We start from the raw sequence: 71,278 nt of genomic DNA, 5'->3' as shown, positions 1-71,278 counted from the left end.
GTTCATCTGTCTGTTTAAAGGAAAGCAGTGTAAAGGTTAATGGTATCATCATAAAATGAGCAATTTATGGTCAGTTTAATACCCTACAAGATTTAGTCTCTGAACAAATAAAATTGAAGATAAGAAAGTAATTTATTTTGATTAGGCAAGCCTAAAGGGTTATGAAACAGGAAAAGTGGTCAAAGGTTAGTAAGTAAAAGTTCATACACATAATCTCAACATCATGTCATTTTTTAATTAAAAGAATATTTATTATAAAAGAAATTTATTAAGATCCCTGTCCTAATCTGGGCAAGATGGTACATGTCTTTATTACCAGCACTTGGGAGGCAGAGACAGTCAGATCCCTGTGAATTTGAGGCCAGCCTGGTCTACAGAGTGAATTCCAGGACAGTCAAAACTACATAGTGAGACCCTATCTTAAAAAAACAAAAATAAATAAAAGATTCCTCTGCTGGCAACCACCCATCCATTTCCATTCTAGAGAGTGCACAATTCAGCACGCAGGGGCTCATACGAACCTGAGTCCTTATGCTATGTTTACAGTGATTCTGTTTCAAGAGTGCAAATCCTATGGATCGCAGATACAAACACACTACTTTCTAGTGGTGCAGGGACAAACTGAGGCATAAAGAGCAGCAAACGGGTCCATAAATAGTAAACAGATGGGGCTTTTAAACCAAAACCGAAGAATATTTTTATGTTAGACTGAGGCCCTCAACATTCACCCCTGCAAATTAAACAAGAGCAATCTCTACAGAGTAAATGGAGTCAGCTTATACACTGACTATGACTGACCCTAAAGAGTGGCTTAGAAATGTTACTCATTCAGAAATATTGGATGCTCACTACATCAATTTTTCAAAAGAGAAACACTTACAAAAATAAAGTAAAATAAAATAAAACAAAATTCAAGTAATTCAATGTTCATTCAAAGGGAAGCAGTAAATAGGTAACACAAAAAAATATCAGATGCGATTATTACAACCACACCTTTAACAAATACATGGGAAAACTGCAAAAACATTGTGTATAACCTTACACTTGTGAATAACAGAAGACAAGCTAGGATAAAATACACTAAAATGTCTTGATTTTGATATGTGAGAGGAGAAATTTTAAATTTTATATTTTATATATTTTCTCCAAATTTCTATGTTCACATAGAACTTTTAGTAATTAAAATGTGATTAACGAACCTTAGCATTTGCTAGGTACAAGAGCAAGAAACTCATTAGTGAACAAACAGGGAACTCTATCATGATGCTTAATCTAAAGTATCTTAGATTCTAAGCTTAGGAGGTTGCTTTTTTAAAATTTTTAATTTTTTTTAGGGGGTTGCTTTTAAAGCACAAAATCCCAGCAGCTCATTAATGATCACTGCCTTGGTTGAGTGTTATTTCTCCAGGGTCTAGCACAAAGCTTGCTGGAGAAAAGTCAGTACGAATAGTTAATTAGTTGGCAGTTTCATTCCAAAATAAAGAATGCTAAAATTCCAGCTTGATAGTAATCAAACACCATGGGGCCAGCCTGTACCCATCACTAAGAGAGAAAGATAAAGTTGCATTATCTAGCCCAATCTTTTTTTTTCTTTTTTCCCTCATTTTTAATAGATTTTTGAGAATCTCATGTAATATGCTTGGGTCATATTCACCACCCCCAGCTAAAAATGAGAGACATAAAGTCTAAGCCGGCCATTGGTGGCGCACACCTTTAATCCCAGCACTCAGGAGGCAGAGGCAGGCAGATCTCTTTGAGTTTGAGGCCAGCCTGGTCTACAGAGCAAGTTCCAGGACAACCTCCAAAGCAATACAGAGAAACCCTGTCTCGAAAAACCAAAAAAAAAAAAAAAAAAAAAAAAAAAAAGTCTAAGTAGCCCAACTTCCACAAAAGAAACTAAGACAGTGGCAGCAGGATAAAGTCAACCAAAAGATGAGGTCCTTACAGTTCTGCGGAATAACCCCACAAAAGCCTTATAAAACAGGTCATTTCTGTACTATTTATTTCCCCACGGCATTTAGACAGAGCAGCAGTTTTAAATTTTTAACATGTGGCAGTCCAAGGACAACTTGCAGGCATTCGTTCTCACCTTCCACCATGTGGGTCTTGGGGATGAAACTTGGGTCATCAGGCTTGGTGGCAAGCCATCTCACCAGCTAGGAAAACATTTTTAATTATCTTTATGAAGTTAGAATAACTAACAAAATCTAACAAAGAAACAAACAAAAATAAAATGGATCAATCTTGTCAATAAATGTCATTGCAAAAAAATACTAAATATTATAAAAGGGACTCAGCAGTTCCATAAAAGAATATCATAACTGGAATAGTTTAACATTAAGAAAACAGTGATTGTCAAGAATCACAGTAGTTTTAAGGAGAGAAGTGATGGAACCATTTCTATGAATACTAAAATGGTATGTGACAGATATTCAAACCTCTTGCTGGAAACAAAATAAATTGCATAGGTATTTTCTGAACACATCATTTTTTAAAATTACACAAATATATATTAAGATGTGTATGTGAATGCATATGTATCTCAGTATCAAATCAGCATGTTACTTAGTAGAAAAACATTGAAAGTATTATCACTTCTGTTACAATTAATAACAATTAATTGTACTATTATGGCATTAGTCAAAGGACAAGAGGATCTCAGTGGTGACAATAAAATCTGTAAGGTTATTGAGAAATGGTGGGTAAAGGGATTTGCTGATAAGCCAGACAACCTGAGTTTGATCCCTTGGACCCACATGGCAGGGGGAGGGAACTGACTCTACATAAGTGCCATGATGCTTGTGCACACACATGTACATGCATAAAAGCAGAGACAGTAGGTAAACATAGGAAAAAATCTGTTAGAATATGAAATTAAGATTATCCATAGATAAAATGACTGTATATCTGGAAAACAATATCAATTAAAAATTACAGATAAGAATTCAGAATTGCAGCAAATGACAAATTTATATGGAGTAATTAATGGCCTTCATGTATGTCTTAGTAACTTTTCAATTGCTGTGAAGAGATAACCTGAACAAGACAATGTATAGAAGAGTTTATTGAGGCTTAAAGTTTTGTTAGTCCATGACCAGACAGACAGGCAGGCATGGTGCTAGAACATTAGCTGAGAGCTTACACTGATCTATAAGCAGGAAGTGGAAAGAGAGTTAATCAGGAATGTCACTGGTTTTTGAAACATCAAAGCCTACCCTAAAGGGATAAACCTGGTACAAGACCACATCTAATCCTTCCCAAACATTTCCAACTGGGGACCAAGCCTTCAAATATATGATCCTATGAGGGCCATTCTCATTCAAACCACCATAATGAGAAATGAAAGACTTTAGGGGCTGAGGGTAGAGGTCACTGGTAGAGCACTTGCCCAACATGAGTGCTCCCCTGGGTTCTAATCCCAGCACTGCCCCAAGCACTCACAAAAAGGGTCTCCATAAGCTCCACTCAACAATGTGAGCAGTGAGCTTGTATAGCAGAACACAAAGCACAGTCAAGAAGGCATTGATTGGCCTCAGTCAGGTTTATCTTATTTGAGCATGATGCTACTCAAGTGTTTATTTGGAAAAGATCCTACTGTGAGCCTATGATTGGCTGAATCTTAGCTGTTTGTGATTGGCCAAATTTTGGCTCATTGTCACAAAAATGTAAATTATTTCTTCATTAATAGTCTTTGTTATTTGTGAAGCTAACATCACAGTTGGTGAAAAACTCAAAGCACAGTGGGCCTTGGAGTAAGTTGACTCTTGCTGGTTTGGGAACAGATTACAAATGGAAGGGGAGGGGCTTCACCTACACACAAAAGCTTTATAAGGCAATGACTAAAATATGCCTGTCCAAAAGTTGGCATTTCACCAGCTATGAGAAAAACATTGAGAAGCACCCATTCCCTAAGAAGCTGGCATGTTGGGACTGGCCAAGATATTAACAAATGAGTTTACCTTCTCCTATTTATTTCAATGATTTTTACTTATTTTTTTGCCTAATTTCTCTTTACTTCTAACTTCTAGTACTATACTGAATCCAAATAATCTTGATTCCTGCTCTAAGAAAAATCCTTCTATCTTTCACCATTTTGTGATTTTTTTTCTTGAATTAAAAAATTAAACTTATTTAGCCAGGCGATTGGTGGTACACGCCTTTAATCCCAGCACTTGGGAGGCAGAGGCAGGCATGTCTCTGTGAGTTCGAGGCCAGCCTGGTCTCCAGAGCTAGTGCCAGGATAGGCTCCAAAGCTACACAGAGAAACCCTGTCTCAAAAAAAAAAAAAATAGACTTAATTTTTATGTGTGTGCATGTTTTGTTTGCATGTGTGTGTGTGCACCATATGTGTGCCTGGTGCCCACAGAAGTCAGAAAATGGCATTGGACTCCCTGGCCCTGTAGTTACAGGTGGTTGTGAGCTACCATGTGGGTTCTGGAAACTGAACCCAGGTCCTCTGGAACCATTGAGCCATCTTTCCAGCCCCAGTTTCTCATAAGTGGTCCTTCACTGAAGAATAAGGGTTGGAGCATGCGCCAAAGATGAACTATGATCCGGGATGGTGAAGTCTCTTTATTCAAGAAAACACCAGGGCAAGATGCAGACCAGAGCGAGGTTACAGGAACCCAGCAAACTGGGCCAGAAAAGGGGCTAGGGTCTTCCGGTGCAGCCCTTAATAAGCTCCCTTACGTCACACCGGCTTTCCTTCACCACGCCCTTATGGGTGAGTCCCGGGTCCACCTGTCACCTGTCACATGACTATTGGGTGGGGCTAGGGTGTCTCCCTACACTTCACCATATTGATGAATCTTCTTCTAAGTTTTTCTTTTCCATTTCATTTTTTATTGATATTCTTGGCTCTGTGTGGCTTCTCAACCCTATAATCTACAGCACTCAGAGGTAGGAGGGTTGACAGCTCATGGCCAGCCTGAGCTATATATATATAGATAAGCCCTGTCTCAAAAACCAAAACCCAAAGCAAAATAAAACAAATAGGCCATAAAATACTGTTGTATTCATCATAAATGTAAACTTCAGTGGTACTTGGGGGCATTCCCGTCAAGCTGCTATCTGCTCCCACTACTGTCCAACTCCTGAACTTTTTCATTACTGAGAGTGCAACTCTGGAAATATTAAAGACCTCATCCTACAAATGTCCACCGGAGACCACCTCTACTTTCTGCCTCTGTGCCATCATGTAAGTGGAGTGATAGGACACTTATCTGGTTTTCATCTTCAACTAGTTTGTTAAATGTCCTCTTTTCATGCCTCCGGCTCTCTTTATCTCTCTTTGTTTCTTCTCTGATTTCATCTCTCTTAAGCTACTCTTCCACTTCTCTACTTACTTTTAAGCCTCTGCCCTTTCCTTATTGTCTTTTCTATTCTTCAATCTTATCATCTTCCTTTGGGGTTTCCTTGTTTCCAAAGATTATGTTTCACTCCCTAGAGATTGTGAAAATGATGCCATCTGCCATCTGACTTTTTTTTTTTTTTTTTGGTGAAGGCTTGTATATTTTTCTTTCTTTAGTTACCCAAGTGTGTTATTTTCTGACTATTATTGGTATGTGAACACAAACAGCTATATATCAAAGCTAGTATTTGCTAAAGGATATGCTGAGTGCTAGGAGAGGCATCTAAGGTGTCTATGACTCCAATCCCAATCTGACATCTTCAACACCATTCATAAAATCTGTTGGGTTTTGTTGTTGTTTTTGGTTTTTGCTTTTTTTTTTTTTTTTTTTTTGAGACAGGGTTTCTCTGTGTAGCCTGGCTGTCCTGGAACTCTCTCTGTTCTGTAGTCCAGGCAAACTCACAGATCTGCCTGCCTCTGCTGCCCAGCTATAAAATGTGTTCTAAATACTCATAGAAATACCTGCAAACTGAAAAGGCAATCACTCTCATTATTCCTTAGCGAAGTGCAAATAGAAAGTTACAGTGTGGTATCACTACACACCAACCAGGATAATAATTTTAAGACACTGACATCACCGAGTGCTGGAGAGGCTGCTGATAGTGACTGATGGGGACTATAAATTGGTATAAACACATTGAAGATGTATTTGGCTATAAAAATTAAACATGTATTTGTTATCACCTGGGAATTTTGTAGAAACAACTGAGCAGAGGAATAAAGATAGATATATACGGAGGTTAACTTGGTAAAAATTTGTAGATATTTAATAACTAATAAAATGCAATCTTTGGTACAAAAATAATATACTTCCATTTCCTCAGTTTCTGGCAGAGAAAAAATTTAAGGGCAGGGAAATTGAGCTTCATTGTCTTAACTTTTGAGGGCTGAGTGTGTATTGCAGTGTCCAGGGCTGTCTGTCTTCCTTCTTTGTGGCTCTGCTTCCATGTCCTAGGAAGTTAGCTGTGGTTTCTCAGGGCCCATCTCTCTGTGAGAATATATTTGCTGCTCAGAAATGGTCAACAAGTTTCAATTGATAAATGGCCTTAATTTCTACCACACAGAAAAATATTATAACAACTTTTAAGATGTTTGAATTCTTCCTACCCTATACTGGTGCTAATCAGAGGGCCTGAAATTTGGAGTTCTCTCTACAAATTGAGTTTATTTTTATAACAAGTGACAATTCAAACTTTAGGTGCCTATGATTTGGAAGTTTATCATCAGCTCATGGAAATAAGAGAGCAGAAAAACGTACTTTAAGCTTCAAGCTTGTTGTTCCGTCCAATCTTATTAAGACACTGCCTCCAAGCTCTGCTTTCTTCAGTACCAACTTTATTATTGGGACTCATTTCCTTTGGTTAGTGAAAATTAGCCATAGTGTGTTCTAGGATCAAATGATCTCACTTCGTACCTCTTTCATGAGAATCCTAACAAAAGTTCAAGGGAGAGCTTCTGGGTCAGGCGTGGGCCACCGGTACACGGCTGACATAATTTGTGTGCTGAGGATGGGTTTCTGCCCTGAACAGGCTCTGAGGTTGTTGTGGGGAGGGTCAGGGAATAGCTCACCCTCAATAAAGAAAGTATGTTTTAACTGAAAAGGGAGGGTCTTCTTAAATTACCAGGTTGCTGTCTTTCCTGGAAGTAGTTTGTGGGGAGCTACCCCATACCCCTAATCTTGAAGTGATGATTTTATTGGTCCCTGGTCACTTAAGTCAATGAATAGGCCATATTCAAAATCGAGAAGGGAAAGTATTTCAGTTGGGAATACATACAATTCTAGTCCTTTTTTGGTTCCATAACAATATCGTTTTGCTGAAGCATTTGGATGTGCTTTTTAAATACATCTAACAAAATGCTCTCAATTGCTATTCGGGCTATTTTATGTCAACTTGACACCAAGCAGAGTCATTTGGGAAGAATGAACTTCAATTGAGAAAATGTCCCCACCAGGTTAGCCTGTGGGCAAGCCTATGGTACATTTTCTTGCCTGATGATTAATGTTGGTGACCCAGCTCACTGTGGGAAGTGCCACTGCTCCTAGGTGCTATAAAAAGATAGATTGTACAAGCCTTGAGGAACAAGCCAGTCAACAGCACTCCTCCACCGCCTCTGCCATCAGTTTCTGCCTCTGGGTTCCTGCCTTGTTTTGAGTTCCGGCCTTGACTTCCCTCACTGATGGACTGTGATTCGGAACTATAAGCTGAAATAAATCCTTTCTTTCCCAAGTTGCATTTGACCACGGTGTTATATCACAGTACTAGAAACCCTGAGACAATTGGTTTCTCCAATATAGAAAATATTTAGGAGACATAAAGTCAAACTTTCAGTGATTGTGCACAATGGAATCATGATATATTTGTTTGTTTTCTGAGACAAGGTCTAACCATATAACCTTGGGCTGCCTTGGAACTGTCTATGAGGACCAGGCTGGCCTTGAACTCATAGAGATCTACCAGCCTCCCCTGTGGTGAAATTAAAGGTGTGTGCCAACACACCAGTATATTCTTTTTAAAAATATTTTATTTAATTTTATTTTATTGGTGTGAGGGTGTCCGATCCCCTGGAATTGGAGTTACAGACCGTTGTGAGCTGCTATATGGGTTCTGGGAATTGAACTCGGGTCCTCTGGAAGGGCAGCCAGTGCTCTTAACCACTGAGCCATCTCTCCAGCCCCCACATCAGTATATTCTTTTTAAAAACAACCCTCACATCTTATTCTCAGGAGGAAAAGCAGCTTGCTGCCACTCAGATCAACTTTATGAGACATGGATTTCTGTCCTAGTTCACACTAAGTAGAATTCTATTACTTATAATTCTTAGCTCACAGCACAACACATACCTCCATTTATCTTATATAATTCATGCTCACACAATGCTTATTAACTCAAGAGTTTAAAATTGGTCACTCTCTGATCAGATAAAAACAACAACAACAAAAAAAAGATAACCAAGCATCCTCCCCTGGTGAACTTCGAGCTAATTTCAACATTGCAACACAGTACTAGATACTGACCTTCGGCTGCCTGCTTGCTATGCACAGGTGATCCTGGGTTGTGTGGGGGAGGCTACCGATTTGTTTTGTAACATCAGAAGCCTGCTCCTCTGATATTTTCTCAGGTGTAGTCCACCAGTTTCAACCATGAAACCTCTAAACAGAATGTTGTGGTGTTTGTTTTGACTTGTTTTTACCAAGCTAGGGTGAAGCAGAGGAAGAAGGGTGGAGTGGCTTTGCCAAATGTCTTGCTTCACCAAGAAGCACCTCAGATAAGCCTCAACTCACAGGCTATTGTGAAAGTTACAAAATTGGGAAAGTTATCTGGGCACTCCAGACAAAGAACACAGAGTGCCAAAAAGCCCTGGGATGGGAATGTGCTAAAGTGTTCAGTGAACAGCAAGGAGGCCACTCTGGCTAACACTCATTAAGTGGGTGAGTCCTACAAGCAGAGGCATACCCAGAGGGCAGGACACATAGGGCTTACAGAGGATGGCGTGGGCTTTGAATTTGTTCTCAGTGTGACAGGAACCTGCTGGAGAGTTTTGAGCAAGCGACTAATAAAGGTCAGCATATGTTCTGAAAATATCAATGACAGCTAGGTGAAGAACAGGAAATAGCAAAACTTTGTAGTCAAGAGAGAGAAACCAACCCAGTTATTTCACGAAGGAGAGAGTTCAGGAATAAACACCATCAGAAGGAAGAATGGGGTGATATGAAGATCAGAAACTGCCTAAAAGGTTCTCAGCTGGAATTCATCATTCCTATACCATTTGGAGATGCTGTGACTGTTATCCTGTCTACCAGAGGAGCCACCATGTCCAAGGAATTCCTAGAGGCAGGAATACTTTGTCAGCATGTCCCACACAGAGGAAACAAACTTTGATTCTGATTTTCCTGGTAGTCCTTCCTTCTGGTTAAAATACCTGGGAGGCCGAGGAGGGAGGAGAACCTCCTATGGGCCCCTGAAGTACAAAAGTATAAAAGGACAAGTGTAGAATTAAGAAGTTTCGGATTCATAACCTCCAAGCAATCAAGCAGGGAGCCCATTGGGATGCTATTGCTACATATAGTAGATACATATTATGGTTTGAAGCATCAACTATTGGATTCAACATATATTCTGAAGTTAAGATCAAAGAGATAGGGAACACTGAAGGAAGCATGTTTGGTGAAGAATAAATCAAAATTCTAATGAAATTAACGCTAAGGCGCCCATTATAAGTCTAAATAGAGAACAACTTTTAGTCATTCCAGAAAATGAGGACAACCCTGAATGACCACCACTGCTGAGCAGTCCCAGACGGTCCGGATGCCCACTATTGCTAATTAGTCTGGAGAGGAAATTTGGGGAAACCTAGGTGGTGCAAGTTCCCTCTCTGTAGCAATTCTGCCAGACAGGGGAACAGAAAAATTGGATTAAAAACCAGAGTGGGCGATGACATGCTGGCGGGTGTACACTGGATCCACCTCCGTCGCGTGAGCCACTCTGATCTAGTCCCTAGGATTGCCCCACGCCGGCACCCAGCCCACAACTTTGCATCGATGTCTGAGGAGCCGAGGGGGGAGGGGAGGCGAAGAGGGGCCGCTTCCGGCCTGGCGAGCACCCTTCTGGGCCTCAGTTCCTCCTCCTCGAGGACGCTCCGCCCTCTTCAGAAGCCAGAGCAACCCTTCCGCATGTCCGCAGGCCACCAGCCGCCCGCGGTCAGGGATCTTGAGGCTCTGTGAGTTGTCGGGGGCGGGGCTTCGCAGTCACGTGCGTCGCCCCGGCCAATGGGCGCGCGTCGCGTCGTTGGCTGCAGAGCCGTCGGGTTTGGCTTACTTTGGAGGCCTGGTCTGGGCCGGTAGGCGGGTGGAAAGCGTGAGCTGAAGGTGGCACTCAGCAGCTGCGTCTGCCCGAGCATCGCTTCCCCAGGACTGTGCCGCCACACCTGCCTCGCTCCGCGTTCTCCACAGGCCCGATCATGGAGCGTCAGGTCCAGCGGCTTCGCCAGGCGTTCCGGTCCGGCCGATCGCGGCCGCTGCGCTTCCGAATGCAGCAGCTCGAGGCCCTGAAGAGGATGGTGCAGGAGCGCGAGAAGGACATCTTGTCAGCCATCGCGGCGGACCTGAGCAAGGTGAGCGACCGCGGGTGGGAGGGACCCGGCGCGTCCCCTTATTCCTGCGCTGTAACTGGTTGTTTTGTTTGTCCAGCAGTGTAGAGGAAGCAGTTGCTCCGGACTCTCCAGCCCTGCTTAGAGCCCAGACTGTTTATTTGCACTTTCGTTGAAGTGTGTGCTTTGCCTGGTGCTCGCAGTTTCTCTTCTGCGAATGCTTTTTATAGGCTTGCCCATCTCTACTGTATTTGTGGTTTCTTTCCTTACAGTGTGCCCTTAATTCTCTGGATATTCTGGGTGTCAGTAGTTTGTCCGCTCCGTAGATTCAGATATTTCACTCCCTGTCTTATTTCTCAACTTTTTAAAATGGGTTCTTCTTGTAGACAGTTTTTTTTTTAAATATTTTTCAACACTCATATTTTCCTTTGACTTTGTGATCGTGTACCATTAGATATGTGTTGCTTAAACTCTAGTACACTGACAATCACTCCGGGGACCTGTCTGAGATTTCTAATGAGGTCCCAGGTGATAGAAGCAAGAGGCCTCTTTAGAAGCAAGCTTTGAATGCCAAGGTTTTAAGTAGTGTTTGAGGTATAACTATATTCTCCTGTATTCTCCAGTAATTTTCTTTCTTTTTACCTCCTATCTGTATTCCAGGCATAGTAGGACCTTTATTTTTAGATTTGCAACCCTCCCTTCCCCAATCAAAGACTATTTCAAAAGGCGGTAACAGTAGGCGGAGTACTTCTGCCGTCAGGGTACTTTTGGTGATAGTAAACAAAGATAGGACAATGAATATTAAAACCATATGAGTCATCCTTTCTACCAGCATCAGATATTTTGTGTAGGTTTGTCCATACATAGGGTTACTGAAGAAATATAAGTCCAGAATTTTAAACCATTCTGCAAAATGGAGCATATATAAAGTGTGACTATGGTTATAAACCGTGTGCTGGGGATGAAGTATTAAGATACAGCTCAAAAGCAAAATTACCACAGTACCTAAATTGTGACTGAGGCAGGTTGTTATTAATCAGGGAGTTGTTGCTGAAAAATCATTTTTAACCCTAATTTTAAAAAGCTTGAATCAGTAGAGAAGAATTCAGAGGCATTGAAAATCTTAGAGAAAAAGAGCCAGCAAGAATATCCAGGGTGAGTCTTATTGAGAACTTGGAGGTTTGAAAAAAATGTGATAGCAAACTTGGAGGAGGGGTGCCTAATAATGCCAGTTGTCGCTGCAGATATACTTGGTGAGCCTGTCACATCCTGAGCCAGCAGCTCTCAACCCTTTTGCTGTATAATAATCAGCTGCTGGAACAGGAAACTTCCACCTACATCCTTTAATACAGTTCCTCATGTTGTGGTGACCCCAAGCTGCTGCTGCTGCTTTTCTTCTTCTTCTTCTTCTTCTTCTTCTTCTTCTTCTTCTTCTTCTTCTTCTTCTTCTTCTTCTTCTTCTTCTCCTTCTTCTGATTTATTAATTTATTATGTATACAGTGTTCTGCCTGCATGTATGCTCACACACCAGAAGAAGGCATCAGGTCCCATTACAGATGGTTGTGAGCCGCCATATGGTTGCTGGGAATTGAACCTGGGTCCTCTGGAAAAGCAGCCAGTACCCTTAACCTCTGAGTCATTTCTCCAGCCCTCATTGCTACTTCTTAACATTGTTACTGTTCCAAATCATAATGTGAATCTCTGATATGCAGATTATCTCATGTGTGGCAGCTGTTGAGAACCATTGTCCTAAGCCAAGTATACTGTACTCACTATGTAAGATTAACTGATTTTCTTTTCCAGAGTGAACTCAATGCATACAGTCATGAAGTCATTACTATCCTTGGGGAAATTGATTTTATGCTGGCAAATCTTCCTGAATTGGCTTCTGCTAAACCAGCTAAGAAGAACTTGCTTACCATGTTGGATGAGGCCTATGTTCAGCCAGAGCCCCTGGGAGTTGTACTGATTATTGGAGCTTGGAACTACCCTTTCGTTCTCATCATGCAGCCACTGGTGGGAGCCATCGCTGCAGGTCTGGTGCCAGCTGATGTCTTTGTTCCTGTGTAGAGGGTCATACTGTGTCATAGTGGTTGTAAGCTAATGATAGTATCTAGTTAAATACATTTACTTTGGTGGTTTGCCTATGTTGACATCAGCAATTTATTGAAAATTCATATCTGTACTTCTGTTTATGAATGCTGAAGTACCTAGGGGATGAATCTGTTTAGAGTCAAAGGCATCTGAGTCAGTAGTCCAGGATCTTAGAGTCAGGCATCCATATTCTAATGTACTTTTAGTTGCTGACTCTGCCTTTAGAAAACAAGCCATTTGGTTTCATTTGACCAGTTTCTTTCTTCAAATAAAGGTATTAGGTGTGATATTAATTAGAGTGTACAGCAAATCTCAACAGATTGATTTCTAAGTTTGTCAACAGCTTATGTTGACCTGGCCTGTTTGCTCAGTGATTCTAGGGCAGAGAGAGAAAACCATGGTAGAACTGCAAAGAAATAGACATCTGGGCAGTGTGAGAGGCTGGGAGAACCTGTTGTCAGTGACTTGAAGATACTGAGAGCTAATGGGTTAGCACTTGGGAAGGAAAACATGAAAAGAAAGAGGACATGTGATACGAGGTAGGACAGATTTAAGAGCGGCAGAAATAAGTGAAATTTAGTATGTACCCTACACAAGTATCATTTTGGAAGCTGTTAAAATTATTCAAGTATTGGATGATGATGTTCTGCTATTCACTTTATTCAGGAAATGCTGCGATTGTTAAGCCTTCAGAACTAAGTGAAAACACAGCCAAGATCTTGGCTAAGCTTCTCCCTCAATATTTAGACCAGGTAAGAATATCTTGGTCCATCTTCAACACATCTGTTTATGGTGGAAAACACAGATTTGACTCTTCTGCTACAGATGTCATTGCTGGTTATGATCTGTGTGGTTTCCTTAAGTCTCCAACAGTCAGTTTAATAAAGGAAGCCAGGTTCCAAAATACACTAACCCAGCAACTGTGGTAACATAGTGTATTTAGGCCTGTGGCTTTATATGTGTCTCTTATCTTTTTCTACCATTTGACACTTTTAGGATACAATTTTAGACATCATTCATTTAGTGAAATAGTTAATGAGAGGCTAGCATGTTTTTGTCACTATCTTTTTTTCCCAGCAGAACATCATGTGTGTTGTTATTACATGAGTACTCTGCTTTTTCAAGGCATGTCTGCGGCCTAGAAAAAAGTGCCTTCCTGAACTAGCACTCCGAGTTAATGTGTAGGCACTGAGAGCATCAAAGGCTGACTAGGGAGAGTGATACCCCAGCTTTTGGGTAGGGGATCAGATTCAGAAGTTCTCATGACCTCTGGAGAGGAAGCTGATTGCTTTATGACTGCTGGGTTCCACATGCAGTTTTGCAGGGGAGATTTAGCTTTCATCAAAAGGCAATCTTAAAATACCTGATTTATATTCTCTTAATTTGTAATGTCTCTGAGACCAATTCTAGTTCTTAGAATAATTTTGTTGTCCATATTGTCTTAACACTGTCATCATAGCTCACAGAATAATTTGGTCCTAATAGCTTGGTTATCCAATCTAGCAGGACTAAAGGAAGACAGTGAGTGCTATGGATTGAGTAGGACTTGGAACCAGAAGATAGAGGATTAAGGTCTTGATTTGCCCCTCACCAAGTTGACTGTCCAAATGGGGAGGATGATAATGTACCTGCCTCACTTAACTGGTGGGCTAATTTACCTGTGGATTAAAGAAATATTAAAACTTAAAGTGCATTAGTCAATTGAACTACAAAGTGACTAAGAACTAATTAGCCTTCTAATGAATGAGAGACCAAAGGAGGACCAAATGAGGTTGACAAGCCAGCTTATACATCATACAGCTTAGACACTTGCAAACATCTCCTGTTTTCCTTGTCATTTGTTATCAATCATTACTTTTTGCCCTTGCTGTTATTATTCAAAGTATTTTCTCTCAAAATAGCTACTTAATGGTAGTATTGTGAGAGTGATGGGTATTGTACAGATGTTATGTGACTTTCCCAGTAACAAGTTCAGAGATTGCCTAAGGTTCAGTAGCTTGCCTAAAATCACAGATGCTAGTGAGTAGCAGAGCCTAGATTCAATCCAGATCTACTTCAAAAGCAAGTGCCCTCAGCTACAGTGCTGTCTCCTGTTCATTGACTTTGGACTTAGACCTGCTGTACTTTGTATTGTGTAGAGAGAGAAAACTTTGGGATTAAGATGTGTGTGTCTGCAGGGCTGGAGATGCAGCTCAGGAGGTAGAGCGATGGCCTAATGTTTGTACGAAGCTCTGGGTTAGATCCCCAGCACTGTGCAAAACACAACAAAACAGCAACGAAAGTCCCTCATAATACCCTCCCCTCGTCTTACACATTTCCCCTGTTGGATCCAACTTTCATTTGTGCTTTCATTGCCAAGCTCATGTAGAAAATATTGGACTCTGTCTCTGAGTCAGTCTGAGGTTGATGGTTCCTGGTCACCAGCAGATCCTATGTCCTCCATCTGTCTTGGGTCACCTCCCTGATCTGTCCCTCACAGGAGATGATCTTGGTCTTTTGGTTTTACTGAGTGCTACTTATTTGTGTTGAAGAATTGCTGATGTGAGGAGGTTAGATTAATTTGACAATGCAAGAATCTGTTTCTCTTTCTTGAGGACCTGTATTCGGTTGTTAATGGTGGTGTCTCGGAGACCACAGAGCTCCTGAAGCAGCGGTTTGATCACATTCTCTACACAGGAAACACTGCAGTGGGAAAAATTGTTATGGAAGCTGCTGCCAAGCACCTGACCCCTGTGACCCTGGAACTCGGGGGGAAAAGCCCGTGTTACATTGACAGAGACTGTGATCTGGACATCGCTTGCAGGTGAGACTGGCTTTGCTTTCCTGAGGTTTCTCCCAGCAGGTGGAAGTTTTTGCTAATGGCTTGTTTTCCTTTACACTTGAACCTCATGACTTCTGGCTTCAAGGTTCATCAGACTTTAGTGGTTGGTGTGCCCAAGAGTAACTGGAACTTCTCAAACTGTCTTCTGATGCCACTGCTGGAATAGGGAGCCACACATAGGTCCTGCTAGCATGTACTTTTCCTCAGAAAGTTTGGAAATATTCTTATGGATAAACCTGGCAAGAAATTTTGCCCAAAGTTGCTTTTTTTTTTTTTTTTTTTTTTTTCCCCAGTGTTGGGATCAAATTATGGTAAGCCTGTGCTCCACAGTAAACTACACCCTGAGCCTGTGGCAGGAAAGTCTAATGCCTTGCTGGTTGATGAGATAGATAATCCAAAGGGTTCTGTGTATTAATAACAATTCTCAGTTGAAAGGGTATTGTGTTCACTTCTTAGCTGAGTTCCTTTGTTGACAAAACAGAATGACAGATATTTTTAATAGCATATTGCAGCTGGGAACCAGAAAATAAGAATTCAGTTTTTCTTTACTAAGTTAGGTTTGACAGATAGGAAATGAATGTGTCTGTGCTCTGGGTGATGTGGTATCTCCCCCTTCAGAGCTGTGGTGCTGAGGGGATAGGGAGTTGGGTCAGAGTTGCTGTTTGGCCTCTTTAAATAGAGCATAACTTCCAGAAAATGAGACCAGCATTGAATGCTGAGGTTTTGGACTTTGTCTATATGTAGGAAGAGGAAGGGTCCACATGGAGGAGCATGGTAGAGGACACTGGCTGTACCCTCTTTATACCTGCACAGTCTGTCAGCAGTACTACACCCTCGGAGAGCAGAATCTGAGCTGTGTGCTCATCCAGAATGACCTTTGGCTGGATAAGAAAGGAAGTAGTGTTGGGAGGCTGTTTCCTTTCTCTGCAGGCTGTGTCTTCATAGCTTGTTAGGTGCTATTTACCAGACTGACTCTGGGAATTTTCTTGCTACTTAGAATATTTTACCTCAATTGAAAGTACATTCTGAGGGCTGGAAAGATGGCTCAGAGGTTAAGAGCACTGACTGCTCTTCCAGAGGACCCAGGTTCAATTCCCATCATCCACATGGCAGTACACAGTTGTCTGTAACTCTGGTTCCAGGGGATCTGGCACCCTCACACAGGCATACATGTAGGCAAAACACTAATGCACATAAAATAAAATAAGTAAATTATTTTTAAAACTATGCTTTCTAAAGGCTAGAGAGCTGGTTCAGTGGTAAAAGTATTTGATGCACAGATCTGACATCTGAGTTTGATACCTGGGACTCATGCTTTTAAAAAGTGAGATTCTAGCTGGGAGATGGTACAAGCACACGCTTAATCCCAGTACTCAGGAGGCAGAGGCAGGCAGATTGCTGTGAGTTCAAAACCAGCCTGGAACAGAGGGAGTTCCAGAACAGCCAGGGTTATATGGAGAAACCCTGTTTCCAAAAACAAAACAAAGCAAAAAATTCAGATTCTGAGTAGATGGGAGGCCTCAGTATGCAAGACCTCACAGCAGAAGAAAGAGGCACCCCGCCTCAGCAGGGTAGGAGAGAAACAACTCCCAAAATGTCTTCTAGCCTCCACGCATGCACAGTGGTGTGTGTGCATGCTTGTATGTGCTCACAGGCACACCAAATAAAAAAGAAATCTAAAAATGCATTTTAAGTTGTAACAAGGTGATCTATAGCTCAGAGTTTTTATTTATTTTGTTTTTAACAATCACTAACTAAATATACAAAGCCCTATCAGTTGGCTTGATGGTTAATCTTTGTCATCAACTTGATGGCATTTAGAATCACTATGGAAACAACTCTAGACAAGTTTGTGAGGAATTATCTAGATTAGGATAAGTGAGGTGGGAAGACTCACCCTAGACCTGGAGTTCTAGGTGAAAAAAAAAAAAAAAAAAAAAAAAAAACTGAGCATAAGTCCTGGTTGCTCTCTCCTCTGGCTGTGGCTGCCATGTGACCAGTCGTGTCCGTTCCCCTGCTGTGATGCAGAGCACATCAACTGTGAGCCACAGTTAGCTTTTCCTTTCTGAAGTTGCTTTTGCCAGATGTTTCGTCACAGCAATATGCAAGTACCTAATACATTGGGAAACAAACAAAATAACAATGAATTGTATAGGTATTCTGCTTTTGTTTTTGTTTTGTTCTCCCAGACGAATAACTTGGGGAAAGTACATGAATTGTGGTCAAACCTGTATTGCTCCAGACTATGTCCTCTGTGAAGCCTCCCTCCAGGATCGGATAGTGCAGAAGATTAAGGAAACGGTGAAGGTCTGTATTCCGCTGTTCTGTTCTGATCCCACTGATGAGCGCCAAAGTGCTTTCAGACAGCATCTCTGTCACGTTTACCCCAACCCAGACAATTCCAGTCACATAGCGACTGAGTTAACTTACTATGCATCTGTGGGAACAAGGCCAACTTGATGCAAGTCCACTTAAATTGTGAAGTTGATTTGTTGATAATTAGTTGAGGCATATACTTAAAAGTCAAAAATGTTTTCTGTGCTTTTGCGAGAATGTTTCCAAATCATTTGAAGAGAGCCCTTCTTGCTGAAGACGGTTATCAGTTGTCATGTGTGTGGAGGGCTAGACGGCCAGTCGTCTGAAGGAGTGAAGTAAATACCTACTTAAAATGCACCCTGTAAAGCAGTGCTTCTTGGCCTTCCTATTGCTGTGACCCTTTAATACAATTCCTCATGCTGTGATGACCCCCAACCATGAAATTATTTTCATTGCTACTTCATAACTGTGATTTTGCTACTGTTATGAATCATAATATAAATCTCTGATATGCAGGCTATCTGATATTTGGACCCTTGTGAAGGGGTTGTGACCCACAGATTGAGAAGAGGGTTATCCTTCTTTTAGGGTACATAAAGGAACTAATGAAGACTGTGTTCTGGTAATAAGCAAAGGCCTGAAGGAGATGTAGGATCTTCATTGTTAGAGAATGTTTGATCAGGGGTGCTGAGTTCAGGTACAAAGACTAACTAGTAAGCCACCATGTGGAGATAACTTTTTGTTAATTGAGCACCTGAAAGGATGGAGAGTACCAAAGAGTAATGTATGCAGAAAGAATGAAAACTGCCAGGAAGTGGAGAGAGAGAGAGAGGGTAGGTGAGAGCAGAATTGGCGATGAAGCCTGAGGATCCAGGAAAGGAGAACATGAAAGTTGTCTAGATCTGAGAAATGGGAGTGGGAGGGAGGGTCACAGTTGCTGGAGACTGAACTCAGTTGGGAATGGATCAGTGCTTTATTGAATACAATGATAAATCCCAGAGGATCAGCGGCCCCTCTACCGTACCTTTAAGGAGTTTGTGCTATGACATGAGGTCTCAGCCAGATAGCATGCTGGAATAACTAGGGAGCCATTTAAAAATAAGTCTCTAGCCCTTATCATCAAAGATTATGATTGATATGGTATGGTCCCCACCCCAGCTTGATAGTCTGTGATTCAGTCAGCCAGAAAACCTGGCTGTGTTGGTGGCCTTGGACTTGGATAGAACATGTATTTCAACAGGCGTCCCAGTGATTCCTGCTGCCCAGACCTTTGAGTTCATCTGGGTAGGTCAGTGGATAAGACCTCTGTGATTCAACATCAGATTCTGAGCTCTCACAGGGCTGTCAGCTTCCCAGCAAATCCATATTACCTGTTTGTTTTACATGGTAAATACTGACTATCCTTATTGAGGGTGTTTTCCTTTGGTAATTTAACAAGGCTATATCTTTATACATTGAGTAGTTTTGCTGTTATCAGTGACTGGTAAAAATACCAGTCCAGAGAAGACAAAACCAACAAAGTAGAGCAAAGGTTAGCAAACTTCTTTGGTAAAGGCTAGATGAGAGTAAATATTTAGCATTCAAAGACCAAAGAATCTCTGTAGCAGCTGCCCAACTTACTTCTGGGAGAGGCCAGCTGACAATGCAAACCAGTGACCTCTTCCCTGACATCTTCCAAAAAGGGTTATGAGGGGACTTTGAGATCTGTAGGCACCTGGAGAAAAGTACAGGCACAGGTGTGTGAGTGTGTGAGTGTGAGAGAGAATGTGTGTGAGGGGATGTATGTGTCTGAGTGTCTACTTATTTGTTAATTCTTGACTTGTCTAAAAGCTCAAATTTACTTCTACTGTACTATTACTAAATTATTTGAAGAGTGGGTGTTAGACTCTATGGAGATATAAACCAGGTCAACTTTTAGACACCAGTAGATTTTGAACTTATTAAAGAAACTGAAATATGGATTTTGTGACAAATTAAATAACTAACTCCTGTTGTTTTTAATAGGACTTTTATGGGGAAAATATAAAAGAGTCTCCTGATTATGAAAGGATCATCAATCTTCGTCACTTTAAGAGGTTACAGAGTTTGCTTGAAGGACAGAAAATAGCTTTTGGCGGGGAGACTGATGAGGTCACACGCTACATAGGTAATTCACCCTTTCCTGTGGGCAGATAGTAATTGGCTTTTTTACCAACATTTACATAAACTGTAAATATTGCTTTTCTGTGTACTGTTTTTTTTTAATATTTATGCATGCACCTTTAATACTATCTTGTATTTTCATGTATATTATTTGATTCATGAGAGGCAGAGTGGGATTTTACATAATCCCCATTCACGGATAAGGAAGCAACTCGTGATCCCACAAGTAAATTATGCCAAATCTTTCCGGAAGTAGTGCTTTGACCTTCTGAGCTTGGCCTTGTTGCTTGTTGCATTCCATTCTTTGTGTACTTTGCTTCTTGCCATGAATCTGTCTTGTGTCAAGTTTCATTTTATGGGGAATCTAAGGCCCCATGCATGCAAGGCAGTACTCTACCACTGAGCTGTATTCCTGGCCCATGTTACATTGAATTTAATTTGTTTATCTTAATTTTTCATTCTATTTGGGGTGTGTGTGTGTGTGTACACATATGCATAGAGGTACCATAGTATCTTAATTTTCTCTTATGTCATAAAGCACCATGACTAAAAGCTACTCAAGAAGAAAAGGGTTGATTTCATCTTACAACTCTCAGCTCACACTCCATCACTGAGGGAAGTCAGGGCAGGAACTCAAGGCAGGAACTGAAACAGAGGCCATGGATGCATGGATGGGTGCTGCTTATTGGCTTGCTCCCATGGCTTGCTCAGCCTGCTTTCTTAGACAGTGCAGGACCATCTGCCTGGGGTTGGCACCACCTAGAGTGGTCCGAGCCTTTCCAGACCAATCATTAATCAAGAAAATGCTCCCCGGGCTTGCCTGTAGGTCAGTCTGGTAGGGGCATTTTCTCAGTTGGCAGTTCCCTTTCCCAAGTGACTCTAGCTTATGTTAAGTGGCATAAAACTAAGTAACACTATTGACCACTTCTCAGACACACACACACACACACACACACACACACACACACACACACACACACACAATTTATTAAGCCATAATGTTTCCCTCCTGGTTCATTTCCAAGATCTCATATTAATATCAAAGTCTCATGGTCTTTAAAAATTCAAACATTTTAAGTTTAGTCTCATTAGCTATCCAGGGTTTCTCTAAAACTCAAGTCTTTCTAAAATGGCAAAGTTTCTCCAACAATCCAGGGTCTCTCAGCTGTGGGTTTCTGTAAAATAAAAAGAAATCACATACTTTCTACTCCAGGAGGGAAGAACCAGGACACAGTTATAATCAAGTTCCAACAATATAAAGCTCAGCGTCTGGGACCCACGCACAATCCACTGCTCCAAAGGCCTTAGACAGCCCAGCTCTCCAGCTCTGCCATACACAGCACAGCACAGCCCATCTCAGGATCAGTCTGGCTCCACTGTACCGCTGTCAGCATTTACTTCCAAGTTCATTCAATAACTAATTAAGCTTTGAGCAATCAATGACTCAGACTCATACTCTCTCCACAGTCCTCCAAAAACAGACCAAATCTGTCACTGCAATATCCATGATCTAGTACCAGTTTCTATCCTAGTTCCTTTCCTATTTTTGAGCTAAAACATCATCACCAAAAACAACTTGAAGAGGAAAGGGTTTATTTTATCTTACTACTCTTAAGTCCCTGTCACCAAGGGAAGGCAAGGCAGGAACCTGGAGGCAAAAACTTAAGCAGAGGCCGTGGAGGACCACTGCTCATTACTCCTCATGGCTTGCTCAGCATGCTTTCTTACACATCCTAGGACCACCTGCCCAAAGTAGCACAATCTCCTTGTGTGCTAGGTCCATCCATATCAATCATTAATCAAGAGAGCTACCTACAGGCAATCTGATGGAGGAGTTTTTCTCAATTGAGGTTCCTCTGTGGAAGTCAGGGGACAACTTGGGGGAGGCATTTCCTTCTCTGCGGGCTCCAGGAATTGAAATCAGGTTATTAGACTTAGTGGTGAGTACCTTTACTTGCTATACCATGTCAGGGCTCTTACTTTGATTTTTAAATGAAATTTTCACATTTGGTGGGCCAAGAAGCTGCCCCCAAATTAATTTACTTATCTTTTCTTATCAGCTACTAAAAAAAAAAAAGAAAGAAAAACTTGAAAGAATACAAATAATTAGAAATTCATGGCCGGGCATTGGTGATGCACACCTTTAATCCCAGCACTCAGGAGGCAGAGATAGGCGGATCTCTGTGAGTTCGAGGCCAGCCTGGTCTCCAGAGCAAGTGCCAGGATAGGCTCCAAAGCTACACAGAGAAACCCTGTCTCAAAAAACCAAAAAAAAAAAAAAAAGAAAGAAAGAAATTCATAGAGATTCTCCTGGTTTGCGTGGTTCTTTGGTTGTTAATACCACCAAAAACAGAAAACAAAAACCAATCTTTCATCTTGCTGCTCTTCCCATCTCCTAAGTAGCAGTGTGACCCATTTCTAGGCCAATCAAAGACAAAATGAAGGAAGAACAGTTGAGATTATCTTGGTCTAGTTAGGCCTCTCCCTGAGTTCAACAGTGGATTTGGAAGCAGATTTTGTGGGCAGGGGAGGTTACTGTGAACCAAAGCTGGGTCTGGCACACTGTGAGAGGACAAACTAATAGATATGCCTAGTTGACTCAGCGAAGTGAAGAGAAAATAGAGGGTTGTTTTTTTTTTTTTTTTTTTTTTTTTTTTGGTCTTCAACCTAACCATAAATGTTATTTTATTTTATTTTTTAGCTCCAACCATACTTACTGATGTTGATCCTAATTCCAAGGTGATGCAAGAAGAAATTTTTGGACCAATTCTTCCAATAGTGTCTGTGAAAAATGTAGATGAAGCCATTAATTTCATAAATGATCGTGAGAAGCCCCTGGCGCTCTACATATTTTCTCATAACAATAAGGTGAGCTTTATAGAGAATAATCCCCTCTCAAGAGCCAGATTTCTTTATTGCTATAGAACGTAGATGGTTTATTTACATATCAAAGTTGACTGACTGTATTCATAGCTTGCTGTTTTGGTAATGGAGCCTTGGGCTATCACTGTACCCTTCCCTTACTCCCTGGAGTTAGAACTGAATCCACAGGGATGAATGGCACAAGGCTTCTGAGTAACAAACACCTCATAAATAATTAGAAAACTTACTTGTACTAGTGTGTAGTGCTTTTGTGACGTGGACCCATAGAGCCTGCCCACTTAGACGGGGCTGGGGAACTCAAAGACCTCTGGCAAATCATATAAATGGTTGTGAGAACTTGGGTTTCTGCTTCACAAAAGTTGGCAGCTCTGTATCACTGGACAAATAGCTCTGCCTCTTCCTGTGTGCTCTGTCATTGGTGTCATAGGTGACTTGCTGCTCTTAGCAGATGGAAGCTTCCATGTGGATATGTAGGTTCAGGATCCTTCTGGAAAAATAAAAATGAGAAGGGAAGAAGGGACCAGTCTGTGTGAGGAATTCATTGACCAGGTGCCACGTACAGTTTCTGATGGAAGGTGCTGTAGTTACATAGTGACTTTAGGAGCTTGCTGTGCTAGTGAAGTTCTCATGGCTACAGGTACTTGAGATACAAGGGCATGATTCAGGAACATGCAGCTGGTGGAGAGCACTTCCCTGTGGTCACTGCAGTCCCATTTGACATCTACTGTGAATTCTCAAGGCTTATATTGAAGGTTTTTTGGATCTTAGGAAAACTAGCTATTTTTTCAAAAGTAGGATAAGTCTAACATCTTTTGCATTTCATATCTGTTAATCATATGGTATAATTTAGATGAGGAATTGAGAAATAATTTTTTGTTTGTTTTGTTTTTTAAGACAGGGTTTCTCTGTGTAGCCCTGGCTGCCCTGGAACTTGCTCTGTAGACCAGGCTGGCCTCAAATTCACAGAGATCCACCTGCCTTTGCTTCCCAAGTGCTGAGATTAAAAGCGTGTACCACCACCACCCAGCTGAGAAATAATAATTTTAATATACTATTTTATTTACTCTGAGAATTTCATGCATGTGTACAATATGTTTTGATCACATTCACTCCCCAGTCTTGCCACTAACTCTTAATTTGCCTGTTTACTCATGGTGTGGGGTCATCCACTAGGACATGGTTGGATATTAGGGTCCATACCTATAAAGAAAATTGTCAATATCTCTTCAGCTATGGGGTAGGAGCTCATGAGTCCCTCTCCCTTCCAAGCTGGTGCATTGACTGGCTTGATCTTCCGTGGTCGCCTACAGCAGTTGTGAGTTCAGGAGTGCAGTGGTCTTTTCTGAAAGACTGTTTTGCTGCTCCCCATCCTCTGACTCTTACCATCTTTTCTCCCCTTCCTTGATGATCCTCAACCCCTGAAGGGCAGTGTGTGATATGAATGTCCCATTTGAGGCTGCTCATTCCATAGACAATTATTCTCTTCACTTTGACCAATTGAGGGTTTCCGTGTCCACCGCTATCCACTGCACAAAGAACCCTCGCGAGACCTTGGAAATCTATGGGGCCTCCTGTAGTAGATCAGTACTTATCCTTAGCATTGGTGTGGACTTTGGGAGCCCATTCCACATAGAGGGATACTCCCTGAACCTAGACACACGGGGGTGGGCCTAGGCCCTATCCCAAAGGATATGACAGACTCTGAAGACCCCCCTATGGAAGGCCCCCTGGAGAGCATAAAGAGTATGTGGTAGGTAGGGTGTTAGTTGGGAGGGGTAGGGGAGGAAGGGAGGGAGGGAGAAGGAACTGGGATTGACATGTAAAACAATCTTGTTTCTAATTCAAATAAAAAAAATGGAGAAAGAAAAAAAAAAGAAACCTCTCTAATGAGGTCTGAGAAGTATGTTGATCTATGGCTATAGAAATACAAATTTAGAGGGTAGCTTGACACTAAGTCAGTCCACTTAGAAACATCCTAGTAGTAGGTTCATCATTAGAGCCCCTGAGCTCCCCAGCCATGAATTTTTGGTCAGATTTATAATGCCAGGCATGTTGGCTCCTATGGAAATGGAAATTAAATCCAAGCAGAAGGTGGTTAGTTACCCCCATAGCATGATTGTTATTGCACCCACAGGCATATCTTGTGGTCATTATTGTAGTTCACAGGATTCACAACTGGGTAGACTCCCTCCACCCTTGCCCTCAGTAGCCTGTGTAGCACTTCCTGGTACTGTAAGAAGCTATTCAGCAGGGCAGAAGTCTTCTGGTCAGTGCCACCTTGAGAGAAGTAATAATTTCTAAACCGTCTGTTGTTGGTACTGTTGTGGAGTATAGATCTTGATGGTGATCAAGGCAACAGGCTCAAAGGTTCAGGGCCACCCTCTTTATCTGCAGACTGACATACAGAGGAGTAGAAGTGTTTAATATTTTAGAATTTTCTAAAGGTGGTATCTCACTGTGTACCCCAGGCCGGCCTTAAACTCATGTTCCTCCTGCTCCAGCCTCTCAAGTACAGAGATTCAAATATGTGCCACTTACTACCCGACTTGACTGCAGAAGTTTTTTAGATTTTGGAATATTTGCCTATAAATGAGCTACCTTGGAGATGGGACCCAAGTTTAAGCATCTTCTGTGTTTCATGAAGCAATATACACATAGCCTGAAGATAATTTTATACATTATTTTTCATAATTTTTGGCATGAATTTTGTGTCTCCCCAAACTTAAAAAACTTGCTACAGCACACAAAAAGCCAGGACGCATGTCCTTAGGGCCCACAGTGAGTGCATTCCAAGACACGGGGTAACAGGACATTAGCTCTGACCTGGTGCCTTTGGTCTGTTCCTCAGCTCATCAAACGGGTGATTGACGAAACATCCAGCGGTGGAGTCACAGGCAATGATGTCATCATGCACTTCACTGTCAATTCTTTGCCCTTTGGAGGTGTGGGTAAGTATGACTGTCTTAGTTACTGTTCTGTTGCTGTGATGAGACATCATGACCAAGACAACTTAAAAGAGAAAACATTTCTCTTGCTTACAGTTTCAGAGAGTTAGTCCATCATCATTGCATCAGGGAGCATGGAGGCAAGTAAGCAGGCATTGAGCTGGAGCCGTAGCTGAGAGTGTTTATCTGATCTTCGAGTTGCAGGCAAAGGGACTCAGACTCAACCTAGAGTGAGCTTTTAAAACCTCAAAGCCTACCCCAGCAGTACACCTCCAAAAAGACTAGGCACATTCCCACAAGACCATGCTCCTTACTTAATCCTACTCAAATAGTTCCACTAACTGGGGACCAAACATTCAAAATTAGAGCCTATGTGGACCCCAAATCACCGCAGTGGCCTCCTGAATAGAAATATTCCAGACGAGTGATTCCTGGATTTCTTGTAAGTTGGGTGCTGTTTATTCTGCAGGTCCCTGTGAATTTGTCCTCCCTCCTCTGAGAACCCTTCCAGCCATCCAGCTAGTGTTAGTTTCCTGACTCCCTACCCAGTGCCATCTCTGGTGAATCACTCTCTGTCCTCATTAACACTGACCATAGCTATAGTCACTGTCTTTACTTAGTTACTTTCCTTACTTTTGCTACCAGATTCAGGAGGCTTAAGGACCAAGCATCATGTTTCAAATTAATTAGTAAGAGCTCTCTTTTCAAATGAGGCATGGGAAACAAAGGTTTTGAATGCCAGAAACAGAGTATTTCCTGATATCCCTTTGGGCTCTGCCCAAGGTGATGTTGAGGGGTAGTCAGTGCTGCCTATACAAGCTCCTCAAGTCCCTCTGGGGAGGGGCAGCCTTTCCTTGCATGTTGCTTGATTTGAGGAAGAATGAGAATCCCCTATTCTCTAGAGGATGGGCAGAAGTCATTTTGTTCTTGGGGAAGCATTACGGACTGTCTGGTCCTTTCTCCTGGGTCCTTCTTACCATGGTCATGGCTTTAGCTGGCCACTCCTCTCTCCTCCCTCACTGTTCTCCAGTTTTCTCTCTGGTTTCATTAATTTTCCAATGAATCAGTCTTGCTTTCTGAAATGACACCCTCTATCAAAACAGTTAAGTCACCTGTGACCTGGCCCTTAACCAACTGTCTCCTGGCTTCCAATCACTCTGCCTTCTGTCATTGCCCCATGCATGCCCTTGCCACTGTTCAGGACATTTCGCACCTGCCAGTCTGTTGTATGCATTGTGAATTATGCAAGTGTAGCTCCCAGGAAGGCAGAGATTTTTCCTTGCTTATTTTTACCTAGCTGTATAACTTTGTTACTGTGTTCTTGGTTGTTCTTCAAGGACTTAGAGGAAGCAGGTGAGAGGAGCCATGGATAAATAAGGCCATGTGGATTCATAGAAAAAACACACACCTAGCATTTAGCATCATACTGATCTGGGTTCACATTTCAGGTTCCTCCTTTAACAGCCATGTTTAGACAGATCAACTAGTTCTATAAATTCCTTTTCCTGTCTGGAAACTGGGTTGGAGGTATAAATTACTACAGGGCTGGCATAGGAGTCCCCCAGATAACTCACTGAAACCCTTAGCACACTTCTGTCATAAAGGACAGCACAAGCCTAGAAGAGCTTCAGATTCTGGCCCTGCTCATGGAAAGCTCATCCTGGCTGAGAGGGCGGTGACTGTGCTGGGGGCAAGCTGGGTAGGATTTCTGAGAAAAGCAAATAAGTTGGGTGTCTACACCCCAAGCAGAACACACTCAGGCTTTCTTGGTCAAGTTTTGAAATGGGAAGCACCTACAATGAAATTTTCTTCATCTGTTCCATTTATTTCAGGTGCCAGTGGAATGGGGGCTTATCATGGAAAGTACAGTTTTGATACTTTTTCTCATCAACGCCCCTGTTTATTAAAAGGGCTAAAGGGAGAAAGTGTTAACAAGCTCAGATACCCCCCCAACAGTCAGTCCAAGATCGGTTGGGCGAAGTTCTTCCTGCTGAAACAGTTCAGCAGAGGAGGGCTGGTGATGCTGATGGTTGCATGCTTGGCTGTGGCTGCAGCTATGATTGTCAAGGTGAGACCCTGTCCCTCCTGAAGCACCAATCCTCCTGGCCCTTCTTCCTGTCTGGGGGCTGCTGTAGCTTCGTGAGTCCCTCTGTTGAGACACTCCATCCAAGTCACAGTCTGATGGCCAGCTACCTATTTTTTATTAACACAGTTGTTTACTTCCTGTCTTAACTACTTTTCTGCTGCAGTGTCAGAGTTCAGTAGTTCTGACCAGGGCTGAATGGCCTACAAAGTCAGATTCCTTATAGGAGTTTGCCAACTTTTTTTTAAGACTCTAAAATACTGTAGAGTTTGCTAGAAGGCTCTGCTCTTCTGGATACATTGGTCTTCACTATTCAGTTTCCGTTTGTTCTTGAATGTGCATGAGGTTATCATGATATGAAGGAATGGTGGTGGTGGAAAGAAATAGGCAATGGGTATAATTTTATTGGGCATGTTTTTCCTCCAAAGTGGATCACCAGACCAAATTTGTCTTGGGCCCAGGTCATCCTAGAGGTGGGATTGCAAAAAGGCCCTTGTGATAGCCTCCTTCTCTGGGTGGTGTATACAGCTCTGGGATGGAGGAGGAAATCTATGGGAATGAATGTCAAGATGGAATGGGGAAGGGTTTCCTCAGACAGCTAACCAAGGAGTTGCATGATAATGTCTGTGAAGAATGGGTGTGGATGAGAGGCAAGAAGCAAGCATTTGGTGGAAATGCCATGTTTATATATCATGTATCTTGGTTAAATGTAAAAAGTTGTTCATCTCACTAGCACCACACTGGTAGACTGGTGATAATAGCTGCATTTGAAATCATTTGGGTTTTCTCAGAAATACCAAGCTCTGCCGAGGGGGAATGCCCTGTTGGCTTCTCTGGCAGTTCACAGACTGCGCTGGTCCAGTAAACACTCATGATCAAATCTCAGCTGTCTGTTGAGAGTGAGGTAGGAGCTTCCTGTTTTCTTTCTGTGTGTGAGGTGGGTCAGGTTGGGTTCTGTTTGGTTTGAGATATTTCTACAGCTGCAGGTTTAGAGTTACTGATGAAGGATGTTTTACTTACATATATTGGACCTTGGCCCAGAGATAATCATGTTAAAATTCAATTTGGGCATCATTTAAGAGGGATAGGGAGGGTAATCTGAGAGAAGTGTATAGGAGGGACATCTAGGCTGGCTCTGTGAAATCTGTATCCTTTCTAAAAGTGAGTGGCCATGTGAGGAGCTGCACTGTTCATCTGTCGCTTCAGGAGGGTGTGCCAGGCAGTTACAGCCCACAGTCACCGTTTAGATGTAGAACTTTTTGTTTCATAATTTGAGAATATTTTTAAAAGTCTCAGAATTGCTTTATTTTAATAAAAAATAAAACCCTACAGCTTAGGAATTGGCAGTGGCAGGGTTTTTTTCCTCTTTTACATCTTTCTGAGGCTGGCGATTTGGTTGGAGATAGGCTTGGGTCTCTGGTCAATAGCCTTTTTCATTTGACATTGGTCTTTTAGCCTCATGTGCATATTTTTGGTTGGGTAGACTTTCTTAGTCTCTGGGGTGGCATGGAGGACCAGGCTTGCCTTGCCCCCGAGAAGGCCCACCTAGCCGGCACCACATGTACCACACAAGCGTTTGGCAGACAGGTCTTTCTTAGCCAGGTCTTTGGTGGGAATGAGAGCATGTGGGCCCCCTGAGCTTTTACTTGGATGTCCCTACCGAGTGTGGAGGAATTTGCCATTTCCCTGGCCATTTCGACTTCCCCCACCACATTGCTTTTGGCCAGTACATTCATTTCTTTTTTAACCAGGGTCAGGTGAAGATCTGGTTTTGGCCCTTTGTTGCCTCTGTTCTCTTCTCTGACCTTTTATCCTCTTTATATCAAATCACATTTTATTATAAACAGTGACTCAGAATGTAGATTGTGTTGCTCATTTGGGTCTTTACAAATATTCTGAAAATATTTTTAAGGCTTTTTTTCTTTTAGATGTTTTCATACATGTGCAGTAAGCTTGGCACCTGAACTGTATCCCCAAGCACAGTGAGCTTAATTTGAACGACACATAGTGATTGTGACATACCATGGGTTGAGCACCTCAGGACCAGCAGTACCTGTCACTTGCTTTCTTGGTACTTTGTGTCAGGTCTTTTGAAATAGACTGTTATTTGCATCCACCCACACATTGAGGAGTCCATTATAATTGCAGACATTTGTCTAAAGTGGCTTTTTGTTCTCCATGGCTCACTTACATTGTCGGGTGTTTTCCTTTCATTTTATTATTTACTGGAATTAGAGTGGATTTAGAATAAAGGCCACAAAAGAAAGTTCCAGCAAAGCTTGTAAGCTACAGAAAGTATTATGGCCAGTCTGGGCTTTTTAGATTTATGTATTTTTGTTTTATATGTGTGAGCACTTTGCCTGCATGTGTACTGTATGTGTTCCTAGTATCCACAGAGACCAGAAGAGGGAGTCAGATCCCTTGGAACTGGAGTTAAATGTAGTTGTGGGTGCTGCGAACCGAACCCTAGTCTTCAGTAAAAGCAGCAAGTACTCTTAACCATCTCTCTGTCCCCTGGTCAGGGTTTTGAAAGGTAGAGAAATATCAAAGTTGATTGAAATTAAGAGATGCCATGGGCCTTTTCACAGTTGAATGTAACGATTTCATCTGTAGCACTACTAGCTTAGACTGGATCGGCTGTGTTACTGCTCTTGAACTTTAGAAATAAACTCGCCAGTCTTTAGATTTAATGCCAACTCTTGAGCCTCCTACTACAGTGCCAGGATAATACATGTCGCTGTTCTTATCTCTTGGTTTTGGACAGTGTACAGTCTGCTCTCACCTGTCTTACTGTTATAAATGAGAAAAGCTGTAATTTGAGTTGAAACTGCACTATGACTTCTTAGGGGCACATAGCTCTTTTTTCTTTAATGAATTTTTGAGTCTCTTAAGAAAGAAAGAATTTGTGAGAGTCTCAGTCCCACACTTACGTTCTAAGGCTGCTGTGGGTGGTTTTCTCACAGCAGAGTTAACATGAATCTCTTTCTCCTCTCTCCAGGAATACCTGTAATGACTTCCTCGTAGCCTCTACTGAATTATTCCTCTACTAAATGGTTGCCAAACCAATACTTTAAAAATCGTACCCGAGCCAGGTAATTTACAGATGTACTGCAATCAAACCTAAGTTGTTGCCACTTACCATTAACGAAACTCACTGTTTGAGCCAAATTCCAGCATTTGTCAGCAGTGACGGTACTAGGAGGATGTAGACTGTGCTGGGGTGAGAACATGTCTCACCAAATCCCAGCTTCACGGGGATGTGCCAGGGAGAACAGTAGCTGTTCCATGGCTTCTTTGCTCCAGTTCATAACACTTCCCACTACTGCATCTTCTGCTGCTGGGCATCAGTAAAGCTCTCAAGTGTCAACACAGCCCAGGCTTAACACCTGTCCTCTACTGTCTGGAGAAGTGAGGTTAGGTCTTCCCAGCTCCTGTTAGGGGTTGAGGTACTAAAACTGGGCAAGTGGATACATCCGCCTCATCCACCGTGACGAGACTCTGGCCTTCAGGAGTGGGCTCTCCATCTAAACAGCCTTTGTTGTTTGTTGCACATCACCCAAAGTATGTGTGTCTGTGACAGTCTGTTGTGAGTGTCCACAGTGCCTTTATGATGACTTAAACTACACTGAGCCTCTTGCCAAGAAGCAGTGCTTTCTTTGTGAATACCACTGAGAGCTTCTTGTGGTCACAACTGTCCCAGAGGCTGAGGCTAGAAAACCCCTGATCCCCAGGCTATGCTACATAGTGAGGGCACACACCCCCATTCTCCATAGACCCCTCAAGATCCTAAAGTCACACAGATCTTCAAGGATAAGGCTTTTCTTGTTTTCATAGCACAATGCAAGGAAGTTGTGCTTTTTAAATTTTAGAGATCCCTTTCTGAATAAATCTAGCCTACAGATCTTAAAGTGTGGACCAGCAGATGAACAGGGAGATGTTAGGATCTGAGGCTCCAGAATGCACAGGACAGAGACTGTTGGACAATGCTGTGAGCTGGTGAAACACACTGAAAGGGATGGATGGTAGGAAGAGCTTACGAGCACTAGGGCCATTATCACTCAGATCCTAATGTGTCCAAGCGGGGGAGTAGCAAAGGAGATCTGTGTGAAACTCAACTCCCTGCTGCCAGGGCCTGGCCGCGCACAGAGCTCCAAACTGCAGAGCCCCCACTGCCTTCCTGGGATTTAGATCAAGACTTGACCTACTCGATGAGAATGTAACTTGCTTTATTGAATGTATAGCCATCTTTGCTGAATAACCTGTCATTGAGGCTGTCTGAAGGGTGTTGTCTCTACTAAAGTATGAGGTATCAAAACCAAATCATTGGCCTGTGTAGCAAGTAGTTGCTTAAGTGGCAATTGTCATTGACTAATCATAAAATATTTTGCACAAAATTTCAATGTAGAACTTATACTTATTATTATATTAAATTATAAATCATAGCTTTTAGTTAAGCTAGAATACTTACACATTATACTGATCTTCAAAATAAATATATTTCATAAGTTGTTGTGAGTGTTAATTTCAACCTCAGATATAAATCCCTTGATTACAAAGTTTCTCTGTAAATCCATTTTTCATTTTATGCCTCAAAGACGGTATTGCCGATTCTGGTTGTCACACTTCATTTTAAATTCTTATCCAAGAAAACATCTCAGACTTCACGTTGTGTTCTGTGAGTGCGTCTGAAGGCTGCGGTGCCATGTTTCTCCATTGAGCCTGGAGCTGTTCACCAATCACAGGCCTGAAGCAACCAAGAATTTGAAGCACTGCCGTGTGCCATCCTGTGGCTGTGTGAACAGACAAGCTGGGCTTTGCTGCTCTGGTTCACACCGTTTCACTGCTGAGAAGCAGTGTACTGCAGTGCAATGCTTCTCAGTCTGAGACAGGTGAAAAGGGGGAAGAAGGGCCCCCTGGCCGCCTGGCCGGGCCTTCCCACCTGTGGCCAGCAGAGCACCCAGTGCTGCCTAGCTAGGGCTTGCTGGCCCTCCTCACAGCTCCACAAAGACCTGCAGGCTGTGCCAGGAAAAACACAAATGTTACCGGTGCTTTTGAAATTTCGTCTTATTTTAAATCTTTTATATTCTTGAATAAGACTAGCCATCCCTGGATTCTCTCTCTTTTGATAGGCAATCTGGATTAGAGAAGGGAAAGCCAATTTGATCACAGCATAATTGTCACTCTGCAATTCAGATCTCTGAGAGTGTCACCTGCAGGTGCCACATAAAGTATGCAGGGTCCACCTGCACTTGATCTCCTGTAAGTGGAAAGCAGGTGTCTGTTGGGGATGGACACCGGCTTTCTTTGTTTCCCAGGTCCTCTCGTGTCTAGGGGACTCGGATGACAGTCATGCAACTTGGCTGATGCTACCCCTAGGGCACCCCCCAAGCATTCCCATATATCTGCTGGCAGGATATGAAAGAAAATGGGGTGCCTCTGGAGCTCGTGACACTTGGCCTTGACTTCATCATGAAGTTAATTCTGGGAGAGCTGTCTTAGGCACTGCAGAAGCAAACAGTAAACTCCATAGTGCAGGAAGCAGGGGAAAGCTTCAGACCTGACAGCAGGGGCCTAGGTATAGTGAGCTGCACTGTCTGGTCTCTGTCCACAGGACTGGGGTTGGGGTATGGGGGAAACACACGACATACCTGACAGAACAGCATGTTCAACAACAGGGCTGGTGCACATATAGCCGACCTCACAGAGCTGACAGCATGCCCACAACCCGCACAGCTCCAAAGCAGACACAGTCCCAGCACTTCAGAGAGGTGGACACAAAGTTCCACTCCTGACTAGGAAGCTATTTGCAATTAATATCTGCTTGGGAAAGACCCTGCCACCCTGGGGAAGCCCCCTTCCTCCTGCCCTTCTGCAGAGCGGGGTGTTACTGCCCCAGCCCAGCCTCCCCTGTGGCTCAAGAGCTGTGCAAAACCAATACATGTGGGCATGGGGGCAGGCACATTGAGTGTTGCTGCCCTGGGAGGCTGAGCAGACAGACATCTTGATGCTGCCTCTCTATGGGAGGTAGAAACCCAATTTCAGGTGGCTTCCTTGTTCCTTGGTGGGGAGGGGGGTCTTTCTCTCCATCTACCGTGTCACACTTGTAGAGCCAAATGCAAGGAAGGATACAGCAGAAGCCCTTGAAGGAACCTGGCCCAGTGAGCTCCTTCTTGCTTTCCTTTACTCTCCTGGCTTGGAATCAGCTTCCCCAGGGCTGCAGGCCCCTTCGACAAACCTTTCCTCCACCCCAGCAGTCATTACTCCAGTGTCCTCTGCCAGCTCCTGTGCCCAGCTCTCTGCCTCTCATGGTGACCCAGGCCACATGGGCAGTGACGTACCTCCCACCAAATAAACCCCAAACTATGGTGCCATAGGCTCTTAGGACTTGAAGGACCAGCAGACCACCCCAACTCCCCATGACAACTCACTTCTGGTGGCCTGGGCAAGGACATAGATTGTTATTGTCAGGGCTGTTGGCTTGCTGGGCAGGGCAACACAGACCTTGTCCATCTTAGAGACTGCCCGTCCTCCAGAGACCAGGTTTTGGAGAGAGTGACCTCATACAGAGGATGTGGCTGGAACTGAGCCATGTTGGCTACAAAAGTCCTCTGCCGAGCTTGTTCTAGAGCAGTGGTTCTCAACCTCCCTAATACTGTGACCCTTTAATACAGTTCCTCATGTTGCGGTGACCCCCCAGTCATAAAATTATTTCATTGCTACTTCATAACTGTAATCTTGCTACTGTTATGAGTCATAGTGTAAATATCTGATATGCAGGATATCTAATGTGTGACCCCTGTGAAAGGGTTGTTTATCCCCCCCCAGGGGTTATGACGCATATATTGAGAACCACTGTTCTAGCCCATTGTGGAGGTGGGAGGCATATTTGTTCAGCCATAGACCAATGCAGGCATTCATGGATGTGACTGGCAAGGCTGAACTGGGATGGTCAGCAGGTTAGGTGTAGTCAAATATGTTGGTAGCACACATGATATTTTCTCTGATTTTGAATATCTTAAAATTTTTATTGTTATTGAACCATTTCATGCATATATATGCATATATATATATATATATATATATATATATTATATATATGGTCATTTCACCCCCCTTACCTTCTCTCACCCTCCCACTCCTACTGAGTCCCCCTTCTCCCAAAAAGCCCACCCCCCCTAGTTTTCTACCTTCTCTTTGGTTGGCTTTCTGTATGTGACCCACCACTGAGTTTGATCAGAGTTGCCTGTGTGTACATGGTGGGAGTTACTGACTGGAGCATGGGCCACTTACCAGTGGCTACACTGATGAGGAAAATGGCCTTCCTTCCCCAGAATGTTAACTACCAAAAACTGACCTGTGCAGTCAGCTCCACCTTAGTCTAATATTTTTCCAAACACAAATCATTAATAGTCTCTCCTTTGGCCATTAGGTGGTTATATGCAAAGTTAACTAGCATGACCCCTGTTCTATTTAGTTTCTGGGATTTCTAGCTGACCCAGCAGTGGTAGATCTATTCTGGGATCCAGTGCTGTGCAATTAGACTCCCAGCTCAGTGACACCTGTTACCACTTCCATCCCCTGCCTTCTGGGGAAACAGGTTATACATCTCTCCTTTGAAGAGACAACCGTGTGTGTTTAACATCCCTGGTTTCCCTAGTGTTATTGGTGAGCACAAGGACCTCTGCCCCCAACAAAACACTGATTCTACCACGAACACACCGCACAAACACACATTGTAGTGTTTGCCTGAATACCCGTGACCCATCTAGTCAGCGCCACAGGACCTACATGAGCACCCTGAGTGGCCTGGTTAGCAGTGGAGGGACATTTCATTGAAGGGTCCTGCCTCAGTCTGCTTCCCCAATGTTCTACCCACAGCCGTTAGGTTTTGCACTTTGTTGCTGTGAGTAGAAGGATAGGCATGAGCCCAGAAGTTCAGGTGTCGCTTGGTTTGGGACAAAACAAAGATCCTTTTAATGTGGAGGGAAAAAAATTAGGAGGGAACTAGCATACCGTGGCTTTGGAGGCTGTCCTGGAACTAGCTCTTGTAGACCAGGCTGGTCTCGAACTCACAGAGATCCACCTGCCTCTGTCTCCCGAGTGCTGGGATTAAAGGCGTGCGCCACCAACGCCCAGCTAAGAATTATATTCTTAAATGAGAATTATAGTGATGGGGGAAAGTTCAAGCTACTCAAATCAGGTGAAGATAGGGACCGCTCACAAAAAGGAAAACCAGTGACCCATAAACACACAAAAACAATTCAATTTTATAAGCAATAAAAAAATACATGTCAGAGCAACTTATAATTGGGAACACTGTAGTAAGAGTAAATAAAAAATTAGTAAATGACACCCATTGCTAGTGAGGTTTTGCTGGTGGATAAGATGATTGACACTGGGTTTCAAAGGCCATTCATCAAGAGACTCTGCTTCCAATAGGGCATTGTAAGGAAATTATCACAAAAGATCAGAAGATTTCTCATAAGAATGTTCCTTCATAGCTTGTGGGTGAAGCTGGGCTCTTCTGCATGCCAGGCAAGCCCTCTATGACCCAGCTACACCCCACCCTGAACCTCACACATTCCATTTTCAGTAGTGGATATTCTAAATATATATAGAACGATAGGTAAGTCCTGGAGTTGTCATTATGGGAGCCTTCTTAATTATATTAAGAGACTAGTCACATACTTTAAAGACACTCTTACAGAGGACCCAAGTTCAGTTCCCTGCATCCACACTCAGCAACCCACAACTGCTTGTCACTCCAGTTCCAGAGGATCTGGTGTCCTCCTTGCCTCTGTGGACACACACACACACACACACACACACACACACTTAACAATAAAACGAACCTTTTTAAAAGCAGATTATAATACAATATTCATCTATCACCTCCACTTCAACATGTGTGTTTGTATATCCTTAATTAATTCTGGAAAGACATTATAAAATGTCTTTTTTTCTGGCTGGTGGGATTAAAGGTGATTTATAATCTTTCTATCCTATGCTGTTATTCTCCAATAAACATTTTTTTTTTTTTTTTTACAAATTGGGGAGAGTGTTGCCCCTGATCCTTTTTGGTGCTAGGGATGGAAGCAGGGCCTTGTGTTAAACCCACCCTTCCTATGAGCTACACCCTCTGTGCTATGTGTCTTTTGAAAGCTCCAGTTTGTACAGGTGAGAACAGAACTTCATTTCTGGCCTGACAGTCATGCTCACACCACAAGAATTGCATGCAAGCCAGTGCTCCTGCCAACAGATGGGAAAAAGCAGAGCCAGAATTCAGGGGAGACATGATGTTCTCAAAAAAACAGGAAGGGAAGAAGCTCTGGAGTTGACTGTGCCTCAGGCTGGAGCTGGGCAGGAGTCCAGGTTCTCCCGGCCCCTCTTTTGAAGAGGAGCTTCGCCAGACCCTGCAGATCTCTGACCAGAACAGTTAAAACTCAGGCTTGTGGCTTCCAGATGCAGGGGCCAGAAGGCAGGGCCCAGGGACAGACCACCAGAGCTTATGGCTAGGGAGCTGAAATCTAGTGTGGTGTCTAGTTTGTAAAACAAAACATAACACCCACAGACCCAGTTTCTTCTTTCTTTCTTTCCTTCCTTCCTTCCCTCCTTCCTTCCTTCTTTCTTTTCTTTTTGGTTTTCCAAGACAGGGTTTCTCTGTAGCTTTGGAGCCTATCCTGGAACTCACTCCCTGTCTCTGCCTCTCGAGTGCTGGGATTAAGCCACCAACACCCGGCAGGACACCACATCTTACATATATTTTAAAAATAACCAAATGACATGTACATAATCTATGAACAAGTGAGAGGATGCTTCTGCAAATCTTTGGACGTGGAGTCAGTTGCTGGTTTCCCACTGGAGCTGGTGTACATCTCATTTCTTCGAAAATCATCTATGAAGTGGGACTATATGTCAGAGCACAGACCCACAGCCCTTTATGCTCACTTTTCCCATTAAAAATTGTCTAGTTGCCTGCCCCCTGCTGGTCATAGCAGGAGCAGCATGTGGTGTGGTGCTTCTCCCCCACTCCCAGACCCCTTCTCCTCTGGCTTCTCCCTGGAGATTTACAGAGTGTAGACAAGATGGGCAAAAGCTCCAGGTCTTTTGCACCTGGTTGTGAGCACAACTACAGAAACTCCCATTACTCAGAGAGGTAGGTAGCCTGCCCACAGGCCCAGAACAAATGAACCTTGCAAAACCCTGTGTTGATTCGGGAAGTGCTGCTGCCCTGTGGTCCTGCTCCCGGCTGGGACTCTACTGTTCACTGTCCTCTGCAGCATCCTTGTGAACAGAAGTGACTCCTCTTGGGAAATCATATCCCTTGCCTTCTTATTTTATTCAGCAAGGTCCTCTCTTGCCCCACAGCCATCTCTGCTTTTCCACACACAGATAGCCTGTGACCCCTGATGACAGGCAAGGCAATGGGACACCATGAAAGGCTCATAACAATGCATTGCTTAACCAGTTTCAGTCTGGAAGAAGGGAGAATAAGTAAGAGGGGATAAGGGAGGGAGCAAGCTGGACAGTAAGGAAGGGATGGGTCCTGGATCCACTCCAGCAGTGAAGGAGTGGACAGCAGAGTCCAGTGACACAGTTTCAGAGGAGATGAAGAGATAAAACATGAATGCAGGCACATACTATACCCATCGTGCTACATTCATTGTGCAGTTGCCTTGCACAAGCAACCCTCTCCTGGTTTTATATAAAACTCCAAAATGTTCCAGGGTTGTTTGCACACAAAAGATCTGGACCAGAGATGGTCTACAGCTTGTGCACTAAATAATAAATCTTAGCCTGTGATGTAGCTCAGTTGGTGGAGTGCTTACACAGAAGCAAAAAGCCCTAGGTTAAATCCCCAGCTATAAATAAGGCCTGGTGGCACATCCCCATGACTCTAGTATCTGGAAGACAGAGGCAGGAGGATCTGAAGTTCAAGGTCATCCTTGACTACAGCCTGGGATACAGAAGATCTTGTCTCAAAGGCAAACAAAATAACCACAATATAGTAAATCTAACAACTGCCACCCTCCAAGAGGAAAGGGAACAGGTGTTACTCTTGTAAGGATTCAGGCATTATGCTGGCCTGCCCCTGTCACCTGGCAGACTACTCTCAGGCAGTACCCTCGTCAGCCCAGGGTCTGTACACAGGTGCAAAGGACCCCTTTAAAAAAAAGACCCCACCCACTTGACCGTCTTTTTGCCCTCTCATCTCTTTCTGCTCTCTCCTCTTTTCTGCTCCTCTCTTTCCCATTCGCCTCTTTCCTGATGTTTCCCTGGGGCAGATCGGACTTTTCCTGTCTCCCTCTTCTCTCCTATTCTCTCTCTCTATTTCTCTGTGTCTCCTTATCTCTTTTCTCTTTCCTTCCCCCTTCCATCTCTGTTCCCAGTTGGCCAACACCTACCCCTTCCTTTGCTCCTTTCCCAATAAACTCCTTGTGGGTTTGTTGAGTTTTGTGGTTTGAGTTTCATTGCCTGCAGCAAAACAACAATTGTCATTATGATTATTGCCACAAGACACGGTCTTCTGGCTTCCAGGCCAGCAGTTATGATTTCATTTGTAATCCCAACTGGTGAGAATGAGACCACTATCACATTTTTTAGGCAAATTTGAAGCGAGCATTATTAAGTATTAGTGAGGACAATGGACATTGGCTAGGTCCATATCCGAGACTCCCAGAGTATGACACCAAATTACATTAGTCAGAGGCTTATAAAGGCAAACCATTTCCCACCTTTGTGTAAGTCCCACCTATGTGTGATCAAGCACAGCCTGTGCAGTTTGGGCAACCAACCTTGTTTACAAAAGTGAAAACACTTGGCTTGTTATCTTACAGGAACAACAGCCCCCAGCATTCCAAGAAATGATCTGTCTTGGACAAGTGGGGCTTAAGTACAGTAATTTAAACTTAAAACATAATTTTAGCCATCATACATCTCTTAACACCGCCCCCAACATCCTCCCCCCCCCGACACACACATACACACACACACACACACACACACACACACACACACCCCTTTAGCCAGTTCTTAGGTGCTCAGCTGGTCAATACCATCTTCAGAAAGGGTGATTCAACTTACCCATCATTTTCAGAGACCTGAGCGCCAGGGCCAGTGACTGGGAAACAGCCTGCTCCTTGTTGTCTTTTTCTAGGTACAGGGTCAAGTAGTCATCACACTGGCCTTGGCCCATTGCTTTCCTCTGTTCTAGGGAAGGTTACTACTTTACAATCAGAAGTGATTTACCAGTGAAGGGGTGTCATTGAGCCAGTGTATGGGATACAGCTAGCAGAGTTAGCCAGAATCTGGGATCAGTTGTTTTGAGAATAGTTGTTTCCACTGCTTATACCAAGGTGAAAGCTACTCAATGCAAAGGACTCACTATGGCTGCCATTTGGGGTCAAAACTCATCAGGATGCTGCCCCATGTGGGGCCTAGCAGCCCAGGACACAGGTTAGCTCATCTTCCTAAGGGCAAGTTCTTGGCTGAACATCCTTAAAATCTGTTCCCATTCCCACCAACAGAACCCTCCCCTCCCCCCCAATCTGGGGTGGAATTCTCCCACAGCCTTCAGAATTTTAAACCCCAGGCTGGGTGGGTGGGACCTGGGGAGGAGGGGGCAACTGACTTCTGATGGCATGCAAGATTGTTGACTGGGGCACAGGCATGCAAATGGGAGATGCTTCCTCAATGATGGTGTCATGGCCCTCTCAGCATCCAATGGGAAACTTGCCATGCTTTAGGTTATCTCCTGCTCCTTTGTTTTTAGTGGGGCTAGCAATTAACCTGCAATCAACTAACCTCAACAGGTTTCTTTCTGGTTAGGGACCTGAAGTGCAATGGCTGCAAATGGCCTCCCTAAGGGAGCCTGGAGACAGTTTTCAGGTGGATATTTGTTATGTTTTTGAAGAAAAAGAGGAGAGCGGTGCGGATGAGACATATTAACTGGTTTATTAGAGGCCCGGCATAGTAAGGAGACTGAGAGAGAGAGGAACAGGGGTATTGGCTGACCGCCATGGCTGGTCACCATAGAGAGGCAGAGAAAGCGTGTAGGTGAGAGAGAGCAAAGAAGAGAGTGAGATAGTAGAGTGAAGAAGCAGCAGAGAGAGCGCGTAGGTGGGAGAAGAGAGCGAAGCAAAGGCAGAGAGAGAGTAAAGAGAGCGAGCAGCAGGGAAGTTAAGACTTTTAAAGGGAAGACTGTGCATGCGCACTGAGGTTCCACGCATGCCCAGAGTCCTCATGCGTGGCGGGTGACATGGTGATGATGTAGCACGTTTTCCTGTGCGTGCCCTGACTGCTGTCAGGGGCGGGGTCTGTCTCTTAAAGAGGTAGAGCTGATCAGCATTGAAGTCTGAAACTTTCAATATTCATGTCTGATCTCAATGGTGTACCCAACCTAGGCTCCCGACAGTTACATAGGTGCTAGGGTTCACATTGGCCAGCTCATCTTGTCTATTTGCACCAAGCTGAGGAATGAGGAGCATGTGATTAAGACTCTGCATAGAACCAAGTTCCAGTTCTCTGGCTGCCAAGGTTCATATCTCAAACAAGTGGAGCTTCATTGAGTTTAATGCAGATGAGCATGGAAACATGGTGTCTGAAAACGGGCTCATCTCTGATAACCGTGGGGTCAAATAAATCCTCAAGCAGTCCATGCACCCTGAAGGCTTCCACTATGCTAAGTTTACACTGCTCCCCCCCCCCCCCGCAACCAAATCCCATTTAGTAATAAATCTCAGATTCAGGGGAGGGCAAAACAACCTTAAATTTTGAATAAGAGTCTGCCTTGCCTGGAAGTCTGGTAGTTGTCAATGCCCTGAAGGATGTCCACCTTCTGTACTCTGTGGTGTCAGGTACCACAGCAAAGCCTGAATGCAGCTCACCTCTCATCAGCAAGGGCTGTGACACTGACAAGTTCTCGCATGTGACAACGTTCCCAAGATCTTTATTTCTATAGGGCACACGCAGCTCTTTGACGGACATAGTAAAAAGGAACTTGAGATGATGGCAGAAGATGGAGGGCAGGGAAGGAGATATCACTGTGAGTGGCGTAGCAGCCATCCTTGGGAGAGAGCTGAGCAATCGGCAGGATCCCATGACTTGAGTCAACTCTGTAAACACCTTCAGCTTCACAGATTCCTGGAAGCTCAAGACAAGTGCTAAGCTATGATGGGAATGCAAGGGCAGAGCATGGGAAGATGGAAGCTTGGACCCACCTGGAGTGCCTCAGTGTGGTCCCTCTGGAGGACAGGATGTTGTGTGGATCACCCGAGTGTCCTGTTCCCAGCATTTGCCCCAAACATGACGTCTTAAAAGGACTCACCTATAACCCTGTGGGCTGCCAGGAGCAATCTGGGGCGTGAGTTTTCCCCTAAAATCCTCTGTGTTCTGCCTACCCCTCTTTCCCACTCAGCCCTCTGTGCTGAGCTTTTGTTTGACTCTGTCTTTTCCAAAATGCAATGTACAATCTGTTCAGATGGCCATTTTACTGAGTAGTAGGGTCAGAGTCTTCTGTGTTTTCTTAATGGCCCAGCTTTCTTTCCCTCAATAACACTCATTTTAATTTCTTTCCAAGAGTCATGGCACATGGCAGGAATGGAATGGGGGGCCTCACTGTCCCAGCTGAGGGCTTTGCTGCTAGCTCTGTCCCTCCCCATGTCCACAAGCCTTAGAGTACCCAACACTAGGTCAAGGACTGGGCTCCAGGAGTTTATAGGGGCACAAGGCCTGGGCCTGCAAGGTGCACAGTGAGGCCTTATGGGAGAAGGAAGGAGGAAATCAGGAAGGCAAAAAGTAAAGGGAGACAGTATTAGGATGGGCCCAGAAAAGAGAGAGGCTAATGCCCGTATCTAAGAGACATGGGTGAAGGTTTGGGGGATTCAGGGATTTAGCAGATGCTACTGACTTCACAGTGAAATACAATGTGTAATCCTTTCTAACTGTCGTTTGCCATAAGTGGGAGATGAGTCACCAGTTGGCCATCGGGTAGTGAGGAGGGCCTAGGAAAGCATGAGAAAAGCTAAGAGGTCCTGGCTGGATCATACCTGTCAGAGCCTAAGGAAGTCAGTTACTAGAGGGGTAGGTGCCTGGCCCTTCCTGCAATGGGCCCTGCCTTCCTCATTGAACCTTGTAGTAATGGCTTCCTGGCATCTAGCCCATGCCTCTTGGCACATGCCACTGCCACCATGAGGGACCCTTTTTCGTGGAGTCCCCTTCTTCATGAAGATGACCCTAGAAGAAGAGTCTTCTGATGTCACCCTTGCCACTTTTATTAGCCTCAGGATTTTGTGGCTTTGGGTCTTCCTTGTGAGGGTGCCAGGCAGGCACCAGTTAGTGCGAATCAACTCAACAAACAAAGAAGTTGCAATAACAGGTAAGGGTATCCTGCCACCAAGCTCCCAAATAACTACACAGGGTCCTATTCTTTCTTAGGAAATCCCAGCCTTAGCTTGGTTTATTTCTAGTCAGCGTTTCTTAAATTATCTGTCTACCTTTTGCCTCTGGGCTTTTTCCTTTTCTTACTTCTGTGTAACTTACTTTCACTCTTGCTCTGTGGCTAGCTGGGTGGCTGGGTAGCTGGGTGGCTGGGTGGCTGGCTCCTAGTGTCTTCCTCTTTCTTTCTCCTTCTATTCAGCCCCCACTTAAGAACCCTAGCTACATGCCAGGCATTGGTGGCACATGCCTTTAATCCCAGCACTCGGGAGGCAGAGGCAGGCGGATCTCTGTGAGTTCGAGGCCAGCCTGGTCTACAGAGCAAGTGCCAGGATAGGCTCCAAAGCTACACAGAGAAATCCTGTCTCAGAAAAAAAAAAAAAAAGAACCCTAGCTATGCATGGTTTCTCCCTACTATTTCCTGCCTCTGACCTCAGGTTCATTTTATTTAATCAAACAAATATAACACATCTTTGCATCATTAAACAAATATTCTGGCCCAGCAGTGGTGGCACACACCTTTAATCCTAGCACTCAGGAGGCAGAGGCAGGCAAATCTCTGTGAGTTCGAGGCCAGCCTGGTCTACAGAGCAAGTTCCAGAATAGGCTCCAAAGCTACAGAGAAACCCTGTCTCTAACCTCCCCCCCCCAAATATTCTACGGCATAAATGAATGTAACACATCTAAATTAATATTCCACAACACAACATCTACTCCATCTATGAGCTGCTGGACCATGAGGAGGAGTTGGTGTGGCAGAACCAGATCTGGAAGCATGCCACTGAAAATGAAGACCTGAAGTATGGCTGTGGTCAAAGAAGTATAGGCAATAGTCCAGTATTTATGGTGCTTTAGAGACCAGAGGCCTTGAGCCAGACCAATGAATGACTCATGAGTATTTGCAGATAGAACAGTGAGGGCAAAAAAAATTATACTGAGAGATGCGCTGCAGTCTCTAAAGCCACTGTGATGAACAAATTTACAGTGGAGGAGTGGGAAGGATGGAGGAACAGAGCAGTGCATATGTGGTGGAGAGAGGCCTGAGCTACCATCAGAGGCCATGCTGATGTGCACGGCCTGTACTGCTGCCAGAGGCCATGTTGATGTTCATGGTCCATGCTGCTTCCAGAGCCATGTTTGGGTATGTAATGAAACACTGCTTTTCTCACAGTTAGGAAGGTTAAGAGTTCAAGAGTGAGGGTCTGGTTTATCACACCATGATGGATAGTTAGAGGGGAAGAGAAAGAGAGTAAGGGGAGGGCAAGTTCCCCTTTCATTCGGAGCCCACTTCTGTGATAATAAACCCAGTCTCCTGAAGATCACACTAATCCATTTATGAGAACAGGTTCTCATGGCCTAATCACCCTATAAAATTCCTCCTCTTTGAACTACTCTGACTGCAATTAAATTTCAACAGTGCTCTAGCCGAGTCAGATGGCAGATGGGTTTTCTCTAGCCTAGCCAGTTCTGCTTAGTTGGCCACAGTGTTCTGCCATGCAGTATAGGCTCCCAAGAGACCTTAGACAACTCAGCAGAAAAGTATATGGTGAGCAGCTAGTGATGCCTGCTACGGGTGTGGGATGTGGGGAGCTATGTAGGTGTGTGTGCTATGTAGGGGAGCCTTTCTACCTGCATTAGAGAGCTTAGTTAGGAGCAAAAAAGAGAATGTTTATTTTGTCTTTCTAGCAGCCATTGGCCTGAAAAAGAACGCAGTGTCAAGACACTGTAAGGCCCAACTCTTCTTCCAGAGCTGCTAGCTAAGGCCAGAACTTCTTTGGTACACACCCTTGGCCTTGCCACCGTGTGTCTTGAAACTGGAATGTCTCCCAGTTTCCAAGCAGCTAAGTCTCCAGCAGGCACATGAGCCTTTGGAAGCAGAGCTGTGTTTCCCAAGCCAAACAGTTACCAGCATGGACATTCACTTCCTAGGTAGCATGAGGACTTGTGAGGTCACATCTGGCACCTGCTCCCAGACGACACTCTGTGATTATAGTGCCTGGGACCAGATCTGAGCAGCATTCCCAGGAGGACAAGAGCACTGACTCTGGGGAATTTTGATGCTCACTCCAGGCACTATCACTTGAGGGAGAAAGAAGTTGCAAGCATCCTCCTCATCCTCTACTTAGAAGCTCAAGTCAAAGCAGGCGCGGCCATCTCCCCACCTATCCTGTCCTCTCGACCGAAGTGCCTCCTACTCCTGTCCTGCTAGGGGAGCATAGGTAGCAAGCCTACACCCACAGTGGGAATGTGTGGATGCTGCCCATACACTAGACAGCTCACCCATGCTAGATCATAGATATTGGAGAGAATGTGGCCGAGCGAGAGACTGCCCGAAGCTTCCAGTCCTGCCAGGCTGGCTACGGGCCTGGGCAGATGGCTTTCCATTCGACTGCCTGGCTTGCCCAGACAATTCCTATTGCTTTGGGGATTTAAGTAGCTTAAGCCAAGCCCAGCTGATGTTTTCAGAACTTCCTATAAACAAAAGGAAAGATGAGGCTTATGTAACATCCTTGCTGGATGGCTGCCTTGGCACAGGACAGCAGCCTGTCCAAGAAGTGCAAGCAGACACGGGGGTCTCAGCTGTCCCCAACCTGCTACTGAGCCACCCTCTCAGGGACATTCTTTCTAAGCTTTCTGCAAGCTTTCTACCAAATGAGTGACCTTGGAGCCCATTCCAGAATAACAGAAACCTCAGGCGTATCCAAAACAATAGCTAGCAAATCGTCCCTTGAGAAGGCAAGAATCAACAAATGAACTCATCTAATCCACATGGCAGCACTAGGAGGCAAGCATGAGCACTCTCGACACCAGTTGTGGAAGATGTAGAGCTGAGCAACAACTTTCCCTGCTCCCCCAGTTCTGAACATGGCTCAACCAGCCCCCTGCCCCACAGCTGTTTCCACTTCTGCTTACAGCTTTCTCAGCATCAGTGGCCAGAAATCCTAACATTTCTCATACCCCCTTATGTAAGACTCACGATCTGCCCTTTAGAGACATCAAGTGAAACCTGACTGCTGATTGACAGGGAATGGAGGTGAGGCAGTAAGCCTGTGTCCTGTCACCTCTTTGTTAGGAGTCAGAGGCAACTGAACCAGTTCCCCAGACCACTGTCTGATTCCCGGGATGAGACCAAGGCAGTGAGCTCTTGCATACCAAGTTCCTGGGAGAGACCCTGTGATGCATCCTGGGACCCCTCTGGGAAGCCTGTGCAAGGCTGTCCCCACTGGTTCTCCTGGGGCTTCTGCAGAGCCTCAAAGCCCTTTTCTGCTGAGAGTTCAGACTGGTTTACTTCAGGTGCTGTCCAAACTGATAAAGTTCCCGAACAAACACGAAGCAAGGCTGAGTTCTGCCTCCAAACCCTCCCTGTGTCTCTCCAATTAGATCTTCTAAGAGAAGACACAGCCAATCACACCTAGAGAAAGCAGAGTCATCTTTACTGTCTTACTTGTGAGGCAGGGTTTCCAGCCCAGGCTGTACTTTTACTCTCTCCATGGCTGAGGATGACCCTGAACATCTGGCTTTCCTGCCACCATCTCTCTAGTGCTAGAATTACTGGCATGTACCTCCGTGAGGGTTTTACATAGTGCTGGGGATCAAACTCAGGGTCTCGTGCTAAGCAGATACTCTACCAATTGAGTTGAACTCCCCAATCACTTTGTCTTTCACGTCTGTGTCCCCAGATGCTGTGAGAATCATTCTCTGCACAGCATTGCTGTCTTGGATTTTTCTTACATGTTAATTTGTGTTTGCCCTTCTCTGTCCATATGCTAGACACCCTTGTTTCTCTCAAATAACTGTTGCTTCCCCATGCTTCCAGCATCCCTCAGCGCCGGGTGAAAGGTTCAGGCATTATGCTGGCCTGCCTCTGTTACCTGTCAGAATCCGCTCAGGCAGTACCCGGGTCAGCTCAGGGTTCCACCGGAACTAAGTCTGCACGCAGGTGCAAAGGACCCCTTTAAAAGACAGACCCCTGCCCATTTACGCACTCCCCACTCTTCTCTCTGCGCTCTTCTTCTTTGCTCTTCTCTTCTCCCACCTATGTTCTCTCTGTCTATGGCGACCGGCCGTGGCGGTCAGCCATTATCCTTTTCTCTCTTAGTCTCCCTCCTCTGCCGAGCCTATAATAAACTGGTTAACATGTCTAATGTGTTCCATCTTGTGTCTCATCTTGCGCCTCTTCTTCTTCTTTATCTTTAATTTAAGCAAAAGAATAACACCAGGAACCCCCGGCTCTGGCCAGCTGAGCGTGAGTGAGGCTGATCTGGATGAATTCCCCTGCTTCCTCCCCCCCTGCTTGGGTGAAAGCCTCCTGCCAACTTAACCACCAAGATTTTGAGATGAACTTTCCCTGGTAGCAAAAGCTAGTCTCTTCAGACCACATACAGTGTGATTCGTAAAAGCACAGCCCTGCTTCTTTCTTTCACTGTGATCTCTGGTGCCTGGAACATTCCATCAGATAAATATGAGTGAACAAACAGAGAATGGACTCTTTCTTTTAGTCCTATAATAAAACAAGTGTGACAAAGACAGAGTTGTCTATGGAGTCAAGCTGTGCAGTGTAGACAGTAGCTTGGGAGTGACCGAGATTGTGGGGTCATCACAGCCAGTAGGGAAATGATCCACATGAGATTAAGAATGACACTTGGATCAGCACGGATTTGCTAGTGCTGGGCCCAAAGCTTCTAGAGTCTGACCAAACAGTTTACTTTCCTTACACTTTTAAATATAGTAAAACGTTGGGAAAGGGTTTCCACATGACAGTTATCATAACAAAGCATTAGGCATGGCTACATAGAAATTCCCTTGCAAGTACATCCCTTTAGACAAGCACCTGGGTCATTCACCATAAGAATGGGTTCTTGTTCACAGACAGACAGTGCTCAGGGCAAGCACCTAAGGAGGAAGGCTTTATAATAAACACAAGGATGGGTTCTATTAATTGAGAATGCAAAGCACATGGAACCTCTCTCATAAGAATGTGTTCTATTCACAGAGAGACAAAACCCAGGATTAAGGCCTGAACAATGCTCCAGGTGAAGGCTGGCTCCATAGAATAGCAAGATCACCAAGTTGTTAGACAACTTCCATCCACACCAGCCTTCTGGGTGAATAGGCACCATTCGTTTCTCTCCCTTGAAGAAAAAAGTCTGCATATTCAACAGTTCTGGGTTTTCTAATACTTCCGTGAGCTGTGCCTTCTACACATAATTACAAAGACAAAACAGAACAGAAGAAACGTAACCTGAGCATCCAGACACAAAAGGCGGTGAACAATGTACTGAGGGAAATTTGCTGAGGCTGTGGCCCCTGGCCAATGGCTTGCATGCTGTGGTAGACTGCTTTGGACAACCCAGAGATGGAGCTTGCTCTCCCTGGGAACACATGGGTTTTGAGAAGTCTTGGCTGTTTACATGCTGGATAAGAACAATGGTTGGAAGGATTGACTCATAATTGTGCAACTGTTTTTAGGTTAGTACCTAACCCATGTATTGGAAAAATAGATTGAATTAAGATGTTGAGCCTAGACCCAGGTGTGTGTGTTTTGTTCTTCAGTTGATTTGCATTCAGATCTACTCTCAAAATACTGTTAGTCAAAAACTGGTCCCCTTTTTGGCTTTATAATACAACAAATTATATTCTAAAATTTCTTAAACAACTGGGTATGTAGCAAAAGAAATCTAAGTCGGCATATCATAGAGACACACACCAGCATGTATAGCATAAATCACAGAGACACACATCAACATATACAGTATAATAGCCAAGATAAGGAACCAGCCTAGCTGCCCATCAACAGATTAATAGATTTACATAAACACAGTGGAATTCTATTCAGCCACGAAGAAGAAAGAATTTATGTCATTTGCAGGAAAGTGGATAAACGAGATCACCGTGTTGACAGAAATGGGGCAGACTCTCATATGCAAAATCTAGATTCATTTTAATTGTCTTAATTTTACATTTATTGAGAACAGGGAGTACACGTGCTTGCATAAGAACACATGTGTGAGTGCACGAATGCAGGTCAGAGGATATCTTGCAGAGATCGGGGACTGGAGATAGAAATCAGGTCATCAGATTTTGAGGCGTGTGACTGTACCTGCTGAGCCATCACACTGACCCCAGAATCTAGATTAATATACATGCATATGTTGGGGGTCTCTGGGGACCCCCTGGGTCAAGGTTGGAGAGGGTAGAGTGTACTGTTCGCCAGTCCTGCAGCCTCCCTGAAACCCAGAGACAATCAGGCGCAACAGGGAGTCAAGTCAAGCAAGATTTCATTTATTGTTTAACAGTAAAGCCCTCTTAAAGTAAAAAAAACTCAGGGTGGGAAAGTATTACCCAATAATTTTAAAGGTATTCCTGTGATGTATCTAGTGTCCTATCCTCTCTTGGGCACAGTCTGCAAATGTGATGACCTCATCTGGTGTGAATTTGGGCAGCCAAATTGTTTTTCTTAGTAGACACTTGAAGGCTTGCCTCTGTAGCTTCCTCCCAGTGCCACCTTGTAATGGTGCTAGTTGTTAGCTTTGGGCTACTCCCCCTCCTGCTGGGGCATGATCTGTGCTCCTCCACAGACATACATACATACATACATACATACATACATACATACATACATACATACATACACACACACACATGAAGAGAAAGCAGACAGAGGCTCTGTATGTGGAGGAACAGGTTTTAAGGAGTAGAGTAATAGTGGAGGGAGACAAATACAGAGTGTTTTCTCTCATATGTAGAACCTAGACTACTATATATCCTGTTTCTTGCATGAAAGCCCAAGGGTTACTCAGCAGGAGGAAGGCACCCACCCAGTGGCAGGAACACAAGGACAAGGGGTAGAGATGCATATGAACAAAATATAAGCGTGGAGTTGCCATAGTGAAACATACTTTATATGCTAAACTTTTTTAAACTATAGTAAAATAGTAACAGTAAATAGGGAAAGGAGGAGAGGAAGCAACTATGATCGCTACCTGTCTGCTCTCTTGCATCCCTCCAGAACACATAGGTGACACCTCGGGGGTCCCCACATCCCCTTTTCTCAGCCAAGTGTCTACTTCTGTTAACAGCTGGTCATGTACAGGGGCTGAGGATCCAACAACAGCAGATGCCCTGTAGCAGGCACAGTGACAAGTGGCCTTTCTTGCTGAGCCTCCCTTTACTTCCTCGTGGACAGATGGCTCCATGCAGTAGCATATGGCATGAAGTCATCTGCTGAGGGCATATGAAGACAAAAAGAAGTTTCATCATTGTAGCCACCTGATGTAAGCCCACACACTTCTTGATGAAAGCTAACTAGTCCTCAGGTGAGAGGGCTCCACAACATCCTTGTCAGAGCTCACCCTGACTGACGTGGAATAAACTGCATGTCTGCCCACCAAAAAAAAAAAAAAAAAGTAATGAAGTCTTAACTGCCAGCAACTCAGAATGTCCCTGGTCTTGGAATCTTCTAAGAGACTAGTATGGTAAAACGAGGTCACATGATGCCGGGTGGTAGCGGCAGCAGCTTCTGAGGTGGCAGCACACGTCTTTAATCCCAACACTCAGGAGGCAAAGATAGGCAGATCTCTGTGAGTTTGAGGCCAGCCTGTGTATGGAATGAGTTCCATAACAGCTAAGGACACATAGAGAAACCCTGTCTCAAAAAACAACAAACAAACAAGGCCATATGAATGTCCTTAATCTAGTCTAACAGGTGTCCTTAAAATAGAGGATTTTACTCCCATGATGTTTGTGTCACTCTTGCACCCGTGGGCTGGTTGTTACTGTAGCTTGCAGGGTTCAGGGCTGGGTAAGATTGATGACTGCTTTTCTCCTCCTGTAGTGTACCTAGTGCTTTCCAGTGCCATAAAAGCTAGCGATAGGAATGAAGCCACAGGCCAGCACCAGCTTGGTTACTCCATGTTCTGTGACTCAAGTCTGTGATGTTTTCAACAATAGGCTCTTACCATAAAGTTCTGGAGGGAAACCAACAGCAGTGATAGTGAATAGCCTGTAATGTTTGTGGTCTCTGGAACCTCACCAGCCAACAACTCAAAGAGAGGTAACCTGTTTCTGGCAGTGTGCTTTTTATTAGATAGCCTGTGGTGTCTAGTAGGGGCATTATCAGCCCACTACAGAATAACTTCACTTTGATTCATTTCTGATCCATTAATCCTCTTTTTTTAAAAGAAAGAATGGCCTTGAAATGCGTTTAATGACGGTCTCTAATTACACTCCAATTAGTTTACTGTCAAACCACACTTACACATGATATACTGAGTCATGTCAGTCTTACAGTGCTTGAATAGCACAACTTGTTTTGTACATGCTTGACAAAACAAGAAGAAGAATATGCATTACCACACAAGCCCAAACCGGTTCTAAGAAAGTTTTTAGACTTTGATTCAAGTACAAAGGAATAGTCCATATTTTAAAATCCATTAACTGTATAATTGAAGAGCTTCCATCTAGCTATCATTTAGAATTGATTAGTGTAAAATGTAATGAAGTGCTAAACTGAAATTATCATAAAAATAATTTGCTATAATTCTATAAATGCCTTCCAATTGTTGAATATCAATTAATATCATATGCTCATGACTGACATCAGCATTTGGTAGTTTCTTTTTTAAAAGACATTTTCAAAGAGTAAATATGTAAGTCTCACTAGGGATCTGCTTTGGTGTGCCTTTAAATGAATTTTAATAATTGACAGCATTGACATTTTACCTCCTATTTAAACAAGATGTTATCTCTACATTTTTCTGTTATTAATAGGCTCCCATTTCTAAAAGTATATTAAATTATTTTTAATATGCTGTGAATTTCGTCAACAGAGATGCAGAAGATTGTATCTGTTTCGTTGTGTGCTTCTGTAATGCCCTTCCATAAGGTTCTCTTGATTCAGGCTCTAAGCGAAGAAATCTTTCAGAACTCCTGCTGTGTATTGGTTTTCTGCTCCACCTCAACATAGGCTTTCCATTGGCTCTCCTTGGTTGCTGCATACTGAAATGAATACAATATCTAAGGCTTGCAATGTAACTCGGTGGTATAGAGCTTGCTTAGCATGCACAAGGCCCTAGATTTGCTCCCCAGCACCACATAATCCAGTTCCTGCCTATAATCCCAGTAGTGGGGAGGACCAGAAGGTCAAGTTCATGCTCAACTACAAAGGGACTTCTAGACCAGCCTTGGATCCATGAGACTCTTCTATAAAAATGCACAAAAAGCAGATATACACTAATAAAGTTTAAAAAGAAAGCAATTTTCAGATCAGTGGACGTGTATGATGTATCTATCAGAAAACATTAATTTTTAGTAGCAAAGGCATCAATCTGATGCAAAGCTCTCAAGGGCTACTGCTTAGGTTACATTACTGTAATTCATTATCTCCTGCCATAGCTACTCCATTTTGCTAGGAGTCTGTGACATCATGTGTCTACCATCTTGTATTCATTAGTGTTCCAATGAAGGAGAATCAATAAGCTGTTTTTATGGAGAAATAGAAACTCACTCTAAGGAACTGTCTCTTGAAATTGTGGAGGTGTGATCAGTACAGAATCTAACAGGGACACCTTGAAGGCTACAGATGACGAAAAGTGTTGAAGTTTGTGGCCAAAAATACCCTACCATAGAACCAGGAAGAGTAAACATGGCCAATGAGATGAAAGGCAGTTTGATGGATTCTTCCTTGCTAGGGGGAAATTGAGGAGACGTCTCTTCAAGCCTGGTATCTAATGAATGAAGCCTGTCTACATTACACAAGGGAATATGCTTTATAACACACAAACTTCAACAGAAATCTCTAAAAATATCTAAAAATGACCAGAAGCATTATGGATCAGAAAAGCTGACAAACAAAATTAACCCTATGCACTCTCTGTTCTGAACTTTTTAAAAGACATGACTGAGCTTTGTAAATTTCCCCAGAGATATAATACTTAAAAAAATATTTCCTATCTTGACAGTGGATAGGGTATTTTATAGAACTTTGCTGTGTATGACAACTTAGGTCCCATAGGTCAGGGAACCAATGTGAGAGGTCTTCAAACCACTAACATATCTCATTGAGGAAGCTGTACATGGTGAGTCACACAGTATGCCCTTTAGTTCATAATCTTTACTTGCAAGTGTTCATTGTAATGAGTCGTTGGTCTGGTTCAAGGCCTCTGGCTTCTGCTACTCTATCAAAACTGAGCCCTCACTGGGACTCCTCTTGGATATCCTGTTGTTGCCGTGTTGTGGAGATCCTGCAGCTTTGCATCTGTAGGTCTGAGAGCTTCATGAGCTCTAGCAGTTCTTTGTTGGGGTGGATTTTAGGGTGGGCCTACTCATAGCCCTGGTTCTGGGCCTGGGTGGTAGCTATTTTGGTCTATCTGCCAGCTTCCTGTAATCCTCACCATCAAGGCAAGCTTTCCAGCACTGCCTGGGCTAGCTCACCCAATGCTGTAGGCAGCAAAGGGTGGGGCCAGTTCTCTTGCTCTCAAACCCTCATGCTGGCTCACCCTCACCCACACCCATACCATCAGGACCAGCTAGCTGTACTGTGTTGCCCCGGCGTGATGTAGGGCCCTCTCTCCTGAGGGCTGCAGCTGGTGAGGGTCAGGGCCAGCTCTTCTGCTTTCATGCTCCTAAGGCTCGCTCTCCTGCCTGTCACAGGTGGCGAGGGGCAAGGGGGCAGAGGGCACCTTTCCCTCGCCCACACCAACGCATGGCATTAATCCTCTTTTAATCTTTAAACCACTGCATTCTGTCTTCTCTCTCTTGAAAACCTCCTCCTCATGACCTCTTGCATCTCTTGGAAACTTCCCTGACCTCTATGGGTATTTCAAATGAAGCGTGCTTATCTGAAGATTTAAAGCTACATCCACAAATGAGAGAAAATGTGGTTTGTCTTCCTAGGTCTGGATTACCTCACTGGGAACAAGTGTCTCTAGATCCATTCATTTACCTATGGATTTCACAATTTCATTTTTTATTGTCTTACAAGCTTTATTTTAAAGCCTTGCAAATAAATGAAAACATCACACACCAGAATAGACCGGACCTGAAGCCTTCTTCTTCTCTACACTCAATGAACTAACTTCTGTACAGTTAGAATTGGCACTCAGAATGTACACTCTTCACATTCAATTTTACACTTTCAGTACTGAGTATGTTTTATGCACCTATCCACCACCAAAACAAACAAACAAATCCATGATAGAGTTACAACTAGAAAAACAATTAGCTGTATATCCTTTCATAACTCGTGTCTATCACCTGCATTCAGTCCTTCCTCACCTGCTAGTATTTAGTCTTCCTTCTTCTCTTTTCTTCATGTTATCTGTACCCACATGCACATCTGTTTCTGTGTACACATGTCTTATTATTGACTAGAATCCATCTTACTGAAATCGTGTGACCTTGCTTAATATATATTGTAAGTCCATCCATTTTGTGAAAGTGTTTTTACTTCAATTTTCTTTAGATCTGAGTAGTATTACATTTTGTACAATCATCAGATTTCATTATCAATTCATCTCTTAATGGGCAACTAGATTGATTCCAATTTTTTGCTATAGTAAATTAAGCAGCAATGGACATGGGGCGCAAATATCTCGATGGTAAGGTATGGAGTTTTCTGGGTATATGCCCAGGAGTTAAATAGCTGGGTCATATGGAAGTTCTATTTTTAACTTTTTTGAGAAATCTCCAATTTGATTTCCACAATACGTATATTAATTTGCACCCATACCAACAGTGAATGAGGGTTCCTTTCTCTCCACATCCTCTCCAAAATCTGGTGTCAACTTATTGATGATAGACAATCTGATTATAAGGTGAGGTGGCATCTCAAATTCATTTTAAATTGCATTTCCCTTATAGGAATATTGAACACTAAAGTGGTTATTAGCTATTTCTGTTTCTTTTTTTTAAAATCTATCTATTCAGTTCACTAACTTATCTGTTGATTGACTGGTTTATTCCTGTGGTACCTGCAGTTCTTTGTAAGTTCAAGGACATTAGCCTCTTTTCCAAAGTGTAGCTGGCTAAGATTCCTTCCCATTCTCTAGGCTATCTGTTAACTCTGTTGCTCATTTCCTTTGCTGTATAGGAACCTTTTCTTTTCGTGTTGTCCACCTGTGGATACAGGGGTTCATTCCTGTGCTGTTGGTGTTCTCTTTAAAAAGGTCTTGCCTACCCCAATATCTTGAGGGGTATCCCCTGTGTTTCTCCTAAATCTTTCAATGTTTGTGGCTTTAAATTAAGAACTTGAATCCATTTAGAATTGATTTTTGACATAAATCTAATTTCATTTCCTACAGGTAGAAATCCACTTTTTTCCCAGCACTATGTGCTAGATAGGCTATCTTTTTTTTCCCATAGTATGGTTTTGCCTCCTTTATCAAATATTAAGTGGGCATAGCTTTGACACCCTATTTCTGAGTCCTCTATTCTATTCTATTGGTCTGTCTGTCTACTCTTATGCCAGCACCAGGCTGACTTTATCACTTTGTTTTTCTTAATAGCTGAATAATAACCCATTGTGTAAATATACCACTTTCTGATTGGATTTACACTCTGCTTCATGAAATAGAATCCACATTGGCATTATTATCAAGGTCAAGAACATGTGGCTACATAGGCCAGAGGTTCTAGGGCAGAACCTATTACTATTGTGCTAAATGGACATAGTATTAAACCAAGTCCTAAAGACTTATTTCATACCCATTATCCTAGTTAGGGTTACTATTGCTATGATGAAACACCATGTTCAAAAGCAAGGTGAGGAGGAAGGTGTTTGTTTGGCTTACACTTTCACATCACACGCTACCATTGAAGAAGTCCAGGACAGGAACACAGGAGGGCTGGACCTGAAGCTGGAGGTAGCTGGAGGCAGAAGCTGGTGCAGATGCCATTGAAGGGTGCTGCTTACTGAATTGCTCCTCATGGCTTTCTCAGCCTGCTTTTTTATAGAACCCAGGACTACCAGTGCAGGGATGTCACTACCTGCAATGGGCTGGACCCTCCCACATCAATCACTAATTAAGCAAATGCCCTACGATCTTGCCTACAGCCAGGTCTTATGGAGACATTTTCTTAATTGAGATTCCCTGCTCTCAGATGGCTTTAGCTTGTGTCAAGGTGGCATAAAACTATCCAGCACACCCATAAATCAATGCATCTCTCAACCCTCATCAAAAAAACTTCTTTTTTTGCTCTAAGTGGTGACTAACACAGAGACCCACACTGGTCAAGGTGCAAAGACTAAGAGACTGTGGACTGCTCAGCCCTGAGTGGGACATCTGTATTATACTCCCTCCTTAAAAGACTCCAGAATCACTGTGAAAGAGGGAGCAAAATGAATGTAAGAGCTGCCATGTGTGGTAGTGCACCCCTTTAATCCCACAAATCTCTGTGGGTTCAAGGCCAGTCTGGTCTACAGAGTGAGTTCCAGGACAGCTAGGGCTACACAGAGAAACCCACATTGAGAAATCCCACAAAAGTGAACATTTGACAGTGGGTGACTAAGTTACTATCATGAGATGAGTATTATCTGACTCACCAAGACACTTGTAGTACATTATCAAGTATATGCATGATTGGGATGAGCAGGTCCTGAGGTTGCAAGCAAGTTACATGAAGAAGTTGCCCAAATGCCTATGGTTTTTACACCCATTACAATGTCATCTGCTACTAAGCATGCACATATAGTCTCATGAGATAGGCCTTATCATCAGTTGACTGAGGAAGAGAAGACTAGGGCCTGGCATTGATGGTTCTGCATGATATGCAGGTACCACACAGAAGTGGACAGCAGCAGCATTATAACTTCTTTCTGAGAAAATCTTAAAGGACAACAGAAAAAAAATCTTCACAGTGGGCAGAACTTTGGGCAATACACATGGTCATATGTTTTACTTGACAGGAGAAAAATGGCCAGATGTGCAATTGTTCACCGATTCATGGGTTGGGGCCAATGGATTGGCTGGATGGTCAGGAACTTAGAAAAAGCACGATTGGAAATTCAGGGAGAAACACCTTTGGGGAAGAAGTATGTGGATAGATCTCTCAAAAGGGGCAAAGGCTATGAAGATAGTTGCATCCCATGTAAATGCTCATCAAAAAGTTGTGGAGAACAGAGAAAGCCTTGGGTGCTTGTGTAAAGCATGGATGGCCAGGCGTTGGTGGTGCGCGCCTTTAATCCCAGCATTCGGGAGGCAGAGGCAGGCAGATCTCTGTGAGTTCAAGGCCAGCCTGGTCTCCAGATCGAGTGCCAGGATAGGCTCCAAAGCTACACAGAGAAACCCTGTCTCGAAAAACAAAAACAAAAACAAAAACAAAAACAAAAACAAAACAAAAAGCATGGATGAAGTCCTGAGCAAATGTGTGTTGTTGGCATGCCCATGTCAAGGTCCCAATGCCTCAGAACCATGGATTGAAGGCCAGCCCCTCTCTAGTAATCTTTGGGACTCCACCGTAGATTGGAACTGCTGAGATATCCAGTCTGTGGACTGAACAACTACTGGATTCTTGACCTTTCTGTCAGGATACAGCCATTGTTGGACTAGTGGACCACAGCCTGTATGCCACTCTAATAAATCATACATACATACTTCCTAATGTGGCCATGATAATTAAATCTCCTTGCTTTGCCATTCATCACTACTTGTCTTTAATTAGTGTATTGGGACAATGGCCAGGCCTGGTCTAGTATGCTGCTGTAGGTGACCCCTCTACAGTATGGTTTACAGTAACGGTTGCCTATGCTATCCTCCAGGGACTCAAAACTGCTTTTCTTGAGACCATTGCCCTGTCCTGTGTAACCAGGGAAGTTCTGTAATCTTGGGGCTTCCAGCCCTACAATTTTCCCTTATAAAACACCCCTCAGTCGAAAATGGTACTCCATTTGTTCCCGAACGAATGGGGTCCTTGCTGTAGCTTGTATCCTCGAGTCAATAAAGAAACCTTTGTCCTTGCAAAAAAAAAAAAAAAAACAAAAAAACAAAAAACAAAAAAGAAACAAAACAAAAAAACAAAAAACAAACAACAACAACAAAACCCCCCCTGTTTTTCTTGAAACCATACACTTGGATCTGATGAGTGATCTTTAGATCACACATGCACAGGCCTTCAGCCATTTCTCATGGATTTGAGTGTTAGGGCTCTGCCTCTGAGCTCAGCCACCTCATAATGAACTTCCTCTGGCAAAACAATTAGTGATTGGAGGACTGGGTAGTGGGTGGTTCTGTAACAGTGGGGGTTGTTGGTACTGACCACTGTGCTGTCTCACAGAGAGACCCCTTCCATAGATAAATTCTCAGGTTAAATCTGATTTGAGAAGGGTATTGGCACCTGGTTCCAGAGACACTTAGTCATCAAGGCTCAGCCTCCTTCATCCAGACACCAGGAATGGAGTTGACATGCCAAACATGACAAGGGGAAGTTAAATGTCATCCCCAAACCAAGACCTGCTATCTCCCATGAGCTAATGTTGGGGAGAGAGCTTTCTCTGTAGGCTTATCAGGGTGACTACACCTTGAAGGACTTGGGATTAGGATATAAAAAGAAGTATTGCATGCACAACTTTCTTTCTGAAAGCTTTATTGATCTCTGTGCCGAGCAAACAGCAGAATGTGGCGGGGTGAGGTGAGCCATCTGGGAGTTGAGCACATGCACAGGGCAGCAGGTGGGTGAGAAGCCAGGATGAGGCTCCAAGAGCAATTCTCCAAGGACAAGACAGCCAGCAGAAATGAGTTAGGTGCAACGGTCCTCTCAGTGCTGGGACATCTACAAGGACAGGAAGAGGACATGAGAGCCAAGGTCCTGTGCCCCTGTCCTGTGCAGTCCACCACACCCTCCAACACTGAGGGCCTTGCCTCTCACCTTGGCTGGGCTTGGGGGGTACCTGTTCCTGAGGATTCTTTCATTCAGTAGAGCCTTTACCAGGCAAGAGCGGGAGTGGGAGAAGGTCTTGAAGCTTTTCTTGCCATGGTAGGCCCCCATGCCACTGTTCCCTAAATGGGAGGTCAGTTCAGGGCCAGGATTCCAGCCCATCTTGTACTCACAACCCTTATGATCTCTTTTTTCTGAGCATCCTGGGGGGTAGCCAAACCTTAGAGTGTCCCCTAGGTACTTAGGCCAGGCAGAAGAGAGCCCAGGAAGAGTGTCATCCCAGCCATGCCACTAAATGGCCTTGTGACCCCAGGCTTGGGACCCCTGTAAAAGGCCAGAGTGATCAGGACTAGGGTCCCCACACTAGACTTACCTACACCCCCGAAGGGCAAAGTAGGCACAGTGATGTGAACAATGACATCATTGGCTGTCACTCCGCCACTCGATGTCTCTGCAATCATTTTCTTGATCACCTGTGTAAAAACCCAGGCAGCCACCTTGCATTCTCTCCACCCTTTCTGAACATATCTTGGAGCCTCAAGAATAGGGACTAGGGGGGCTGGAGAGATGACTCAGAGGTTAAGAGCACAGACTGCTCTTCCAGAGGTCCTGAGTTCAATTCCCAGCAACCACATGATGGCTCACAACCATCATTATGAGACCTGGTGCCCTCTTCTGGTGTGCAGATATACATGGAAGCAGAATGTTGTATACATAATAAATAAATAAAATCTTTAAAAAAAAAAAAGAATAGGGACTAGTGAAAGCTGAGTCCTAGTCACCAGCTCCATAATCCTTAGCCCCTTGGCATCTCCAGCCCTCTACAAATTCCACAGGACTCTTAGCACTGTATGGGGAAACAGCAGTGGTTCCACAACCCTGTGGCAATGACTAACCCATTCACAGCTCTAGGAAGATGAAACTGTCATAATCTTAGAGCTAAGGCTAAGGAGGCTCGGACAAGTTAAGTGATTTGCCCAGGTTCACACGTCTAATGAAAGAGGAAGCTGCAGACTTGAACCCAGGCCCTGTGGGTCCCTGGGTCCTCTTGCATGTAAGTGCTGTGCCTGAGAGGCCAGGAAGTTGGGAGGGGGACTCCTAGGCCCACCTTGTTGTTGTTAGAGAACACGTAGAGTGCCAGGGGCTTCTCACGCTGGTTGATGAACTTAATGGCCTCCTCCAAGCTTTGAACACTCACGATGGGCATCACTGGCCCAAAGATCTCCTCCTGCATCACCTGGGACTGGGGGTCCACATCCACGAGAATGGTGGGAGCTGAGGCAGGAAGTGAGATAGAGTATTTGCGCTGCCCCACCCCCAATCCCCAACACACACATGTACACACATGTCAGTGTCAACGTCTAGTTCCTGCTTCCATTCTTTGGAAAGGAAGCTGTCAAGCTTATGTGGGCAAAGACAAGAGCTGAAGTGCTCTCTTTTCATGCCCACCTCTCCCCAGTCCCCAGGTCCTGGATCCATCATGGCAGACCATGGGGATATTTACAGACTAACCTGCATAGGAAAGCAGAATCTAAACAGTGAAGGGACAGCTATTTCATCTGCTGACCTCATGTGTCCATCCCAGAACTCCCCTGCCTCCTTGATAACTGGGGACCAAAGGGGCTCCAACTGAGGCTGCCTCCCAGTCTGGCCTGTCTTGAGCTCATGGGGCCTCTGCTGTCTCTATTCCCTGCTCCCTTGTGCAGATTGGAGATGGAGATGAAGCCCTTGTCTCTGCCTTGTGGGAGAGGTTTCTGGGACTGTAGAGGAGGCCCTCTCCTGAGGGCCCCAGAGCTTTCTGCAGGCCCACTTGGGAAAGCCTACTTGCTGAGTATCTGTGCCCACTTTCTGGAAACTTGCAGTAGACCCTGGCAGTCCAAACACACAGGCAGAACACACACCTATGTATCGTGAAGCTGCATCCCAGGTGCCTCCATGGGCCACTTTCTGGCCCTCAATCAGGCGTATGACGCGCTGGAAGTGACGGTCATTGACGATTCTCCCATAATCACGGGACTGCTTAGCATCTTCCCCATAGAAATCCTGAGAAGAGATGAGGCCCTCAAGGAAGATTTGGTCCTGTCATGACCATGACTTCCCAGCTCTAGGCAGTAACTGACTTGGGAGGCGTTGGGAATCTGAGTGGAGCTCTTCCCCCCATCATGCCTTGTACCTTTCCCAGCTGTCTGCAGTATGTGTGCGTATTTCTTCTGTGAGTAGAAGTACCTAGTATTTCTCAAGGTCCTAGAAACTAATTGTGGCCAAATACATCCCCTGCACCTGCTCCCATCTGCCAGTCATACTCACCTTTAGTGACTTTTTGAGCTTCTCCACAATTTGGCTTTGAATGGAGGGGTCACAGAGAATGTAGTCTGGGGCCACACAGGTCTGGCCACTGTTCATAAATTTTCCCCAGGCAATGCGCCTGTGAAAATGCAGTCTGTTAATCATGGGAGCTGCCTTGAGACTATCTTCATGCTCAGGGGCAAGGCACTGAAGGCTGAGGGACACAGTGGACCCTCCTAAGCGACCACTCACTTGCAGACACACACATACCACAGGGGTTCCTGCAGCCAGAGTGTTTAATGCCATGGGTGCTGGGGGGGAGGGGTCTGAGGATATCTGGGGTGAGTGTTCTGTGTCTGATCACATTCTCAAAGCCTTACATAAACCAGGTGACACCTCTCTTGTATCCTTCCTTATGTTTGGGGTATGGAGGTGGCCAGAAGCCTAACTAGTACAGATGTGAATCCTATCCTGGACTCTAAGCAAGTGGCCCTGTGTTCCTGGTCTTGCTCGCCAGATCTCAGACGGGATCTCCTGCAGAGGCTTGGTAAAGTTCTCCAAACCGTGGGTACCCCACAGTTGTTTTTCCTGAAGCTTCTACTTGGAGAACCACCCTCATGATGCCCACAGAGTCAGTGCTCTCTCTGGAGGACCCCTCTAGGAAGATGTCTATGAATGGTGTTCTCCCTTCAACTTCTTCCAACCCCAAACTATAGGCTCCTTAGGGGCAGAGACCGTCTTTATTACTTGGTGCAGAGCTTGGCACCATCACGTGTTGAAAGGTAGATAGCATCCCAAGCCTCTGTAGCCAGCCAAGCCCGAGCCTCCTCACCTGCAGGCCACATCCAGATCACAGTCCTTGTCCACATAGCAAGGGCTCTTTCCTCCAAGCTCCAGGGTGACAGGGGTCAGGTGCTTGGCCGCGGCCGCCATGACAATCTTCCCCACAGCCGTGCTCCCAGTGTACATGATGTGGTCAAACCTCTGTGCAAGCACCTCCGTGGTTATAGGGACATCCCCTTTGATCACTGGGTACAGATCCTTCCAGCAAAGAGACAGAGGAGACTCAGAAAAACCAAGCCTCTCCTCACTCCACAAATAGAGTGGGCACTAGGAGACTGGCAGCCCCTCAGCCCTTCAGCTCTGTACTTTCCTGGGTACCCTAGAGGTAAATTATTCTCCTAACTCAAGGGCTCCATTTACCCTGTCTTTAGGAGCTGGACTCCTCCCACATATTATAATAACCCACTGTCTCCCAAGTTTTGAAGACCTGACCCCATCATAGTCATCCTTGAACTCTAGAGGGCACCTCACCTTATCCAGGTACTGAGGGACAAGTGTGGCTAGCAGGTCTGCTGTGTTCTCACTCACTTCTGAGGGCTTGAGGACTACTGCATTTCCTGCAGAATACAAAGTCAGGGTCATCCTCAGGACACCCCCTCAGAGACTCTTCCCACCAGGCCTAGAGATTCCATGACATATGTACCTTTGGAAGGCAGTGGGAGAGGCTAGCCCCGAGTGCATGCTGTGAGTACACACGGGTACATGCTGAGAAACACAGGTACAACATAGGAACACAATGCAGGAGCACACACAGGCACACACATGAGCATCTGCTACAGGTACCCCACCTGCCCCCCGCCCACCGGAGCAGTGCTGGGGGAGAAGAAAGGACATACAGAGAGATGCCCAGGCTGGATGACAGAACAGCTCTGGCCTCTCCTGTCACATATTAGCAGAGAGTCCTTAACACCACCCACCCTTCCGACCCCGACCCCACAGGTATATGGAGAGGCCATCCTGCAAGCTTGGCTACAAGGTCTGGTTACCACAACCTCCTATAACTGTTCCTCCAGAATGGAGCTCTCGTACCTGCAGCAATGGCACCCACCATGGGCTGGATGGTGAGATTGAAGGGGTAGTTCCAAGCACCTATGACAAGGACCACGCCCAGGGGCTCGAAGTGGATGTAGGATTCATCCTGCTGGGTCTGCTGAGTCTTTTCCACAGGCGCATCCTCAGCCCACTCTGGGAGTTTCTTAATTGTGGTGTCAATCTCCTCCAGCACATGTACCAACTCTTCATTGTAGGCGGTCCATTCATTCTAGGGAGAGGCTCCATGTGAACTTGAGGCCCAGAGCCACGGCTCTGCTGCCTTGGTGAGTTGGCTCTTCAATGGGGTCCATAACAGGGTGGTGGGTTACAGAGGAGGCACAGAAAAGACACAGAGCTGAAGGATGGTCTTCAGGGTAGGAGGTCTGAAAGGTTCCTCTTTCCCAAGGTTTGGAGGATGGGGTCTGTGTGAGGTGACTGGGGGTGCCCCAGGATCCAGAGCTGGTGAAGGAATGAATGAAGCTGGGGCTGGCCAGAGGAATGGGTTTGAGGGTCATTGATGAGGGAGAAAACATGTTGTCTGGAAGGCTTATAGATCACACTGAGACCCGAACCTGAGAAAGAGCTTGGGAGATCACAGTGTTGAGTAGACATGGGTACAAACCCCAACTGAGGAAGATGTGCCCAAGAGTGACAGACAAGAAACCAGAACTATGACAGAGGGAGGCAGGAGCTGGGACTGCTGGGGACACCAGAGCCTCCTGGAATGGGAGGGGGACAAGAAAGAGGGAGCACGGGTGGCAAAAATGCATCTCTTTCCTGAATTTGGAGAAGACAAAAGAGTGAGTTTTGTCCTTCTTGCCTTAAGGTGGGATGCCTGAAGGTGAGTGAGCCCTGACTAGTAGAGGGTGGAAGCTGTCTCAAGTGAGTCCTAACCTCATAGTGAAAGATTTGTGGAACTGGAGGCTCCTGATTTTGCTCAGAGCAACCCCAGGAAACAAGGAGGAAGGAGGGAGCCATGTGGAGCTGGATCCTGGCCTTGCTGGTCCTTGGTGTGAGGAACCAGGTAGACCAGGGAGGGGCTGAAGACAGACGGATAAAGCAGATTTGCTGTGTATCTCTCTCTCTCTCTCTCTCTCTCTCTCTCTCTCTCTCTCTCTCTCTCTCTCTCTCTCTCTCTGTGTGTGTGTGTGTGTGTGTGTGTGTGTGTGTGTGTGTGTGTACTTGATATGGGGTTGATGAAGAAGCCAGACCACAGCGGAAAAGCGACAAGTGGAGGGCAGAAGAGCCTCACTTTCCCCTCTATAACATTGCCACTACATGTGCCTTGTTTAGGGAGCAGTGCAGTCCCCGGTGACATGCTGGGTGGCGGGCAACTGATGCCCTACACTGAAGGTGCAACTGTCCCCGTGTCTGTTGTATCTCTGCTCGTCTCTTTTTGTAGCCGCTCCCCTAACCCCACGGGACACTGTACCTTGTGCAGATCAGAGGCCAACGCAGCTGTGATGTCCGGTTGGCGCTCGGTGATCATGCGCCGCAGCGCCTCCAGTTGCTGGATTCGGAACTGCAGCGGGCGAGTCTTGCCTGTGTTAAAGGCCTCACGTGCCTGGTTCACGATGTCACTGATCTTGCTCATTGCACCTGGAGATAGAGAGCATTTTGCAGCAGAGGAAGCCGGATGGCCATATCCTCGGCTCCGGGCTATGCTTTGGCATCAGCACCCTGGCACTACTGGCTCATCCCTACACCACTGTGTTAATTTTATTTGGATAAAGACCTCTTCTAGAGACTGGAAAATGCATTCCTCCTGGAAGGTCCCCTTTTCTGACTAAGATGACTGGGCCTTTTTTGATGTCTTTAGACATCCCAGGTTGGATAACATTAATCCACAGTGAGCCACACCCATCCTAAGCAAAATCTGCCGCAGGGTGGAAGGGGGCGTCCTTCATGGCAAATCTCCGAATCTGATTTACTAGCAAATTGGGACAGCTTTTTGGATTAGGTTGGATTCGTACAGACTCCCAACCCAATTAAAGGAAAATTAGCATCAAAATTCCCACACACCCTTCCTGGCTACACCATGGTGCTCTAATGTGCTGGTTGCCTGGCTAAGCTGAGCCAGGCTTAGCTTTTAGACCAATGTGTCCACACCAGTGTGACACAGGCCAATGCTAACAAAGGTCTTTCAGGCTCTCAGGTTCTTGTGCAAAATAGCAGAGGTGATTCCTGCTTCCAATATAATAAAGAAGCTGGTAAATTGGGGTGGTTCTTGGGGTGGGGGGTGGGGCTTTGACCATATCCAGCAAAGGCCTCTTGAAAGTATTTGTGGGGGTTGGGGAAATGGTTCAGCAGTTAAGAGCATGCACTTCTCATCCAAAAGACTCGCATCCGATTCCCAGCCCCCACCTGTAACTCCAGCTCCAGGGGATCCGATGCCTTTATAGGCACTTGTTGTCTCTCTCTCTCTCTCTCTCTCTCTCTCTCTCTCTCTCTCTCTCCCTCTCTCTCTCTCTCTCTCTCTCTCTCTCTCACACACACACACACACACACACAGAGAGAGAGAGAGAGAGAGAGAGAGAGGGAGAGGAGACTAATATACACAATACAAAATAATAAAAACAAATCTTTACATTGAAAAATATACAACTAAAAACTTTAAAAAGTAAGTATTTGTAACACTGGAGGTCTGTGCAGGAGTTTCTCTTAACGGCAGCTCTCTAAGCAACAAGAAAGTGCTTACTGTTTGCATGTGTCAGACATACTGGGAACAGCCTGGCACCAGTGGCATCTTGTGGTGAATTATTTAGAAATAAAATAGGAAAGTATCAAGCACATTCACAAAGGCTCTGCCTGCCACATATGTGTCATGGAAAAAAACAAAAAAAAAACAAGAAACATGTTACCCAAACAACAGGTGTGGTCTGCATGCACCAGTGAAAGGAAAGCGAGAGCAGCCCCAGTGTGAGGGGAGAGGAGCAACCGAGGGTGTAAAATAGTTAGTGATCGCTCTCTCTTCTTCCCTCTTTCTTTCTATCCCAGGACCTGTGCTCCTACCACCGAACCACACCCCGGCTGCAGCGATGTTGCTTTTCATTTTTTATGGCATTTGACATGTTGCAATGAGCTTGTTTTCCTGAACGCTTGCCGCATCTTTGAGTGGAGAATACATGGTCGTGGTGAAAAACTGAACAAAAGAGGGTGCAGATAAAAGCACTTCGCCTTCTCCTCCTAAGAAGCTGTCATTCTGCTGCACAGAGAGAGCGCCATTGGTGCCAATCCCTCACACTCCTTCCAGAGATATTTGGCCCAGCACTGTATGACATTTAACATTGGAGTATGGAGGAAGTTATTCCCAGTGTACAGAAATACAGCGAGTTCCCCCACCCAAGCCCATCCCCCACCCCCTGTGTAATATTACATAAACATAGTACTCAATAATGTTAGACATGGGTGAATGAACCTGCCTGATTTTGCATTCAGGTTCCTTCCACCACCTCCCTCACCCATAGGTGTCAACCCTTAGACTCCCTACCCTGGGGAAAGGCACCCTGTTGGCATCCACGCTTCAAATCTGGACATGCCATGCCCCATTTCTTATGATCCACCAGGAGGCTGGGCAATTCCTTCATTGGGACCTCTTGGTCCGGCCAGCCTGTGACCCAAGGCCTTCCTGGTAACCGCAGCTTCAGCCATGCAACCCTGCAGCAAGATTACTTCCCTTCCCACCCTTGTGGTCTAATCAAGACCACAAGGCATCAGCCACAAATCACCAAGGCAGGGAAGAGTCTCATGTGAATGGGGCTGGTCTGAGCTCACCCCTCAATGTCATCTCCCAAAATGAAGTCTTTAAGAGGCTAGGTCCCTGAGCCCCCTCTGTGAGCCAATTAACCACAGTGCTGTGCACAGAGTTACTAAAAGATGGGTGGAAACATATTCACTGCTGCACCTGGCACCTGAATGGGGCATGAACTGGGTTTCCTCTCTCAGAAGCAGCCTGCCTTGGGGTTATACCTTCCTTCTAAACATGCCCCATTCTCAACACTTCTTCACACTCCCCTCAGTTCTCATAAAACCTCCATAGTAGAGCTGGTGAAATGGCTCAGTAAGTAAAGTACTTGCTTTGAAAGCATGAGGACCTGAGTTTGGATGCCAAGAAAACATATAAAGCAGGTGTGATAGCACATTTCTGAAATCTCACAACATCTATCAAAAGATGGGGGATAGTGACAGGAGAATCCTGGAACCTCACAGGTCAGCTATCTGGTATACCTGGATAGCAGTCAACAACAAAGAGCAGACCCTGACTTAAGCAAGGTAGAAGATGGGGACTGACAACCAGAGCTGTCTACTGACCCACACACATGGACACACACACACACACACACACACACACACACACACACACACACACACGGGATAAAAAGAGACTGAAGGAGAGAGAGATTAATTTTTTTTAATTGACCATAATAGCTCTCAGAAAGAAAGGTCAGTTATGCATCTGTTCCACAAATAAGGACAGTAAGACTGAAAACCATTCAATGTGCCACCACCGCCCTCACAGGTGACAGGCACTGAAGTCAGGCTTTGAACTCTCAAGCGTCTTTCTCCAAGGCCTGTGTACTCACCTACGCATCCCTGCCAGCTTTTTAGGGAATAGAGAAGCTTGACTGTGCACACCAAGATCCCTCACCCAAAGGCCACCTCTGTTCCTGTGTCCTGTGTGTCTCTGGGATTTTCTTGGCCCAGTGTTGTAGATGACAGAGCTCTAGGAATCTGGTGCTGGACATTCAATGCACCCAGTCAGGAAATGCTGGCCTGGCAGGGTCTGGACCAGTTGTCCTCAAAATGGATGAAAGCCTTGGACTCTCAAGGCCCTTGCTCCAAGCAGGCTGTACTTACATGCTCCCACCTAGAGAGGAAATAAGGAGGATAGGGGAGATTACCTTCTACTCAGCCTCCTCCAGTAGCTGGGACTTCTGGAATGAGCAAGACCCGAGAGAGGACACATTTAAGGACCCTCCTTCCCGCCCACTTGGCCCCTCAAGTCCTTGCCCAGGAAGTTCGCGTGATGAGCTAAAACAATATTTAAATGTGGGTGCAGCATAATCCGGACCTCTCCTCCACAAAGGTTTGAAGATTAGGTCTCAGGCTGTCTGTTTTGTTCTGTTCTGAACTGCAAGATGGGCCTGTGAACGTTTGTGTGGCTCTTAGCCAGCCCTCAAAAGAAGCCAGTGTTTGCCCTAGGCGTGGGGGCCATTGAGTGATTCAGCCTGGCACAAAACCTCATGCATTTCCAAAGTGATTCTGCCAGATACTGTTCCATGAATCCCCTGTTATGTAAGGTCTACAGTGGGTGTGTTACAGTCACGAAGTGTGTGCACAGCACCCAGACAATGCATGTCAAAAATTCACATTCCCCTTCTGTACTGCCACAAGCAAGGAACTAGGGTCCCACTGAGGCACAAACTCATAACATGCTGGTTGGAGATTTCTGCAGGAGTCCTCAGTAGTGTGTCAAGCTGTTCTCTCAAAGATTAATAGAGAATGTGGCTAGAGCCCACCAGGAATTTCCTCTCTGTGATCACCCGGGGAGGACAGAAACTGGAAGTCCCTTCTTCTGTGTTTTAAGCAGTGTTCTCTGAACCCCTGGGCTGCACCACACTGTGGGGTAGAGGTTCACATGGACCACCACAGCCAGCCACATCCCATACCTGCACTGTCACCAGGGCTTCTTGGTGCCCCTTGCTACCAGGCTGCCTTGCCCCCTTCCCCACCTGCTGTTCTCTCTGAGGAAAACAGGTCCCCACCGTGGCTGTGAGCCACAAAGACTGCTCTCCCTGAATCTGCAAACCTCATGACTCTGCTCCAATGTCATATCAAATAGCACCACTTTGTCCTCTTCAGTCTTTTCCTCCAGGCATGCTGTGTCTACAGTTATGGGTAATAAGATTATAATGGAGTTGGAAATTTCTATTGTCTGGTGGCTTTGTGCCATAGCTGCAGTTGTAGCAAATCATAACACATACATTACAGTCCCTAATACCTGATGCTAACCAATGACTGCTATACTTTCTATACACTTTATCATTATTTCAAAGTGCATTTCTCTAATCATAACAAGAAAAGGAAAGAGAGAAGTAAAACGGTGTGCCGTGTGAAGCCAGCAGATGCCCCATCTATATCATTGTTTCTACATAATTTTTTTTCTTTTTGATCTAGTTTTGTGTTATTTGTTCATGGTGAGCCTGGGAGCAGTGGCTAAGCTGTGTAGTAGGTCCACACCAGCTATGTGCATTTAAATGTGTTTTATAATGTACACACAGAGGCAAAATTGCCTGCTGAAAACATAACCTTTTCATTAATTGACACATAGTAGTACTTACACTGACTGCCACCTGTCTCCATCTCTGGCCCTTCCTCACCAAACAGAGCTGGATCCACTAACTGCTGCAAATCCATGAAGCGGATGCTAAGTAAACATCTGTTGGATGGTGAAATAAAGAAAACATTTAAAAATAATATGAAATAGTGATGGGAGTGTGCCTAGAATTCCGAGATGAGGGACACTCCTGGGTGGAGAGGGGCTTTCAGACAGGAACAGCAGACCAAGGCAAGATGCAAGAGACAGAGCAGTGTGTCTTCTGAAGATTGTCACTGATATAATGTAATGGGTCTGTGGCCTTGAGGAGGTGAGAAGAGGGACCACAATCCAAAGCCCAGAGCCCTGTGGACTGAGCTAGGCAATGGGATGGGGAACAGAAAGTGACTTGTCAGGCAGAAACATCTGGTCACCGTTTTTGCTTTTGTTGTGAGCAATGGCAGTGGTACCTTGCTACTGTCTGGCATAGGCCAGGTAGTCTCAGAGCCATTTAAATTGATGAAGAACAAAGTCTCCCAGGTTGTTCTTTGTTTTAGTTAAAACTTTTGTCTTGGGGCTGGAGTGTCACTCAACGGTAGAGCACTTACCTAATATCTAGTGTTATAGAGAGGAATGTTTTGCTTCTGGGATAACTTGGGGGTATAACTCCTACTCTTCAATGTTAATGTTTGCAAGCCCTGATAATCCATTCTCAACATCTGGTTCCAGCCTGGGCTGTCCTGCTCTAGTTCCCGGGCCACCACCAGCCTGCTCTTTCTGATCACTCTCACTTCCTATGACACCTCCTCCCAACCATGCTAGATGGACTTCTGTCGGTGAAGTCTTGAGTATGTCTCTCCTCCCACTTGACATTAGTTGGTGCCCTTTTGTTGCTCTCTAGGAGAAAATCCAATCTTGGGGTTACTGAAGGCTTGACCCCTGGCCACCTCTCATGGCAAACATTAATCCTTGGGTTACACCCCCAGACCTCATTTATGATATTTTCAGTTTATGTGGGTTGTTAGCCTGCTATACGGGGAGGACCATATATATATATATATATATATATATATATATATATATATATATATGTAATGGGAGGCTTTTCTCCATCTAGTCTGGGTCCTACTGGTCCAGTTTTCTCTCCACCTACCAGGTCCTGCAGCTACTCAATATAATAACCACTCTGAGACTTAATATCAGCTACAATTGTTTAGCCAATGACTTGGGCTTTTATTGGCTAGCTCTCTCTTTATTATTAACTCATTACTATTAATCTATGTATCACCACATGGCCTTGGCTTACTGGTGATGCCCAGGCCTCTTCACTCTTGGGTGGCTACATGGGGGTCAATCTTTTGTCTTCTTTTTTCCTGCCTCTTTGTTTGGATTTCCCACCTAACTAAATTCTGCCTGTCCATTGGCTGAAACAGCTTTATTCATCAACCAATAAGAGAAACACATAGTCACAGCATACAGAGGATATCCCCATCATTACCCTTCTTCTGTCTAAATAAAAAGGAAGGTTTTAACTTTAACATAGTAAAATTATATATAACAAAACAGTTATCAAGCAAAAATTATAGTTACATTTAACAAAATTTAAAGAAAATATTCTATCATCTATCCTATTTTTGTGAGTCCAAAGTTTTATATCCAATGTATCTTTTATTATAAAATGCAGGGAACCCAGATAGATGGAGAAAGTCTCCCA

General features: G+C 44.5%; 2 protein-coding genes and 1 pseudogene across 3 annotated transcripts; 2 read left to right on the top strand and 1 right to left on the bottom strand.

Annotated features, from left to right (window-relative positions):
- Nucleotides 1-10,201: 10,201 nt before the first annotated feature.
- LOC100757658 (aldehyde dehydrogenase family 3 member A2) lies at nt 10,202-32,292 on the top strand. Of its 2 annotated transcripts, XM_027427255.2 has the most exons (11): nt 10,202-10,522; nt 12,302-12,533; nt 13,259-13,344; nt 15,187-15,395; nt 17,603-17,720; nt 19,734-19,875; nt 22,573-22,739; nt 25,603-25,702; nt 27,532-27,767; nt 28,574-28,686; nt 30,781-32,292. In XM_027427255.2, the coding sequence occupies exons 1-10, from the start codon at nt 10,370-10,372 to the stop codon at nt 28,655-28,657; spliced, it is 1,527 nt and encodes a 508-aa protein (XP_027283056.1). In that variant the 5' UTR covers nt 10,202-10,369; the 3' UTR covers nt 28,658-28,686; nt 30,781-32,292. The 2 variants fall into 2 exon arrangements, with proteins under 2 accessions (XP_027283056.1, XP_027283057.1); XM_027427256.2 differs by lacking the exon at nt 28,574-28,686 and having other exon boundaries at nt 10,203-10,522.
- An 8,279-nt stretch (nt 32,293-40,571) lies between these two features.
- LOC113836828 lies at nt 40,572-40,665 on the top strand (annotated as a pseudogene).
- Nucleotides 40,666-58,967: 18,302 nt separating this feature from the next.
- On the bottom strand, nt 58,968-64,842 carry LOC100757371 (aldehyde dehydrogenase, dimeric NADP-preferring). The gene is made up of 10 exons (XM_035448118.1): nt 64,681-64,842; nt 63,246-63,477; nt 62,688-62,773; nt 62,206-62,414; nt 61,395-61,512; nt 60,989-61,130; nt 60,196-60,362; nt 59,461-59,560; nt 59,079-59,209; nt 58,968-58,982 (listed from the first exon to the last, which is right to left on the bottom strand). Exons 1-10 carry the CDS (start codon nt 64,840-64,842, stop codon nt 58,968-58,970), a joined length of 1,362 nt encoding a protein of 453 aa, XP_035304009.1.
- Between the last annotated feature and the right edge of the window lie 6,436 nt (nt 64,843-71,278).

The sequence above is a fragment of the Cricetulus griseus genome, chromosome 7, assembly GCF_003668045.3.
Source record: "Cricetulus griseus strain 17A/GY chromosome 7, alternate assembly CriGri-PICRH-1.0, whole genome shotgun sequence".
In the NCBI taxonomy this organism is placed as follows: Eukaryota; Metazoa; Chordata; class Mammalia; order Rodentia; family Cricetidae; genus Cricetulus; species Cricetulus griseus.
Note: the sequence above shows the minus strand (reverse complement) of the source record. Positions and strands in the feature narration are given on the sequence as shown.

What these genes read in the sequence shown, in the direction of transcription:
- LOC100757658 (XM_027427255.2), top strand. Translation starts at nt 10,370, where the DNA reads ATGGAGCGTCAGGTCCAGCGGCTTCGCCAGGCGTTCCGGTCCGGCCGA. An exon ending in GGTGGGAGCCATCGCTGCAG is followed by an intron (nt 12,534 to 13,258) that starts GTCTGGTGCCAG and finishes CACTTTATTCAG; the next exon opens with GAAATGCTGCGATTGTTAAG. An exon ending in TATTTTCTCATAACAATAAG is followed by an intron (nt 22,740 to 25,602) that starts GTGAGCTTTATA and finishes TCTGTTCCTCAG; the next exon opens with CTCATCAAACGGGTGATTGA.
- LOC100757371 (XM_035448118.1), bottom strand. Translation starts at nt 64,842, where the DNA reads ATGAGCAAGATCAGTGACATCGTGAACCAGGCACGTGAGGCCTTTAAC. An exon ending in TCCCTCAGTACCTGGATAAG is followed by an intron (nt 62,415 to 62,687) that starts GTGAGGTGCCCT and finishes CTTTGCTGGAAG; the next exon opens with GATCTGTACCCAGTGATCAA. An exon ending in TTTGCCCTTCGGGGGTGTAG is followed by an intron (nt 59,210 to 59,460) that starts GTAAGTCTAGTG and finishes CCTCCCATTTAG; the next exon opens with GGAACAGTGGCATGGGGGCC.